Source organism: Protomyctophum bolini (assembly GCF_963924005.1).
Source record: "Protomyctophum bolini genome assembly, chromosome: 9".
In the NCBI taxonomy this organism is placed as follows: Eukaryota; Metazoa; Chordata; class Actinopteri; order Myctophiformes; family Myctophidae; genus Protomyctophum; species Protomyctophum bolini.
Genome location: NC_137870.1, coordinates 37,357,353 through 37,429,441, shown reverse-complemented (window position 1 = coordinate 37,429,441; position 72,089 = coordinate 37,357,353). Strand labels below are relative to the sequence as shown.

The window sequence follows — 72,089 nt, the reverse complement described above, 5'->3', positions numbered from 1 at the left end:
GACATTTATTTCAGCATTGTGCATCTTTTTCCATCCATTACAATTGTGTTACCAGCTATAGGGCTGTATTTTGCGTGTCTTAAGTACCAGGTCTTATTCCCTAACTTGAGTAAACTAAAGACCTGGAGGCGTGGTCAATGCTCTTAGGCCACTCAGAATAGCCAAATGGCATTGATCACGCCTCCAGGTCTTTAGTTTACTCAAGTTAGGGAATAAGACCTGGTACTTAAGACACGCAAAATACAGCCCATAGTGTCAATGCATGCGTGTGTGCCTGCGTGTGCGTGTGATAAACCTGACTGTTCTGATAACAAACTCAAAACATCTCCCTTCTGAGAGAACAAACTCAAAACATCTCCCTTCTGAGAGACGTAACAACTAATACTTAACTGTGGCCTTCGACTTTCTAAATGCCAAGTGAAAGACGGACAACAGACGGAAAACTTTGTGTAAATAAGCAGACCTTGCAAAGGCAACACAATTATTCTTAAGAGGAACAGCCTGGCCCATTTGACAGCATACCTTTTCAAACTGACCATTGTAAGCATTGTAAGTGATAATTGTATGTTCAGATAACTCTGATCCGTCATTGCCTTTTGAACACACTCAACACCCAGTGTGATCGATAGTGGTGGAAAGTAGATTTAGTCTGTACTTTTTAGGCAGACTTTTTACTCTACTACAATGATTTAAAATCTTTACTTTGTCAATTTAATTTTTTTATTAAAAAATAAAACATACATTAACCACTTAAATTATATTTTATACTTCTTAGGCTATTCGAAAAGAGACCAATTATCTGACGTCGTGAGCTCGTAGATTTATTTTTGAAATAGTTTAACAGAATTTTGAAAGTATGTTTTACTTTAAGTACATTGTGATGATAGTACTTTTGTAAAATCTAATGACAAAAAAACCCCAATGTGTATACAGAGTATGTTTATATTGTGGTATTGCTACTTTTACTTAAGAAATAATGTGAGTGTCTTCTAGCACTGGCAGCGCTCCTCTGGAATTTATCAATCAATTTTCAGTGAAAAGCCGGCAGCCTTGAACACAGTCAGTGTCAACAGTTCTCCAAAACGTGTAGAGTTATTGTATTGTCTGTGCATTGAAGTGGGTTCAATGACACGCGCACACACACGCACGCACACACACACACACACAACACGATTTTCTGAAATAGAAGATTGACAAGCTAACAACACATTACAATGGAACATGATGTAAGCTTATACTGTAGATCGGCTATTCTCACTAGTTTTGCGATGATGTCACACGAAGAAGTGTTAAAATAGAGCAATAGTTTATGACAAATGTAATATAGACCGATAAAAGATGGAGATACAAGGTTTCTGCCTGGCAGTGACAATATATAAGCTGTGTCTTTACATGCAACATAAACAGGTACTGTAAGTGTTCACCGTTACTGTTTTATTTATTTATTTAATAATCTTTTATCCCACGATTTTGTAACCCATTTTTCACCCCCGTGTCAATTACCTAATGTGATCCTGGGCTCTACACACCCTCCGCCAACCTGGGGAGAGCAACGGACTTACTGTACCGTTTATTTAATGGACAACAAATCTTGTCACGAAACGCTCAATGCTTCATATTAAAACCTGAGCGTTTGTTTGAGGGTGTAGGTTATACAGTATGTGTGAGCGTGCTCGTGTGCGTGCCGCCGGGAGATCTGGATACCACTCTGGTACAATGAGCCTCACATTTCAGAAGACATACTAATTAAATTCCTTGTAATTCCTTACACACATGCAGTACGTGCATGGGTATGATTGATTGCAGCTAGGTTTCTCAGGATGTATTGCAGTGATGGTAGTTGATAGTTCACAATCACATGCACATTATTGAAAACTTCATGTCAGTAACCTTTTCGCCTTTTTTTTTATAAATAAGGTAGAAAGAAGAGAAATTCCATCCAAAAATAGTATTCATTCCATGTATAGAAACCCAGCTAAATAACTAAACCTTGACAGGCATCATCCCAATTTCCCAATTTTAACCCATTCTGACCGGGCACCCATTTTGGTGTTGGCATCATGTTATGCTTTACCTATTGAAAAATAGCAGATCTACAAGCTCATATCGCGCCACCGAGTGGCGCGATACGAGCTTGTAGGTCTGCTATTTTTGAAAAATTCGAAGAACGACTGACATTTTTAGAATCTGATCTCAGGTCAGAATGGGTTCATCAGACCAGTGTGTGTCCAGTGGAAACCTCGTATGAATCTGATCTCAGGTCAGAATGGGTTAAACAGCAAAGGGCCTCAGTCGGAAGCCAAAGGAGCAAAGATGTCTCTTTCACATTCAGCAGATAATATCTGCTCGGCTCCATGTCGTCGTATCGCACAAATAAAACGAGAAAATGCACTTTTTCAGTGTAGCTAATTGGCAATTAGTAACTGCATTGTGGGGGAAAGAAATGCTATCTAATTGATCGCTTGCTGTAACCTCCCCGGTATGTTGCTGTACACCCTCTCTGCACAGCAAGCAGCGTTTTCTCATTAGATTATAGCAAATTGCAAAAAGCATGGGAAATGGGCTCATTTACCTAAGTGGTGTGATTGAATGTATGTTTAGGAGGCTTTTATGGAGCCTTTTTCCTTTCTTTCTTTTCTTTTTCTCGCTCTCTGCATCTGTTTCCTGTTGCCTCCAGACACAGCAGGGTAACAAGCTGCATAATTATAACTTCAATATAATAATATGACCCAAGTTTTTAACACAAGGGAGATGGCAACTTTGATGAACAGCACAATGGACAAAACAGCATATTGATTTACCACAAAGTGGGGACGAAAGATCAGGTAAGATAAGTCATGGGTCACACACAGGCATGGTTTGCATTTTCCTGTCACCCGAGAGCCTCCAGTTTGTCATCTATTAAGCCTACCGTATATAGATCCCGTGCAACAGAACATTTCCCAGTGTTATTAAGCATTGATTTAACAGTGACAGTTACTCATAGCGTTGAGTTGAGTTATTATTTATTTATTTTTTCACGAGGTGAAGTGTTATTTTATGGCTCCGGGGCAGACATTCCTCACCCTGGTATGGCAATTGTAAGTGTTAAATTAACTCAGGCGTGGACTTAAAGAACCGCATAGAAACATCGGCATAGCGTTTCATGTTTATAAGTCAAGTTTTCACTTTCTCTAAGCTCCGATAGCCGTCTGAATTTCTGCCTGTGTTTTCCAGCAAGATATCTTTTCAACATTCAAAAGAGAACACCTAGTTGAGTTGCGACTCAACTATTTGTGTGTAAGTGTAGGAAACAACAAAACAAAGGTCTTATGTCCATGACGTAATCCACGTAACTCGAGAACCGTTCACCCCAACGACATCAAATTTGACACGCGCGTTCCACGCCACACCACACCACCACAGGGAGTGCAATGCCCGGTGTCCGGTCTGTCGGACCGCCGGTTGTCCAGAATCAGCACAAAAGCCTCTGCCCGGACTCTGGACATGACCCCTAGATCTCCATATATGGAACTGGCCTGCTCTGACATCACAATGTTGTTCCGACATCTGGATAGAGATATTTGGGTTAAATGCCTGACAAAGAACTAATATATATATATATATATATATAAATTATATAATTTGACCTGTTTCTATCCTATTCTTACTCAAACGATGCCGTCGCAAAAAAAGAAATCACCTAACCGACTTTTGTGTTTCCACCATTATCAAAACAATTTGGAGTCCCTTGACAATTGCTGGAAGTATTCAACACTGACAGGAACGTGGGAATGGCAAGAGAAGAGAAGAGAAGAGAAGAGAAGGTGCGAGTTGTTCGTTGTGTTGTATGGGTAAACATCGTTAATCACAGGTTAGCAGATGGGGACGTTAATTGCAGCAGAGGAAATAACAGGACCCAGAGGATGGTTCTATTTATCGACACCCCAACCACTCCTGATAAGGGTTGGACAAGTGTGAGGGAGAGTGTGTGTGTGTGTGTGTGTGTGTGTGTGTGTGTACTGTGCAGTAAGAGTAGCCAGAGATAAAATAAGTGATGGCGGTTTCATACGAGTGTATCAACCGTGGCTCTTTGTAGTTTTCAATCGTTTGCACGCACACACAGAACACACACACACACGCACACGCACACACACACACACACACACTTGCAAACAACACCTGACTTCATTCATGAATTTGTTATTTGACCCCTGCTCCTAAACTAGAAGCCTTGCCACAACATGTCTAGACGTGCTTAACACTCCTTTGAACCCACACACAGAAACAAACTTTATTCCAAATGATCATGTCCAGAAACACCGTTCCCTGTGTGTATTTGCATATTCCAAACCCTAAAATTATCCAATATCAGGTCAATGGTATTTCAAACTAGAGCTGGATGGATGGATATGCACACACTCTCTCACACACACACACACACACACACACACAACTGAGGGAGCAGAACCCCAAAATATGCTGAAACGGCACACATCAAAGAGCCCGCCAGATTCAATCAGAGTTCTCAGCCCGCTTTCTCTTCACACTTGGCTACAAGGGGATCGCCAGGCAGCCGGACCCTTTGACGTTGAGAATAATGAATGAATGCGACGCACAGAATGACATAAATGACTTGTACAGGGGCCACTGGTGTGTGTTAACCCATTCTGACCGGGCACCCATTTTGGTGTTAGCATCATGTTATGCTTTACCTATTGAAAAATAGCAGATCTACAAGCTCATATCGCGCCACCGAGTGGCGCGATACGAGCTTGTAGGTCTGCTATTTTTGAAAAATTCGAAGAACGACTGACATTTTTAGAATCTGATCTCAGGTCAGAATGGGTTCATCAGACCAGTGTGTGTCCAGTGGAAACCTCGTATGAATCTGATCTCAGGTCAGAATGGGTTAAACATACTCCATATGCTGCATAACAATGGCTGTCCCCCTTGCTTTGTCCTAACTACATGATTCCTAGCGTCCCTACTCTGGGCATGTCATAATAGGCGAACACATTATGGAAAAATAGCAGATCTATACATATTGTAGATAGTCTATTTTTGCCAAAGAGACTTGCCGTAGACGGAAAAATATATGGAATCAAGTACAGAAACTTGGGGTACCCTAGTCAATTAAGTGTTTTTATTCGTTTATTTGCATTTTTAACTAGGTGTGTATAATCAGCTCAATTCTAAAACATGGGCGATTTGCTCTGGACAAAAGGGGAGGGGGGGGGGGGGGGATTGTAGGAAATGCTCATGGGTCAGTCCCTGGCCTTGAATAAGAGTGAGAACTTTGAAAGATTCAAGAGGCCTTGAGCTAAGAGAGACCCTCAGAGATGCGAAGGCGTAGAGATGTGTTTAAAGCTACAATCTGGGATTTTCTTACGATCGTAATTCACATAACACTTCACTCTGCTGGATAACTACAGAAGCACGATACTAGTTGACGTGTGGCTATATTGATGATAATATACAGGGTCACAATGTGATGCCTTGAGTGCTTGTAGATAGGCTATTTTTGATATTTTGGAAGGGAAAACATTAATTATAAAGATGGAGTGCCTTGATTTTTACTTTCTCGTCTATGGAGTTATCATTACTCTAATATACCCCCTCCATCATTATCATGCAACAGCTGTGGGTGAGGCAGAAAATATGGAGTCTCATATCACGATATCGATATTGTATCTTCCCAGCCCTATAGAAGAAAGCTCGTCTTGCAATCCTTTGCATGTTCTTTACACCTTCATTTTATTCCTATGAGTCCCAACTCCGGTTCAGGTTCAGATCAGCCTTGGTTTGAACGTGATGTGTTGATGTTGTCCCTGCACCAACAACTTGCACGGCGTCTAAATCAATCAACAACGCTCCCTGCATCCAATAGCTGGCTAATTGATGCACTAATCCAGTCACTAAGTACTGCAGTGCTTGGGAGTGTGCCCAAAGCAAACACAACGCACAAGTCATCAATGTCCCACTTCTCAACCACTGAGTGGAGTTGGAGTGACAGAATATCTATGGGCTATAGATCTTGGAAAGCAAGTAGACTCTCATGTTGGGACAGAGAGGGGCATTTGGCCAACTGCAGTAGTGTCAATTCAGAGTATGGAGGATGAAGACCATCTTTTTTGTTCTAGCACCTCAGATTTACAAACTATTACAGTTATAGACCAATTATTTGTTTACAAACATTGGGACTGGGCTGGCACAGGTGACTGTTTCATGTAATCAATTCCCAACAGATGTCCAAACCTGTTGTTTTGGGGAGCGCTGGTTTCAATTAATTCAACCACCTCTTGTGTGTCGGCTAGTGAGGTGCACCCTAGGAGACTTTTATACATCAAAGCACAACAGTGTTGCGCACAGAGAACAGCTGATATACAAGCTCACATCGCATCGTGAATGCGACTGTTGTGAGCGTAGAGGTCTGCACGCCGCGACACCATCGCGGGATGAAGCATAAATTATACTTTATAATAATTATGTGCGAGTGCAGCCATGGACAAACAGGCTCTGCTGCCGTTATCATATATTTCAAGAGTGAGAGAATACATTACAATATGAATCCAAGCGATGTGTCTTTGGCCACTGGCCGTGTTTTGTCCGTGCAGGGCAGGTTGTGTGTGCGCTTGCGATGCGTCTTTGGCAACAGCTCACAATGTGTTGCCTTGTGAGCTTGTAGATCAGCTATTTTCGCCAAAGAGATTTGATGTAGCCTTCAACGTTTTTCGGGACCCCCGCACTACACAATAGTATAATATTGTGTTGCAGATTAAACTTTGTCATAGATGTGAATGTGAATTCATGTTTTTTGTTTATTTCAGACATTACCCAGTGAAACCCTCAATACTTGGTCAACTTTAACTTTTGCGTTGTGATTTTTTGGCTCCCTCAGAAATGTAATAGAGAATCAAGGGTTGACCGTTGAACTAGTTAAAAATAAAATCCATATCACACAAAGATTTGGGGACCCCCTGTTGAAGACCAAGTATAGACCCTTGGTGGTGTTTGTTTGGGTTTAATGCTTAATGCTTACACTGCACCAAAAATGGATTGAATCAAATAACGCTTCAAGGGATCAGTAAAGAAATGGTTTTATATCCATGTCTCAAAATCTTGTAAAATGACTTAAGAGGAAATCTGGTATTTGATTTGTCCATATTTTGTGTTGCACAATTAAAATGTGTTACTGCATGGTGATATGTTACTTACTGCTGGCAAGGCTTCTACTGATAGTGACAGTGTCGGTGTGGGGGAAATCAGAAGGAAAGGGTTGTTGGGGTAATAAGGGTGATTTATGAATGCTAATACGCAATAGCAGTCGTTGCTCAATTGCAGCAAGAACATAAGCGACATGATACTCACGTGTCAAATCAATGCGACGCATTATGAGCTACACACAAAAGTTACCTGTAATGACATATGTCCAGAAATACTGACTGAGATTCTACAAACGCCTTCTAAATCCTGACCCAAGTTTTCTGAAAAACGTCTAATATAAAAAAAATTAATACTGTACATAGTGTACAGAACCCCAAAAAGGGGTTCCCGTCCAGATGGGTTCAAACACCAAAAGGGTGTTTCTGCCCAGAATCAGGTTTTCATCTGAATATTGGACAGAAATGAGTGTTGCAGACATTCCTCTCTATTGTTGTCTTGTGCCTTGCCCTGCACATAAAAAGAAGACATGTTTACTTTTATCGACCACAGTCAGTCAGTCTGTCCGTCATGCCACCGTATAGGGCCGTCAGTCCGTTAGACTCGACCAACAGGTCCCAATTCCAGGACCGCAGGTTACGCATATTCGGATGAGATCAGGCATATCAAAGGCAAAGGCAAGGCACGGGAGATGGCCCAGATATGGGCATTTCCCCATTTAGGATATGGCGGAGGAAGCTAGCCAGGAGGAACTGGAATAGCCATAGTCGGTAACGGACTATAGATGGCATCCACTGATGTGGGACATTCCCACCACTATATGAGACGAGTTGAGGCATCTGGGAACATCTGATCGTGGAAGTTATATATAGTAGCGGCCTTCAGTCTGGAGAGACCATGGCACAAGCGCACTTGGATAGGATCAGGTGGTGCTGAGGGAGCAGTGCTCTGTGTGTCTGAGCAGCCCAACACGTGAGTGGCAGTCTCTTTGGCAGTGATTGCATTTGAATGCGCTTCCGTTCCATCGCCTGCTGACGCCGATTGAGGTGCCTTTCGCCTAGCTCTCCTTTCCGCTGCTGCTTTGTTCAGCTCCGCCTCGCTCTTCTGGATTCCATTCCAGACCTCCCTGCCTCCAGTGGGCACTTCACCTCGACCCGAACCGACCGGACCTTACGCACCCAGCGGACCTTACACACACCCAGTTGCCCCGATCTCCAGTTAGTGTGGATCGCTTTTGCTCTGACCAGCGAAGCACAAGGATTACGTCAACAACCACCCGTGAATGCGACGTTCACATAGCTTCTGGGTTCACCCCGACATTTGGTCCTTAGTAACTGTATCGAAATATCGATTTTAATTTAAAAAAAAACAAAGTATGTCGATATGTAAACAGCAAATATCGTATCATATGACTTTGTATCGTATCGTTTTGCAATGGAAATAATCAATTCAATCAATACTAAGCCTACTTGTGCATTGTATTTAGCAATTTTAAAAAGAAAGATGAAAAAGAGGGGTTTAATTACTCTTCCATTCCATATACTGTAGCTACATGACACTTGGTCTATCGATAAATGTGTGTATTCTCTGTGTTCATGTCACGGAACGGGTTTGTCCATTTGTGTTCAACTACAATGTCCATCTATTTGCCGGAGAATCACTGTTTACTTATATTTATAATCCATAATAATAAATCTTTCCCTTAAAAAACCTGCACTATCCACAAGTTTCACACATATTTAATGTATTTGCTAAATAGTTACTGTATCGATTTCAAATCATTGAATCGTATCGTATCGCCATAATGAACCAATATCGTCCATGTATCGAATCGTTAACCATGTATGATTCATGACTATTTTTATGTATTTGATGTATTACCATGTCTTTTGTTCCTGCTTACTGAATGTCGCTCCGGATTAAGAGTGTCTTCTAAATGCCTAAATTGTAAATTGTAATCACGTCCTACAGTATATGGAGCCGGCCAGCAACTCTACATCTGACCTGGCCCAGCAGCCGGCGAAAACTAGAGTTCTCAACAGACCCGAAAATTAAGGCCCTACCTGGGCCGTAACTGGCCTAGATTTAGTAATTAACACACATTTTACACCCTACCCGGCCCGAAAACCCTCAGGGCGTCTTGGAGGTTTTAAATAGAAGATCTACAAGTTCACAATGTGTTGTGGTGTAATTGTAGATATATGTACTTATAAGTAAATAGTAAATAACTATATTTTAGAATATTTGTTGTTAACCAATAACCCTCCTCCGCATTCTATTTGAACAGACACATTTGAACAGAACCAAATTCATTCAAATATGCTGCATTTAATGGATGGAATGTAGCATCCTTGGGGAGCGCAGCACCAGAGAACAGAGAAGCGTTTCAAGGCTCTCCAAAAACTTGAGAAGAATTCAGTCTGACGTGAGCAGAGCTTGGAGCATTTCCAAACCAAATGGATGAGAGAACCATATTACATCTGTTACATAAGGGAATAACATCTGGGTGGCATATTTGTTTTGGTCTTGTTATTAAACTGAAGGAAATACATTTTTTAACCCAATTTTGGGGACAAAGAAAGCAAAAAGACAAGTGCTGCACAGCTCCTGGGAGCCGATTTAACCATTTCGTACACACTTAAGAGTTAAATTAGCAGTCCAAATGTTTACTACGACAGTCAGTGTAAGGCTTGACAAAGCATCCACAGACAGTGCTGGATAGTTTGAGAAAAGAGTTAGGCTCCCCTCTCTTCTTATGCAACAGAAGGGGTGGGGGGGGGAGAGGACACAGAGATAGTGGAAGGCAGAAGGAGATAGGAATCGATCGTAGAAGTGCAGACCCACACACACACGCACCCCCCCCCCCCCCCCCCCCCCACCAACGTTGAGGTTAAAGGAGAAGCCTGTACCACAGAACGTCCTACTGAGTAATTACAAGGGCTCCTCTCTTAACGCACACAACTGACCTGGCATTGGTGCCTACCCGTGTTAATAATCACTGCTCATAATGAACACGATCCATAGGTCTGCCAGGTTAAGGTCCTCAACAACCTTGCTCCAAGCAACAACTGCAAGGGGAACAATGTTGTTGAGATATTATGCATTGGAGTCACTGCTGCCCGAGCTGTGGCGCTCTACTGCCACCTACTGAATGTGGTTGCCTGACTTTATTTTTCAGCTGTGAGAACTCCCCTACTACTCAAACATTGTATTATTACTGTATGACATCGTCATGTTGGCTTGTAGTGGACATTTTTGTCAACATAATGTTTTTGCCACGGACATACAAACAGTATAATAATAATAATACCAGAATCACATAAATAGAAATCCCTGAATAACAGGTCTGTAACTCTGAGAGTGTTCAAATGGAACCCAAAGAGTCACAGGGGTCCTTGCAAATAAAACATTTGAGAACCACTAATACTAGACTACTAGTGGACTCCTATATTCTCCTAATGTGCCAGAGTGGCATAATAAATAATTGCCATACTTATTGTGGCGAAAATCTGGAGCCTTGACATTCAGTAAGTGGGTGTAAGTGGTGGTAAAAAATAAGAAGATTATAATGGTGTGTAAAAATTGCCACGGACATGTTGGTGCTGTTTGAAGATCAGTAGAGACCATTTGTTTTGTTATGGGGTAGAGCGATTAGCATAATGCATGCATGGACATGTAGCAGGGCTCGTCCCTTAGTTTATTTCTTTTTTTATAAATACAGTATCATGAATGGAGAAAATACAGACAATACAAGCTAACAACGTGATGCGACACGTTGTGAGCTTGGTAGGGCCGCCATTTTCCTGTAAACATTAGGGCATACATTTTGTATTGTTATCTCTATTATTCAATTGATAGAATAATCAGCAAAGAGCATAATTGATAGATACAGCCCTAGCCTAGTTCCATACAATTTACTGTATCTACAATCCAGTGTGAATCATGATGAACCACTATTTAACATTGTAACTAGGAACTGTCCTGATCAATAATTAAAGCTTTGAATATCTTTAAAAAAGAAAAGACTGGGAAGTAAAATAGAGAAGTGTTGGTTTAAGCCAAGGGATGTTATCTGAAAAACTGAACCAACCAGTCTATTTGTTTTGTTATTGTCCTTTTTTCATAGTACAAGTGAGACCAGAGGCCATGTTCCAATTCTAATTCAAATTCAATGTATGTTACACATTTTACTTTTGTTGCCTTTGGAATCTGCATTGTTCATGGAATACTATTGTATAGACCAGCACTTCTCAACCCTTTGTGGCTGGCGACCCCCCAAAAAGGCTCCTTCCACTGAGATAGACCATCCACGCAGGCTCTGCGCTCCCTGCAGCACACGGGAGATGTACCCCTCCCTTTTCCACATACTGTACCAGACAGTAAACTTAACTTGCTCTGTGAAAGACAACAGCCAAAAGTTTGGAAAAATGTGGTGGATGCATCTTGCCGTTGGTAAGATATTAAAATCCATAAAAAAAGATATCACACACCTAACACCGGGTGTGTTATTATCCCAACACACCCCACGATGTCAACCTCGACCTGCAAGTGAGAAGCTCACAGTGGGCGAGTTGAGGCTGTGCATTGATCAGCCCTTTGTGTCTGAGGTTCTGACGCACGTCAGTGAAAAACTAAGATTAAACCAGACACCCAAATCACATCGATGAATCTGTGGAGTTTTCAGTGCCACCCACGCAGACATGTTCATCCGAAAACTTTTACTACTAGTTACCTAAATATTCTGTATCGTGACTGTGCTTTTACTGAAATATTAACTTAGAAAACATGGATTTATTTTTATATTCAGATTTTCATTACTTTGCGCATATTCAGAAATGCTGGCGACCCCTCCAAATGTTTTGGTTACCCCTCTGGGGCAGTACATAGACACAAAGACTGATCTAAAGATTCTAAGAATTTATTTCAAGGATTAATGCATTTATCAAGGATTACCATACCAAGGATTATCATACCTTGATACATATTATGATTCACTTTCAAAAGCAATGCTGGAAGTCTTTAAGGTCGCATTCTCACCAGAGAGCTTTGCTGCCATTAAAACGAATCTTCAGAAAGTGCGCTTCGTTTGGCAGGTGTGAAGGCTCTTTCGAATCCTAATGCGCAGCAAAGAACCGCATTTTACTCCGAGCAAAAACGGGGGTTTCGCTTCGCTTCCAATCGCGCTTGACTACGATTCGGTGCAGGTGTGAATGCAATCCGCAGCAAATAAAGGAAATGAAGCAAACAATTTGGCGGGTGAGGAGCTGAACACAGTTGGAGACGGAGAAGGCATATTTTACGCAGCACAAAGATGTCCCGTTACCGTGGATAGACGTGGTCGAATGAGGAGAGTGGAGACTGAAGCCCTGATCGAAATGAGGACGAGTACATTAATCAATTGCTTAAGAAAACACAAACACTGCAGTGCAGTGTAATAGTATTATAGCCTACAGAATATTCTGTCTGTCTGTGCGTGCCGTAAACATGGAGTGCTGTCACTGTGTGGGGACTAGTGGGGAGTTCATCTCGATAAACTTGTAAACATTTTGCGCTGCTGTCTGTTATATCAGTGCGCTCAGCGCTGTGCCTCCATGCCCAAAAGAACAGTGCGTGGCTGCGTGCTTATAGTGAGAGAGCGAGAGAGAGGGGGGGGGGCAGTCCCAGACGGCACGACACATATGCACGTTATGAGTATAATTTTATCACCATAGATTTATCATTTCACTGTGTAGGCTAGTTTATGAATGGAACACATTGATAAAGGTCCCCCCCGCTGCGTTTCCAATTGCTGCGGATCATGACAGTGTGAAGGCAAACCGTAGCCAATTAAATATGCAAGAATCCCAAAATCCCCGCCCATACGCATTCGAGTCTACCGAAGTATTAGGTGAGAATGTGACCTAACTGTTATGCGTTTTGCACTCACATTAGTGGTGGTTATGACATCAAAATCATCAAAACGAAACACATCAGAAGATCGGGTGAATACAGTGGATTAAACAAATTGATTTAATCGATTATAAAAAATTATCACTCATTCCTCCATTTAAATAAAAACATCGCTCTCAATAAACAAACTGGTCTGTGGCTGTGGCTCTAATAAAATAAAAATGTTGACTTAAAGGCTAATGCGGTCTAGGCATCCTGTCTAAGATCGAAGTACAGAGGGCCAAGCAAGGGCCCAAAATCATCTTTGGTGTTTGGTACTGTATTCCTATCCATGCAAGTGACTACCTGTTTACACCAAATATTTATAATGTCTCTATCTGTTCTGTGTTTCATACTGCAGTACTGTCATGGAATTAAATGTATCATGTGGGATCAATAAAGGTCCATCTATCTACTAGAATCAGGTATGAACCAAGAGCAAGGAATCAACCTAAAAAAAACATCTGGCATATAACCACGATTGTCCACATTCATATAACCTTATGAAAACTGAATTAATTAATTGTGTTAATTAATTAACACATATTGTTGCAGTTTTTTTGCATAAATCTGTGATATTGAACATCCTTTACATCTGTGTGTACTGTGTTGGTTAAAAAATATTTGAACCAATGTAGTAAGTAGTAAAAAGCACTTCAAACAAAACTGTCTGCTAAAGCAACTAACTCCACCACCTCTCCTCCTCTCATGCTAATAATTGACAATATATAAAGTCACAACACCAACTTTGATGAGGCAGCATTGCTTTGTTTTCAAAATATAAGGTTTTCTTCATTTCCTGAAAAAAGGTTATGGCTCGTACACACTACACATTGCCCGATATTTACAGAACAGATTATGCTGTTGGGGAGCATTTTTAGCGCTCGCCGACAAAACCCCAGATCTGACGCAAGATCGGGCTTTGATCGCCCAGGTTTTGGTCGCTGTGTGTAAAAAGGAGCTGCGAAAAGATCCAGCACCGATAAAAGCGCTCGCCGACGCTTCCCCGACCATTTCTGAATATCTAGCACGTTTGATATTTGACTCTGTCGCCGACTGGATATCATACAGTATGAACCGGCTTGCGACTGCGCCGATAAGGCCTGTATTACAGCCAATGAGCGCACACTGCTCACAGCACTGCTGTCTGTCGACTGCATCGATAGATGATAAGATATATAACCTTCATTCCGTCGGTAAATCCCTGAGTCGTACATATTGGTATATCATTAGCCCAATATTGCCGTTACGCATTTCACTTGAATAATGTTGATAAAACCGCATCGGAATCAACAGTGCAGAGCAAACTTTTGGACCTCGTGCGCTGTGTGTGTGCATCACGGCATCCTGCACGTGCTTGAGATGTCAAAATGAATTGGAATAAAAAACAAATTATGTAGCCTATACAGTATGTATCGGGTCTGGATCGCATCTTGGTGAACTCTTGCAGTGTGTGATCCCTAGCCGGCGATCAATCGTTTAGTGTGAAAGCTACAAAGATAATATGACAGTCGATTTAAAAAAAAAAGACTCCTGTAGTGTGAAATACATAACGATCGGATGACTCGCCGACGACTTTAAAACTCCTACAGTGTGTAGGGGCCATAAGGTGGTTTCTTCCCGACAGCAGAGATGTACTCAATGTAACATACGATGTGCTATGTTTCATTTACCCTAAAAATTAAATAACAAACTGGGTATGTAAATAAAGGGGCAACCTTGCTGATATCTACAGTGAGTCCAATCATTCATCCAATCATTCAGTTATGACAGTGTCACACAAGTTTCAACATCACAGTGTTTCAGAGGCTGGTTAACCTTTCACTCACTTCCCACAGCTTCCTGGCCAGGCCGTCGTCGCGCCCCTTGGCACCCACGTCCCGCAGCGCACAGGAGAAGAAGTAGCGCCCGCTGAGTGGCTCAATGCCCTCCTGAAGGGCACAGTGCAGGGTGGTCTGAGCGCCCCCTTCAGGGTCCAGGAAGAACAGCTTGGCCACAGGTATCAGGAGAAGCCGCTGCCATAGGCTCATGTTGCGACACAGTTCTGTATGGATGACTCCTGTGGACGGAAAGACGGTTAGTCTTTGTGGGACCCAACAACATGGGGGAATGTGTGGTTCTGGTACAGGGGTGCGACAGTTCATTTAATCGATTTCCCCCACATTTTGTTTTAGAAATGTGTCACAATGTGAGCTTGTATCTAGATGTCACGATCTGTGATCTCTGTCGGAAACATCGCGGAAACATTTTCCAAATTTCATCATGCTTTAAAAACTAGGGTTTTTTCATAATTCTTAATCCATTGGAATGGATTCAGAATCATGCAAACCCCCTAGTTCGACATGTCACAATTGTCAAATTTGGAAAATGTTGCCTTATATTGGTTGTCTATGGTGTGGTATACAAAAATGTCTGTAACTTGTTTACGGCAGAGCAGGCCTCTCATTCTGTGGACCTTAATGACCAAATGAATAGAAAAAACACCAAAAGAAAGTACGGCATGACACCACAGATCCTGTCCAATTTTGGCTACTTATACTCGACCTGTCCTGTGTCTGCCCTGTAATCTGCCTTTGTCTGCACTTGGGTGCAACACCTGCCTGTCTCGACCCCTGACAGTAGATTGCTTATTTTTAGATGAGATAGATGAAAATATATGTAAAATAATTTAAAGGGGAGTCTCGATTATTTGATTAATCGAAGAAGTTATCAATCAATAGAATAATTGCCAAGAAAATAATCAATAGCACAAAATCATATTTTACTAGAGGAAATGCAATCATTACAAATCAAAACAGGTTTGAAGTATTTAACACTGAGCTTTGGGTTCAGAATTGGAAATAAACAGACAGCTAACACTTGTCTTGAAGAGACGGTCAGAGGCAGAGTAAAGTTTGAAGGGGGCTTTTACTTCTTCTCCAAACCAGGTATCAAGGCAAATTTTGGTGTCTGTTTATTTACGCTCCACACACACATTGAGAACAGTAAAAAGATGATACTTTCCAAGACATGAACAGAAAGTGTATAAGGAATACTGTTTAAGCAGTTGAACTGTGTGACCACATGGACTGACATCTTGCTTGTAAATGAAGGTAAATTGCATGGAAACCCAAAGTTAACCAGCGTCCGCCGTCCACCAGAGGGCGCAAAAACACAGAAAAGTTCAGTATGTTCTAAAATAGAACATGACAGGTGTAGTGAGGTACTTTTGCCAGTTAACCTCAAATTGGACCCTCAGGTGCTAAACGTCCTTTGGGCTGAATACTGCCCTCAGAAATAGGTGTATAATTCTTTCAATTTAACGACTTTCAAATATCTGTGTCTTAATTTGAAGCTGGTTCTGTGTCTGACAAGACAACCATATTAACTAACCAAAGATACTGTAGCATCAACATCAGAACTATATGCCAATGCTGTTTAAAGATTCTACTACAATTTTGATGATGTTAGTGACACACCTAACACCTTGTCTACCAAGCAATCACATTGATTACTATACCTTGTGTTATGAGACCACATATTCTAAATGATATAATTTTGATATGACTTGTGGGTCTGCTGTAGACAACGTTTTGGTAACTTTGGTTCCAACAGCCCAGAACCTTGGTGTTGTCCTGGACAGTCATTCAGGTCAGTCTCTCATTCAAAGCACACATTACAGCGATCACTCCATCCTGTAGGTTTACACTCTAACATTCAGCAAATCAGACCCTTCCTCACCCAGGAGTCAGCCCAGCTCCTTATCCAGACATCAGTCATATCAAAACTTGACTATTGTAACTCCCTCCGTACTGGCCTACTGGCATGTGCACAAAATGCTGCAGCTCGCTAGGTATTCAACTAGCCAAAATTCTCACATATCTTCCCCCCCCCCCCCCCCCCCCCCCCTCTCCGCTCCCTCCATTGGCTCCCGGTCGCGTACAAAACTCTGATGTTGGCTTTCAAAGTAACCAAAGGTATGGCACCACCATATCTTGCAAGTCTGATCGGACCCTACAAACCCTCCTAGTCAGATCAGCCAACGCAGGGAACCTGGAAGTACATTCACTAAAAACGCCAGAACAACGCTCCACACGTCCCAAACTCTTCTCCCTGAGGCTCCAAAACTATAATGGATGCACTTCCCATTGCAATTAGAACTGCAGACTCACTCCCAATCTTCCACCGGTCGTCTGAAAATCCACCTCTTCAGACTCCATCTTAGCCCGTAGCACTTGCCCTAGCCTCGGCGACCTTACAGGCGTATGCAAAGGCTAAACTTAAGTAACTTAGATAGCATTTTACGTGTACATACCTCTCTATAGTATAGTGTATATATATATATATATAGTTTCATTATATATATATTCCACTGTTAGGAATCATTCATTCATGATGACTATTTTGATGTATTTGATGTATTACCATGGTTTTTGTTCTTGCTTACTGTAAATCGCTCTGGATTAAAAGCGTCTGCCAAATGCCTAAATTGTAAATTGCTATTTTAGCTATTTAAACTTTTTTGTAATATAATATCATTGTCACAATAACAATATTACAAAACAATATTAACAATATCGACATTGTGATTTTGTCCATATCATCATAAACCTACTAAAACGTACTATTATTGCCAGTAGAGTAATTCATTACTACTGTAAGCCGAGTGAAAATACTTCCTGTTACACGTCTCACAGTGGCGACACTGACCTGGGTGCAGGCTGAAGCAGGTGACATTGTGTTATATGTCTCACAGTGGCGACACTGACCTGGGTGCAGGCTGAAGCAGGTGACATTGGTGCCCTGTTATATGTCTCACAGTGGCGACACTGACCTGGGTGCAGGCTGAAGCAGGTGACGTTGGTGCCCTGTTATATGTCTCACAGTGGCGACACTGACCTGGGTGCAGGCTGAAGCAGGTGACGTTGGTGCCCTGTTCTATGTCTCACAGTGGCGACACTGACCTGCCCTGGGTGCAGGCTGAAACAGGTGACATTGTGTTCTATGTCTCACAGTGGCGACACTGACCTGGGTGCAGGCTGAAGCAGGTGACATTGTGTTCTATGTCTCACAGTGGCGACACTGACCTGGGTGCAGGCTGAAGCAGGTGACATTGTGTTCTATGTCTCACAGTGGCGACACTGACCTGGGTGCAGGCTGAAGCAGGTGACATTGGTGCCCTCGAGGCGGTTGGCCAGCTCTCTGCTAAACAGCACGTTGCACAGCTTGCTGTTACAGTAAGCCCTGAAGCTGTGCCAGGCGGACCCTCCCGACACCAAGTCCTTCTGGGAGGCCAGGAGAGCGAAGTCAACGGAGCCCAAGCGGTGGAGAAGAGCCGACACGTTGACCACGCGACTGGGACCGCACTGCTGCAGCCGCCCCAGCAGGAGGTCGGTCAACAGGAAGGGACCCAGGTGGTTGACGCCGAAGGCCATGCCAAAGCCGTCCTTGGTGCGCCCTGGAGTCATTACGCCTGTGACACAGTGACACAACGCAGCCCCATTACACCTGTGACACAGTGACACAACGCAGCCCCAGTAGAGGGTACGCGCATGACATTCATCATCATACCGGGAAGTCATGCGGGAACGCCTACTGAGTGGCAAAAAAAAAACTATAATACCGGTACATCCAAACAGAAAAGTCCTATAATAATAATAATAATAATAAAGCTTTATTTGTATAGCACCGTTTAAGAACAAGTCACAAAGTGCTTTAACAGAGAGACATATATACAAACATAGCAAGGAGGCACACAATAGAATAAAATATTGTCAATAATACACTAAATCATATCCATCTATCTGATTGCATTAAACGACATTAAAATAAGTTTTTCTTTTCCAACATTATCACCTGCATTGTTGATGAGCAGGTCCAGCCTGGGCTCAGTCTTCAAGAAGGTTTCAGCAAAGGAGCGAACGGACTTCAGACTCCCCAGGTCCAACTGCATGAACACCACCTCATTGCTCCCACTCTCCTGCAGAAGAGAATGAGGGGGGAAATGTCATTCCAAAATTAAGTGGTTGCCCAACTCATGAAATAATAGTAAATCAATGACCCAGGGTATTGAAATCATGTCCGTGTCTTTGAGCAAAATAACCAAGAAAGTTTGGCCAGGGTTTTGTGAAACTTGGTGGGAATTCTCAGACAGTTTTTTGGGGTCAAAAAGGTCAAAGGATACAATCGCAGTCATGGTCAATGTCAAAATATAAACATAATCATGTGTGTGTACAGTATATTGTGGTTTTATGGTAACAAAAAGCTGCATATATTTAATTATGCAGTACCTGTAAGCAAGTAGTAGCAAGGTTTGAAACAGTAGCTAACGTATAGCATATCTCTGCAGCACAGATGTTTCATGTTCTTCGGCTGTGTTAAGGCTCATTCATAGTCTGGATTTTCGGTGGTGAGGTGACCACCGCTCCGGTGGTGAGGTGACCACCGGAGCTGAAATAACGTTGAGCGGTGGTGAGTAAAAACAGAGAGAAGGGCGGTGGTTTGCTCTTCACGGCGGCTCGTGACGTCATTGTTGTGTAGTTCGGTGGTCACCTCACCACCGAAAATCCAGACTATGAATAACGCTTTAATTTGCATCATCATACCTACAGTATCAAATCAAATTCAAATAAGTAATACATGTACAACATGAGAGGTAACAGGTTGGAGCAGGGAGGGTCAGCACCAACAAGTGCATTTGCTAGTCTATGGCCAGTCTACTACAACAATGTTCTGTATATTGATGCTGCTGTTTTTTGCACACCGGGTTGTTTAACTAAAGGGTTTTACACTTTACACATTATTTCTTATTAGCACTTAGTACCCATGTATTATATAATCTGTATTACCTAAATAAATGTATAAAATTATACCTTATTGTATTAGCTAGCTATATTATAGGTCTATGCTGGACATTGCTGCTGGTACGCTAGGTAGAGTATGCCACACCAAAATATTCAGTGCACATACTTGTATGAGGGCATGTGATGAATAAAACCTCTTGAATCTTAATTTGTTTATTCATGGCTGTTTCGTACCCTCCTGATATCATAAACGGCAGCTTCAGCTTTCTCCTTGTTGCGGCAGGCGAGGATGACCCTGGCTCCTCTCTTGGCCAGATCCAAAGCAGTGGCCTTGCCAATTCCAGTATTACTCCCTGAGAGGAAAATACAACTGTTAACAACCTAATCAATTGTGATTATTATCAAATTCACTGGCCTTAGAATTGCTGATACTGTATATGCATTGCATGTAAACGTGCAGATATTTTTTAAACATACACTTTCTTCCAGAACTTTGAAATATGATATGATGAAACTGCTGAAGTTGAACCCAAGTTAAATGGGGCGAGTGCAACATTTTTTTCTATGGCTGTGTTGTGAAATGCATGCAATGTATTTGTAGAAGCCATCCTCACTGGTGTATATCTATTTATTATTATTATTATCACAATTGTTGTAGCTACTGCATTGGTTTGATGGGCTATAATTGAATTATTGTTTGGACAACAGGGGCACGCCTCCCCAGGCCTAATTGCTTAACAACTTCCATCTGCTCTGTCTGCCGTGTCTCACAAACTTTGTTTCTTCGGTGCTCTCACAGCTTTTAGTTTCAACAGTATGGTATGGACCAGATACAACATGGTGCCGAAACCCGGGAGTTATTGCGCGAACCCGGTCCAGTTGGTTTGGAATTCATTTTAGATTTTAGAACCGGCGGCTTTTTTCATTCAGTCTAATTAGTGAGTTTTTGTGAGCGACGACTAACCTCGCCTCACCATGCTTTCCACCGCCTCGGAGGGAAAAGCGACGACAGAAAATGAGTATTTTACAGTTGAAATGAACAGGTTATGGGGATGTTTGATGTCTCAACATAACAATATACCGTATGCACGCTGTTTTGGCACACTGCCACTCACTCAAAGAAGAACGAGACCCACCTGTCACTATTGCCGTCTTCCCCGTTAGCTTTGCAGAACTTGTACACCTGCCTCCTCTGAAAACGTTATAATAAAGTATCAAATAAAGGACAACTGCTCCTGCCACGCAGGTTAGAAAAACGGACATAGCTGCAAGTACGCACGCACTCGAACAACATGAACAAATGAGGACACTGACAGAGAGAGAGAGACAATAAAGCGCCCCGTTTCACTGAGCTTCTTCTCGCGCACTTCTCTTCAGTCTTCACTGCTCTCCTGACTCCTCTGTGGTACATCCACTTTGTTGTCTTCCGGGTTCACAATGATTGTAGTTTCTCTATGTACCACTAGGCGTCGCCCTTATTTGGTGTAATGGCTCTGTTACAGCGGTGGATGGATTCTCTCTCTCTCTCTCTCTCTCTCTCTCTCTCTCTCTCTCTCTCCCTCTCTCTCTCTCTCATAACTAGTGGTCTTTGTATTGTTCTTTTGTTGTGAATGGTGATATACCCTTTAAATAGAAAAAAATCACGCCCGTGTGAAGTGAGGGGCGCTATGACGTAAAATTGTCCATTCATTGTCAATGGGAATTTAAGTTTGTGTAAGGACAAAGTTTGTGCACATACCCCAAAAGCTGGAAATAGGAGGGGCTATACCCCTCAAAAATAGAAATAGAAGGATATCTTTCAACATAGATGCCTATTGAATTTCCTAAAAGTGTGACAGCTAGTCCTTATCCTATAACTCCTTCAGAACCGCCATAAAACAGCTCCTGTCTGCAATTTGTATTAAACTGGTATAGAAGAGTCTAAGCTTAACACCAGTCAAAAAACACTTCGAAGACACTCGTGCTTTCGAAGGTGTGATTAATATCAACATCTTTACTGTCCAATACTTCAATACGAAGGGGGGTGAAATTATGACAGGCAATTACTGCCGTCAAAATATGACTCCCCAGACACCAGTCAAAAAACACTTTGTATTTGAAATAGACACTCGTGCTTTCTAATCTAAGGTGTGATTTGGGGCCCTACAGATGAATACAAAATGAATATCAACATCTAAATACTGTCCTGTATCGATGTATTGGACTCTCCTGCAATACTTCAATACGGAAGGTGGAAATTATGACAATTATGACAACATCCTAATACTATTTGAAGCCTTCAAATAGGGACAAACCAATAGAAGTCTATGTACAACCGCTGCCATTGGACTGGCCCCATGAAGTGAAAGGAGTTTGCATAACTCTGTCTTACTCTATAGCCAAATTCCAATACCCCAAATATCGGCTACTCGCTCACTTGCACTCAGTCACTCCAGCAAGGTGGTGTTATGGTGGAATTGGTGACCTGCTGAAATATGTGACAACCGTGTAGACAATCACATAAGGTAGATGTGTCCTAATGTAAATTGTTGCAGTTTGTTCATTAGCAGAGTTCAACCCAACTGTATTTAGGCCATGTATTTAAAGACTTCCATGTATAATAGTTGTGTGAACAAGATGGTCACATATTTGGCAGGTCACCAATTCCACCGTAATGTGCCATGCTGGAGTGAGCGAGTGTGAGTGAGCGAGTGGCCGAGATATTGGGTATTGGAATTTGGCTTATGGCTCTGCCTCCAGTCCACTAAGCCCCCATCTGCATCCATGGCTTTTGTATGATGTTCACCAGTTGACCCACTAGATGGCAACGTGGTGTAATATTTCAACCGATTTCAACATAACCAGAAGCAATTTAGGTAAGAGAAGTTTATTAACAATAAAATACAAAACCAGTCATGTTCATTATTTGCAGCAGTAAAAAGTGTTAATTGTTTTAACCCCCTATACTTGGAGTGATTTGAGGTCAATTTAAGTTGTATTTTCCAATGACTTATTAGAGTGACTGACAGGTGGCTTGTCAAATTACATTGGATTTTGCACTGTCCCAAACTATAATTTATTTTTAATTGGACACATTGTCCGTCGTGTGTGTGTGTGTGTGTGTGTGTGTGTGTGTGTACCATATTCCTAACTAGTTCTACTTAGCTTTTCATTCGTTTTACATAATTAACATAACTATAATTTTGAAGACCACCACCAACATGGAAATCAGGTAAAACTTTTTTTAAGGTGCCTATTTGTTAATTTAGCTGACATAACTCTGGTCCTCCCAGTGGAGATCTCAGTGTACTGTGACTGACTGGACCATGCAGTCACAAAATTGCTTGCATCTTTTAACAGATTCTTTCTCAAAACACTTCAGAAGAACCTTTTACAGACTGTTTGACTAGTACAATGAGTACAGAAGAACCTTTTACAGACTGTTTGACTAGTACTAGTACAATGAGTATACAAGCCACTATTTGAAACAGTGGCTTGTATACTAATTGCACTAGCCAGCCACTTTGTTTCTACAAAACGCATCCTCAAAAAACAAAATAATAATCATAAAACCTTTTATTTAAGGTTCAATTCCAGATTAAGCATATTTCCACTTGTATGCTGTTCACATGCACTACTTACTGTAAGCACAGCCATCTGCATAATGGGACAAAGGGATGCTATAATTCCACAGCGTGAACCAGTTAACTTAAGCACTTAAAAATACCTTACAAATTGTATTAAATGGTTATAGAATCATGATCCCCAGCCCAGTAACAGGTAGGCTTGCATTCACAGGATGAATCAAATATGAGCATCGTCATATCTCAAGACAAAACACTTTCAACTGAACGATATTCTAAAACAAGTCAATAAAGAATGCTACACATTGTTAAAAAAATTGCACTTTGGTCTATCAAAATACAAAAGAAATATAAGAACAATAACTTAACAAGATCTCATAAATAACAAATGAGAGACTGTCATGCTGTGATGTCTAGCTTTATCAGTTACCGTGAAAGCAAAACTGAGAGCAAGGCTTTAATTTGCATACTGTACACACTGCCCGCAACAGGGAAATCTGAGAACTCCGCCTATTCCACAGTCCACTCTCTCTTTTCATTTCATTTGAGTCAAGCTATTAAGTTATTCTGTTATACTAAAAACGCTAGCTAAAGCAAACAATTACAGTCAATATTTTGTATTTTATCAGTGCAAAAAAGAAAAGTCTTTCTCAGATCACACTGACCCACAATAAGTTGTGAGTCCATCATTTACTAGTAAATTTTACGGCATGAGCACATCTGCAGAATAGCACTTAGACTGTTTAATTAGTGGTATTCAGACTGTAAGTCCCTGTGAGATAGAAACTTAATATAAAGAACTGTTAAGTCCCATCACACAGACAGGACTAGTTTGTACTTGTTAGGGAAAAGGGTAGATAAGATGGTGTACAGTGGACTGATCATGACACCGAGCTGAAATTACAATGTCACTTGCCGAAATACATGCTCCCTCAATCCACGGGCCATAAGCTCCCGTTACAGGTTACTGTATATTTGCTCCATTTTCTGAATCCACTTGTGAAAACATGTAAATGCAAACAGATACTCAGGGGAAACAAGAAAAAAAACACTCACATTCTTGCTCCATTCAAACAGACAGCACCATTCACCATTTGAAACAACACACGGTATGGCGCCTAAACCCTGGTCGTCAAACTTTTGTAGGCTACAACTGGTTTTCTATTGCATTCAGTAATTGCATTCACGTGTCCTTCTGGTGACCTCATCATTAAACAGAGACCTGGGACACCTGGTGAAAACCACTTCATTATCATGGAAGGATTCCATGGTCAATGTTCACTCTTCACAGTGGACATTTTGACGTGTCATTAATATTGGTAAACGTAGCTGAGCGTAATATCATATATTTTTGGTGTGTTTCTTTTAAGTGTTGCTTTGTGCCAGCATCAAGTAAACTGTACAGAAGTTGTGCATGCTGGCACACAGTAAGGGCTAAAACAACAGCGCAATTCACGTTATTACCGTCAGCTGTGTTCACCAACAAAACATCCTGTCTGTGAAAAGTGTCTGATGTCAAAGGAACAGAGCCCGACATAGGGACAAAGACGGAAGCAGAAGTGCAATCTTCCCCCAACAAAACAATGGCAACATCATAGTTTGTACATAAAACTATTCATTAGCTTACTGGTTCTGACCATAGCAGCACCTTTGATTTTGTGGTAAGACAAGTCTCATCTAGCGATAAAATATGAGCAAAAAACAAACTTCTAAATATTTAGCCACGGTGAGGAACGAGTGAGGTTAATTTCAAAATAAAATGTGACTTATGGAGGTGTGGTATTCTCATATTTTAGAGTGTAATAAAACAGTGTATAAAAATATATTGATTTGTTTTAAAGGAACATTGTACTACTTAATACTTAAAATCCGGAATATATACATTAACATAATTATTCATACATATTTCATACAATTGTTTGCATAATAGGGTGAAAATGACACAAACATCCTCTATTTTCAGGAAGATGTGAAGATAAAGACGACTGTAAATTTGGGCAACAACTTGAACTTTACAAATAAATGTGACAACAGAGGTATGAAGAGGGCAGAGCCCATTGTTCCACAATGTCCAACACAACACAGAGCGGCTACTTCCACTGTCAAAATAGGCTGGCAAGATGCCATTCGTCAATAACGTTTAAACTAGTTTAAAAAAGAAATACCCATAACAAACGAGAGTTTGTGGGCAGGAGGAGGCAGCATGTCTGTGTGTGCATCTCTGTACATGTACTGTGTGTGTGTGTGTGTGTGTGTGTGTGTGTGTGTGTGTGTGTGTGTGTGTGTGTGTGTGTGTGTGTGTGTGTGTGTGGTGTGTGTACATGCGAGTGCATGCGTGTGTGTGTGTGTACTTGTGCGTGGTTGGGATTGCGTCTCAGCAAACACACACTGTGGTCTTTCCATGCTGCTGGAGCAGGACGGGGACATTGTTGGACGTCTGTTTCTGATCATTTTCCTCCGTGTGTGTGTCCAGGGGTATCCTGTCACCGTGTCTGCGACACGCTTTCTTGGTCGACTGGGAAGCTGCCAACGCCGCTGGTCCATCGACAGTCCTTTTGCTTCTGGTCACCCTAGAGACGGCCCCGAGCCCCGGCCCCTGGGAGCAGCCCTCGGTCAGAGGCGAATCGGAATGGGCCGGTTCCACGTCACTGTCCATCAGGAGTGGGGCGAAGGGGCTTGATGCCGACAAGGAGAGGTCATACAGGCTGCTGCTCCCCGATAGGCCATCCATTCGTTGCAGCGTTGGGAGGAGTTCGCAGACGACGGCGGGAATATCCACCTCTGGAAGACGCTGTGGGAGAGAGAGAGAACAGATCATTACATTATGTTTTGAGGTAGCCAACAGTCACAACAGCTACAGTATGTACATACAGACCTCTCCCTCAACGCTTCATCCAAGGTGTCCATTGTGTGTCAATTTCTTCCCTATGTATAACATTTAAGGACACCCATAGACTTAAAAGTATAGATAGGTCTTGAGTGCCCAACTTCTCGACAACACTTATTTGCTTGGATACCGTAACGCATCGTCATATGGAACAAAAGTATCATGGAGGCCCCCATGGATTGATTATTTCCTCCTCTGTGTTTGATATAGAAGCGTAAGTGTAGCTATCTGTTCTATACATTCATTTCTATGAAGGGATGAATACACTGCATTTGGTTGACTGGGGTCCCCCAGGGGTCTATACTTGGTGCCTCCTTTTATCCCTCTACACCAAATCTCTTTGACACAAATAGCCAAACTGCTACTTTCGTAGAATGTTCGCATATCTATGCCCAGAACCTTCCTCCGGAGAGGGGCATTTTGAGACTTCAGGGAGCATCTTTGCCACCGTGTATAATCCCCCTCACACTTGGCTCATCCTTTCATCTCCGCTGTGCAGCCTCACCTGGATAAGCGGTGTGTCTGAGCGGGAGAGGGACGCGGGGGGGCACTGGGACACCTCGGCCAAGTTCACCAGCACCTCCTCATGGTGAAGTGTTTCCTGGGAGATACCGGGTTCCTGCAGGGCGATGACGATGGCACTGGTGTTGTCGGCACGGAGCATCCTCTGGCGCCAGCGCAGAAGGGCATGGCTGACCAGCTGCCGCGCGCTGGACACCCCGCACGGAGCCTGTAGGAGGGCGGTATGGTTACACCTGACCATCCACGCTTCAATATGCATTTTTAACATAAAGCATTACCACTTTACATGCATGCATGTACTGTTGAATTAGCACTGTATCTGGGTCATCCAATGAATCCAAAGTGAACACAACAGTGTTGCTTGCAACCAAAAAAAGGAAACACATTGTCCCTCATTTATCAACTCGGCGTATGCCAAAATATCGGCATTTACCATTTCCGCAAAACCTTGAACTTGAACGTGAGCCAGGAAAAGAAATCATGTTTTTGGTCGGGAGCTGTCGTACGCTTTGTCCTCACCTGTTTTTCTGTCGTAGAACAGTGGAGCAGCATTGTTTGACCAGCTGAGACCAGGCATCGAAACATATGTATTCACTCCTAAAATGTTAATATAAACTATAGGCCCACATGTAAAAAAAAAAAAAAAAAAAAAAGAGAGATTTCCAACTTTACAAGCAATTAAAATCGTGCAATTAAAAACAATATAACATGTTTACAATGTACTAGTTTGGGCTTAATCAAACTAATCAGATGCCTATATAATCCCTGTGATGTATAAAAAAAAGATTTAGTCATAAATGGACTGCACGCCTTTATTAAGTGACAATGACAAGCATACAGCTTGCCTATTTGCAATTGTAGGCTATAGGCGTAAGGGGCTAAATCATTCACCAATTAAATAAGTGCTTTGACGGGAGGACGGGATCGCGGCGTGCGTCGCCAGCACACATGCAAGGCTTGCATGTGTGCTGGTAGCCTATGTGCTGGCGACGCACGTGAAGGCCTGCATTGCAAGTTTTCATCCATATGTTTATGATTCGTTCATCAAAGATCAAATCACTCCATAAACGTTGATTATGACTGCCTTGACGACATGCTATCTCTCATGCAGCCAGGCATCACTCACCCACAGCACTTATCACAGCAGTGCACAGTCTCACTGATCGCCTTCGCCGTGCACTGCATGTGCACGAATGGGTAAAATTAATATAGGCCTAGCCTACAAACGTATTCCATTCATGGCGATGCGATGCGTCATGTATAGCCTTGAGGTGCGTGCATGGACATGACAGCAAGGCAAGCGAGGTGAGAGGGAAACAGACAGGGGTAGGCCTGAGTAGGCCTAGAGCTTTATTTAATTAATGCAGGTGTTCTTTATTTATTTAAGATACAACACACCATGCAGTTGGGCTTGCAAGTTGCGTGAGCGTGCGTGTGTGTGTGACTGTGTGTGTATGAGAGAGGGGGGTGAGGCGGTCGTATTGCAGTTGTTCATGTCGCAAAAACGAGGGCGAGGCTTGATTTCATAGGGCGTGCCAGATAGATTTCAGCCGTCACATTTATTAACGTCGGAACGAGATTAAGGAAGGATCAGCTGTTTGCGATCATTTTATAAAGGCCGTGGCGACGTGGGTGTACTACGAAACCTACACTCGAATTTGGGGCAGATTTTACACTCAATTGATAAATTAGTGAATTTGAGCCTGATCGTCCATTTTCAGCAAGCGACACCATTAGATTAATAAATTATCATATAATTAGTCTACTGCGTTGACAGGTAACCAAGGTGATGTCTGTTATTGTCTTGACTTGCTGTAGCATGAGCTCATTCAGAAGTTTTGTTATTTCTAACACAGAAGCTCGAACAACTGACACATGACAGCAGAGACTCTCCCTCTCTCCTGTGCAAGCGTAACTCGCACAGTGAAGTCAGAGTCTCACTAGCTGCGTTTACATGGACACCTTTCTTCCAATCTGATTAAAATAAACCCGATTGAAGGTTTTGGATCAAGTGTTTACATGGGGCAAGTTCAATCCGATCAGGTGTTTACATGTGCCCACTTTTAATCAGGTTAGCTGTGTGTATAATGAAATCAGACCCATCTGAACAGAGTGGTGATGTACTCAGGAGCGGCCTTAAGGATCGGGAGGCCCCGTTCATGACGTCATCATTTTAATACACATTTTCTTTCCTTTTTTTTGTCAGAGTCTCAGCGCTGCTAGTGCAGTGAGTGCACACACCGGGAAGTGGGAACAACTACAAACAAACAACACATGACAGTATTACATTACAGTACCTGTAACGATTATTAGCTGATGCCAACTAGTGGTAAGTGGACGTACAGGATGAGGATGAATAATTGACAAGACTGATTGGAAGGCTGTGATACAATGCAATACTACTACTACTACTACTAATAATAAGTACAGTGTAGTAGGCTACAATACAGTAGGCTACGAGTACTTCTCAACTTCCCAACATGCACCTGTACACAGTGGGAAGCTCAACAGCGCCACTTTGTCACCTGTTGGTACCCTAAACAGACAGACATAGGGACACACATTGCCGTTCCTTGGAGTGGCTGCACCACTCGATAATACATCCTGCCACACTAATAGCCAGCGCAACACCCCATCCTTTGTCCGCCTTCTCCTACCAAACCACACCGTTTGCACACATCTCACCATGCATCTCACTTTGCCGAGTTACGCCAACTCCGTTCACTTCATGGGGCCAGTCCCCCATGGGCCAGTCCAACAGGCGAACACTCCGTCTCCACCTCAGTAACAGTACGCATCGACAAACAAACACCATGTCGTGTTGACTACTAGACTACACTAATAAGGATCCATGACGGCCACCGCCAGCAACAACCCCAAAAGGACATTTTGTATCGCATCGCGGGGCCGGGGGGGGACTTCAATTGACAAGTGCGCGAGTGAGTGAGTGAGTTTACGCATTCTTCCCTCCCGCCTTTACACACACCCGGGGTGACGGGCCGGTTCCGCGTCCTAAACGGTAGAGAAATGACAGAGATACCATGTGGGGGGGCCCCCGGAACATCCAGACCCCAGGAACGCGCCCGGGGGGCTGGGCCGCTTCCGGTGTGCCGCCCCACGTCCGAAACGGCTGAGAAATGACAGAGCTACCGGCGTGTCGGGGTCCCTCTTCTGTACTGTACTGTCACTGTACTGTACTGGCACACCCGAAATCATACAGTTAATATGTGTGTGTGTGTGTGTGTGTGTGTGTGTGTGTGTGTGTGTGTGTGTGTGTGTGTGTGTGTGTGTGTGTGTGTTAGGTTGCGCACAGGTGGTGAAAAACAACCATGCTGTTTTTGTGCTCAGACCCATGCAGCCAGCCAGCAAGCCAGCGACACACAGTGTTCAGACCCAGCCACCCACACACATAGCTCCGTAAGGGAGTGGTTGCACCACTCAAAAAAAATCTTCAAAAAACTGAAGAGGTTATTGTAGATTAGATTGTAGAACCTGATTTGGATAGGGACACATGATCTGATGCAGGACAATGTCACTATGACAGAAAGAGAAGATGGGTCTGTTGCCACATTCATTCACCCCATAATCTCAGTGGAAATTGGGGAATATGTTGTGAAATAAAGTCAGATTCTAAAACTGGAATTTGGGAAAATGCCTTAGTTATTTTTAAATTATATAATTTATTTTTTAAACCATAATGGCATGTAGGCAATGCATAGTTATATTATTGGATATCAACTTTCTTCAGCCAAACAGATCTGCGATCACAGAGGCAGCACATGCAACTTCAGGTACTAACGAGTGATTTCTCACATACATCATCCATTATCTCAGTGGCTGCAACACATACTTTTATTTATTTATAGGCCTACTTTTTATTTGCATGGGAGATTTTCGGCAATATAGTGCTGTGTGTGTGTGTGTGTGTGTGTGTGTGTGTGTGTGTGTGTGTGTGTGTGTGTGTGTGTGCACACACGTGCGCTCGCAGAGAGAGAGGGAACGAGAGAGAGAGGAATACCGCCTCATCGCACTGCCAAAAAGGAGGTTAAGCAACAGAAATTGCCCGACAATTTGATGTGCAGAAAGAACATATCAGATTCTAATCGGGTTAAAAAAAAGTCTAGACCACCCCTCTGCACCCGATTAGAAATTAAATTGGGTGGCGCTTGATCGGGTATATTTAGGTGTATACATAGGTGTATTTAAAACCTTGTTTTAACCCGATTAGAATGGGAAATGTAAACATGCCTATTGGCTCTGGGTGAAGTGAGTGACATTGATGTATTTTTACTAGAGTTGTCCCGATCACGTTTTTTTGCTCCCGATCCGATCCCGATCATTTGAGTTTGAGTATCTGCCGATCCCGATATTTCCCGATCCGATCACTTTTTTTGCTCCCGATACAATTCCGATCATTTCCGATAATTCTTCCCGATCAGATACATTTTGGCAATGCAGTAAGAAAAAAAAAGGGACTAAAACGGTTCCGAACTGCCACCCCGTGTCCGAAACGGTTGAGAAATGACAGAGTTACTGTGTGCCGGTCCCTCTACTGTACCCTCTACTGTACTGTACTGGCACACACGAAATCATCATATACAGTTAATATGGGCATGTGTTTGTGTGCGTGTGTTAGGTTGCACACAGGTGGTGAAAAACAACCATGCTGTTTTCATGCTCATACCCAGCCAGCCAGGCAGGCACCCACACACATAAGTCCAAGGGACTGGCTTGCACCACTCAAAAAGTTTATTTATAGCATTATCTTTTATTCTTTTTTTAGCATATATTATTTTATTAGACATTTCTGCCTTTTCATTATTTAAAGGGGGAAAAAAACCCTTATATTGCTATTTTAATGTGCCTCATCATTATGTTCAAGGGGAAAATAATGCACCTATGCGCTCACACGTGGTGCAGAGTCGCAGCACATGCAGGGAGGAGAGGAGAGCTCACTGGGGAGAGGAGGGATTCCGTGTCGCACAGAAACATTTACAAAAGTTTACAATAAAGATCTCTGCATGAGATATTATGCTTATATTATTAGAAGGGTTTCTATCTACAGTCATGGATTGGACATAGAGTATTTTGTTGGGACTTTTCAGACGGAATGTTCTTCTCCTGCTCCGGGTGGACAGAGCAACAACAACGAGTTGTTTTTGCTCTCTCTCTCCCTTTTTAGCACTCAAACAGCGAGTGCAGATGCAGAAGCAGATCTGAACAAGACGGTGCTTAGAAGCCTGTTGATTCCGCTGTGTGTGTCTCTGTGTATGACGATCAATAATTATTCCACCGAGTGGTCTTTACGAGGGCTGGATTCTCCTCATCATCTCTCTCTCTCTCTCTCTCTCTCTCTGTGGTTCCTTCTTTTTAAAAGTCGCTTTAAGCGTCGGTTGTTTCAGTGCAGCCGCTGCCGCTTGTTGTCGTTAGCTTTCTGCTATTAGCCTACTAGCCACGCAAGTTACACGAACGTCGCCATTCGTCGCCCAATAGCAAATCTACAAGATCACAGCGCGTTGCGAAAGCAACTCTTTGTGAGCTTGCAGATCTGCTGTTTAGGGCCAACGTCACTGTCGTGCGCTAAGTTTTCCTAGGAGCAGCAGCAAGAGGCTGCTTCGAGAGGAGGATGTTTTGTTGTTATTAATTATGAACCAATCTGTATTAAAAAACAAAACTAAAGACTCGGGAGGATGACTTTAAGACTTATAGATGGTCACGTTTCTTCTGTAACGTTAAATACAATTAAGAAAAGATTTAATAAAAAAAAATATATTATATTTAATAAATAATTTTTTCCCGATATTTTTTTCCCGATCCCGATCTTTTGAAAATGACGTGATCGGGCCCGATCGATCGGACACCTCTAATTTTTACAGGTTTGTATTTTCCATTTTTCCTTTTACTTTGCCGAAACTGAACCAAAACCGTGACCCACAAACTGAGGTTAAAACTGAACGGTGGGCTAACTGAAGCACTGCATCCCGATTTTTTGTCATGTTCGTGATTTATCACATTTAATCCCATTCTCAAGTGAGTAAGCTGCCAAAATAAAAGAAACTGTTAAAAACAGTCTGGAACCGTTGAACCGTCTGCGGGTCGGCGAAGGACACTGAAAGGCATCCATGAAAAGCATTTAATTAACACGCTCTGATGCATGTGTGTGCGGTGAACCACAAACAACAATGGAACACATCATGAGATGTAGCTAAGCCACAATGTACTGGAGATGACCTGGCCGAGCAAAATGCCACTGGAAAGAGGTGATATAGAGGATGGATGGCCGGACAGGCAGAAGAAGGAAGAAGAGTTAAAAACAAACAGTGCCGACTTGGGCGGTTAGATCAACTGTCTGGGCACCTAGGCTGCCAAGCCAGCCGCACGGCGTGCCGCATGTCACTCCTCATCTCTCTCCCCTTTCCTGTCTATTACTAATTACTGTACCCTATCAATAAAGGCAAAAAAATACAAATACTGATATAATGATGACAAGACGACTGCGGTCCTAATCTGTTCTCATGCTCCACTCACCATGGACTCATCGTTGTCCTGGCACATGGAGACGGCGTCCTGTGGTGGCACCATGTTCCACAGACCGTCACTCCCCAGGATGATGTAGCGATGCTTACTGGGGTCCAGGACCACCACACTGGTGTCTGGTTCCGGGGACACGACAAACTCCCCACTGTAGAAGTCATAGCTCCATAGGTCACCTGCAGTGTGAGAGCATCAGATGAAGATTGTGTATTTTGCCCTGCTACTAAAAAGATTAGCACGTTGGTGGTGATTTGTTGTATTTATTTCATAGGCACTTTGAGGTGTATCATGGATGTTTTATTTGCTGTTCCATAATGTGACATTGATGTAGTATTGAAGTGTAATTTTTATTTCTGCCTCTTGGCCAGTTCCCAACTTGTAAAAGAGACACAGTCTCAATGTGTTTTTAGTTTTTACTGGTTAAAAATTAAGTTTAAATAAAAATGGCCAGCCGGAGAACCTAGTCTACTAAATACAGTCACATGACAGTGTTCAGTTAGTTTTAGACACCTATGGGGCAAGCCTTCTATCAGAGGTTCTGTGTGTGTGTGTGTGTGTGTGTGTGTGTGTGTGTCCATTTACATTTTGGACAATAACGTCAAACGTGGCCTAGCCTGTGACAGCGTGTTGTGGGTTAGAGTCCCAATCCCGACGGTCTTTGCTGCGTGTCACTCCCCATTTCTGTCTACCTACTGTAATATCAATAAAGGCATAAAAAGCCCAAAAATAAATCAGGAAACAAAGAAAAAAGTGTAGACGACCTTACCCAAAGCTCTGGCCACGGCCAGGAAGGGGATCTGGTCGATGACAGTGCTGCGGCGGACAGGGCCGTTGTGACTCAGTCTGGGTCTCTTCCACACCACCCGGTTCACTCCAGACTTCTTTATCACACTGAGAAGAGGAGAAAAGCCAGTTAAATACTCCTTAATAACCATATTAGCAGGGCACCCCGTGACTAATGGCCTACTCTGTGAATGTGTACTGACCCACATAATTACACCCGACTTTGATTCCTGTCCCAGGAGGATCTGTTGCACATCCATGATCACACCTCATCTCTGTGTCAATGAAGTATAATCTTTACATTGACCACATAAACTAACTTCAACTAGAAAACGGCACTCATCTGAGCCTATTTCCGTTTGAAGAACGGAATGGCAGAAATGGCAGAAATTAAATCTAGTCTGGCTGAAATGGCCATGATTTACATGGGGAGTTTCGTCATGATCTGAGATATCCCGGAGGGAAAACTTTTCATTGTTCATTGTTACAGTACAAGAGCAATAGACCGATTCACAGAAGGTTTCCTGGGTGCGGCCATTACTGAGGTGTACCATTAAGTGCAGCAGCACTGATTAGCTACACCTGGTCTACAGAGCACCTGCTCCATGTATTACACCTCAGTAATGGCCGCGCCCAGGACACCCCTCTGTGAATCGGTCTATAGGCCAAAGCGTGAATCGGCCCATTATCAGACTACACATTCAAGACGATTTTCTTCCTTGGCCAACTGGAGTGTGCATGAACAATTTCACGCCGATCAGTCCAGTGGTGCCCGAGAATAGCTGCTCAAAAACATAATCCCTGACCCAGCTGTTATGGCCTGGCAGAGATAAATATTAATATTTTGGCTTATCGACCAAAGTGTCTGGTGGATTTAATTAAAAAAACTACCAGACAGGAGGTTTTGTACCGGCCAAATAGATTTTGTGTTTTGCTATGTGTTAATATTACTATATAATACACATATATGTAATTTCCAATATCAAACAAAATAAATAATATTTGAACATTTATTTTTACTGGACTGGGGCAGACCTGCAAACTCATGAGGGCTGAAAGGTTTGACAAGTTCCAAAATCAAACCCCATTGGGCGTCCAGGCAGGACATGGCTTGATGATCTACCCTGGTAAAAGTATATCGTTATCATTTAATGACATACTAATTATTATACATTTTTGAGGGGCGCTAGCCCCTCCTATATACAGGTTTAATGTTTGTCATTAGTTTGTTTTATAAACTCCATTGACAATGAAGGGACAATTTATGTCATTTTGTAACTCATTACGTCAATAACGTCATATTGTCTCTTTATTGTTAATGGCATTTAATGTTTGTTTTACATCACCATTACATCACCTAATCAACATGAGTTAGACTTTAACCCATTGATGCCTGGTGCAACCTATACGTTGTTCTACCTTTGATGCCGGTGCGCTCTCTGTGTCACGTTTGTAAAGGGCCTTTCAAACGTGAAGCGATATAACTATAGTTCGTATTGGCTGCAAAACACAACGATAAATAATGTAATCTTCCTACTGTCTTTTCTCACATGCTGTGATTTTTAACTACAGATATTATTTGTTCTGAACTATGTGCCAACCTGTCAGCAGCATCACTATCTTATCAGCAGACTTGCTGGAGACACAGTAACAGATGCTGCCCCCTGAGCGAGATACTTGATTTGCTATTGTGCTCATTGCAGGAACTTCCATCTTTATCACAGAGCGTGAGGGAGGCTTGAGGGCTGCGCAGAGGTTTTGTAGAACTATATTGTTTGCTCTGTGATGTCCTCACTTACCCTTTAGTTAATGCAAATGGCTTGGGAAGGGAGATAACTACATGTTGACATAATTCAGTACTTCAGCTTTATTTTTGCTCAGACGCATCCCTAGATGTCCTGAATTAATTTGGAAAGCACGTCCCAAAAAACATATTTTCCACAATGTCGGAAGGAGCATGTATTGAACTTTAATCAAATTCCTAACATGACACTTTCTCTTCTGACAGAACTACACATCATTCCAGGAATGCAACCCGGTCAGCTTCTGTTATTGCTGTAAAATAACTTCCTGGGTAGCTCACCTTCCCCCCAACCCCTCGATGCGCTCTCTTTCACGGGGCAGCTCAGGTTTGTGGTCCTGGGTGACCTCGACAGCTCTGATGAACTGGTCCAAGGGATCATCCTGGACACCAAGGACCACCGCAGAGTCCCCTACATGGGCCACATACATACGCTGGCCCCTGATGATCACCACACTGGCCGTCGTGCCGGATGTGCTGGGGAGCCCTGTTAGTGTCTTTGGCCACTCCGCTAACATGAAAGATTAACATATAAACAGAATGAAAACACACACAATAGTAAACATGTGCCCTTCACAATCCAAAGATGTTGTGCTGAAAAATGAATGCCTTCTGCTACAAACATGGCTGACAAAATCTCTCGTCTGGCTCACCAGAGTTGGATCAAATTCTCAAACTGAGATTTTCAGATCAATTGCATCAAGATTCAGCCTCAAATGTTTTTAGAAACACATTAATGGACTGTTTAGGTTTAGGCTAAATAAGTCCTATGATTTCAGAGATTGTTTTTTATCTTAACTCTCCCTGTACCCCTTCCTGCAACCTTCTGTTTGATTGATGCTAGTGACTGACCTAGATAATACTATGCAGACAGACCGTTTTTGTTAGGCTGCTTGTTTTTGTTCTTTTAGATAGCATGTTATTCAAACAGATGCTAGGTTCAGAATCATTGATTACCTGGTATCTTAAAGTTTCAATGTATATATATTACTATTTTCACAGTATATTGTGAATTATTGTGGATTTATGCTAAATACATACATTTCTGTCAGTTACTGTTACACTATCCCTCAGAGCCCAAAGTCCAAATAACTACAATTTTGCTGTAAAAAAGGTATCACCCTGTTATTGTAAACGTTTCAAAGTGTATTTAATGTTATATTCTACTTAACAAAAGAATGACCAACAGCTGTACCACAATCACAATAATCATATGAATAATCATATGAAATTAAAGTCTACCTTTTGGACACGGTGTGGCATGAAATGTTTCAGTGCATCATGTGTTCTCTGTACACAAATGACACAACCCCTGGTTTGCTCAGCTGTTCAGCCCACCACATGATGACATGTCTGGGCAAATATGTATTAACATTGTTCAGACACAGGAGGAAGCAAGCAGACTCCATTGCTGTGTTTACTTCAGATAACCAATACACAACATGAATGGGGTGAACATAGGGCTATACAATATGAAGCCTACATCTACTAATATTGTTATGCAGTGGTGGAAGCGAAGTATTGTGCTTTCATCATGGGCTTTTGGGACCACCATGGAAATAAGCCTCTGGGCTTTACTGTGTATATTATTTTGAAGTATGTGTGTATAATTGTATTTTATTACATTACACCCTTTTCAATAACAATTTCAAAGGTGCTGTAATATATAGGGAGGGTGAATAATTTGGTGTGGATTAAATAAGGCCTGAATTCAGGGCCAGGCTGGATCTAAACGGTGTGCCCCTCCACTCCAAAACGACACACACTTTGTGTACACACACATACACTCTCTGTGTGTGTGTGTGTGTGTGTGTGTGTGTGTGTGTGTGTGTGTGTGTGTGTGTGTGTGTGTGTGTCGTTCAGCTTACATTGTTTCACGTCTATAATTTAATTTGCGGCAAACAGTAAATTATCACAATTTCGCGTTAGAATATATCACAACATCTCCAAAAACGTACGTAGCTTTTTCCACATGGCGTGATGGCAGGCGACAAATCCTTTCCGTATGGCCGAGCACACCTCCTCGTCGCACTTGGACCAGAACCCCCGCTGTTTCTTTATGAACTCCCACAGATAGTCCCGGGCGAACTCCGCCGCCTCCCGGCCTCCGTGGCCATCGAAGACGGCGAAGAAGGCCACCGAGCGATGAGGATGCTGCTGCTCCTCCTCCTCCTCGCCGCCCGGCGCGGTGGACGGTACAGACCTGCCGCCGCCGCTGCTTTGGTCGTCGCCGCCGTGTTCGAGAATTGCAACGCACATAGCGGATGGTGGTGCACACGGTGGCGGGGGGGTCGTAGTCTCGGCGGGGTCTGTGGTGGTCCGGTGTGTTGTGTCGCCGGCGGCAGCAGCAACGGCACCATCGGCGAAGTCACCGACCGGACCGCCGCCCCCGTCTTTCTCGTCCGCCCTCGCCTCGTCCTCTCCCGGCTCGGGCTCCACTACGACCTCGGTGACGTCCTCCATGTATTTCCTGCCTCCCTGGTCCGTGAACACGCTCACTCGCATCAGTAGTGCGTTCTCCATGTTTTGAAGTTTCAGTATTAGGGGTTGTGTTGATACCATACAAAAAGGAGAAAGCCGTAAAATGTGGACAAAACGCGGATTTTTTTTTTATCGCAGCAGAGTGAGTAGCCTTTGTTTATTTTCCAGCCCAGTAGGCATGCTCAGACATGCTAGAAGACGTAGAACCCCAACGCAGTGACGCCAGAGAGAGACGTCCTCGTCGTCTTCTTCTCGGGCATTGCGACACAGTGAATCAGTGATGGTAGTTAGTTACTGCCCTCCAAAGGCCCACATCGTGACCAAACATTATTTATTTTATAGTATACCTTGGCTTTTAATTGTTTGAATACGAATTCAATCACCACTGACAAATTTGACAATGGATCAATCGTCATCGTCACATCACAGTTTACAAGTAGGCGAAAGCTTGTGAAAATCTCAATTGTGCTTTAATTGTAATTCTTAATGAATGCATTAATAATTAATTACAATCCAATAATATGATTGTGAAATGTCAATCATATCATACAATCATATTATTATTTACATGAATAGAATTAAGTGCTTTATTGATCCCGAAGGAGAATGTTTTAAAGTTTGTTCATCCATGATAGAAAAAGAGTTATGGCACCATTCCATTTGGTAACAAGACAACTCACCCTTTTTCAATTTCCAAGTGAGTTGTCCGGACATCTCACCCCGAAAGTCCAGATCATTTCCGGGGTGAGTTGTCTTCACTTTCGGGGTGAGCGTTGAGTGATTCCACTCATTTCCTTAGTACATACAACTCACCCCGCCATGTCAGAAAGTGAAGACAACTCACCGGGGTGAGTTGTCCAAATATTGTTGGGCGAGCTCGAGCTGTCCGTCTTTTCCCTTTACTAACTCGGGTCGGCACCCTGGCCGTGGTCCTGTGGGTCTGGAAATTCCGGGGAACCCCACACAGAGTTGCACCACTCACTTCACACAGGTGTGATTTTTTTTTATAGTTCACCAATAATTATCTGGGACAGATAGGATGCCGATATTGTCAAAAACGTCAAATAATGACCGACATATCCGTCGGACTCTAGTAACAAACATTCACTAAGAATTGTGACCAATGGAATAGTCCTGGATATTTTCAAAATGGAAAAACTAACATACTAAGAACTAGACTAGACAATTTCTACCAAATTTGGAACAACTGGATAGTGCACATTGCCCCTCTGAGAGCGGACTTCGTGTAATCTCACTGGTCCTGACTGCCTGCTTTATGATCTTTGTATAAAATGTTTAAGACATCCTTCCTCCTCTCATGGTCGAAGTCCAAAGCTTTGTTTAAATGTTCTGCAGTGTGGAATAAGTGTTATCATATCATATCTATTCTGCCTATGACTACATGTCACATATTACCAATTACCAGTGTACAACAGTTCACAAAGTGAAATGGGCAGAACAGAACACAGCATAGCAGTTTCACCGCTGCTATTCTTGAGGGTGGGTTGACCTTGTAGGTCAGTATATCAGTGTGTTTGAAGGGGTTCCAGGTGGTCCCCCGCTAAATGATGGAGAATTGTTAAAGGACCACTTCACCCCTTTTGCTACCAGATCTTATTTAAATGTTTAGGGCACAAACATGTTCCTGGGGTTTTTTATGTGTGCAATAAGTGTTTTTAGATATTTTAGTCATGGTGCCATAATCATCATGACCAAAAATTGTCATGAAAATGTGGTCTCACGTCCATCCTGGACTACAAGTCATTCATGCAGCCTCCCTGGGGTCATTGTAGGAATTCAGAAATCCAGTGAAACACAGAGTTCATTATTCTTCAGGCCATAGGGGGCAAGTTTCTAATTGTGCTACTGTTAACTACTACAAATAAGATATTTTACGCTTGAGAGTGTAAAATGAAGCCAAATGAAACCCTTACGGTCCATTTGGTTTCATTGTACGCTCTCAAGAGTACAATTGTTAAACACCTACATTACTTCATTTACAGTCTACAGAATTGGAGAATGTTGAATTATTCTGAACAACTCCTGTTGTCTCTTATACCAACATCCATACAGTATGGAATTGTGGACAAAATCCTATCTGTCAACAAAATATTCTGTCTTGAGTCTGAGAGGCTAAGGGCTCCATCTTGCGCCACCCTTATCCCTAAACGTATTTGCCATTTTTTACTATTTTGAAAAACATTTTAAAATAGTTCAACTAGCCGATCTACATCGAGACATTGTGAGCTTGTAGATCAGCTATTTGAATTATTTAAAAGGTTGTGTATTGAAGAGTAGTTTCGACTTTTGTGTGAAGTTCAAGGCCTTCTGTCTTGAACTTGACAGCCATAGGGAATCTGAGGGGGGTTCAGGGGAGTCCCTGCTAAATGTGATTACTAATACTACAGCATCAAAATCAGTACTTTAACCACTTTAACCCTATAGGCTAGTCTATTTGAAAATAACAGATCAACAAGTTCACAGGATGGGTAAAATGCAGAGGACGAATTTAACCTATGTACTGTAGCCTATATGAATGGTTAATGGTGCATTTGTATAGCGCCTATATCCAAGGCGCTTTACATAGATTGTGCATGAGCGAGCCAGAGGCGTGTTCGCAGGTGTATTCGAATATTTGGGAAATCATGGTTTACTTTATTTTATTAGTATATACATTTGAAAATATAATGCAACACATAGAATATCACCTGAGAAGCAATATATTAAAACAAACTTTGAATAATTTTTAAGTAAAAGAAAAGTATGTATGGGAACAACCAAACCAAACAATGTTCTTCTTATAACACAGTCTAATAAGGGTACTGTTTATTTAGCAAATAGCAATATCAACAGTCCATGTTGGATCTACTTAGTGTACAGCTGGATACCTGAGGCTTACACAGCACAAATAGTTTAAATTTGCTTTTGTAAATAGGCTCTTTGAATAAATTAATTAAGAAAAGATTCTTCTTTTAAAATAGCATCAGTTATCTATGCTATTGTGGCGATATGTATTTGTGCAGAGCAGGATGTAATCAATTCAAAACCACAAAAGACAATGACCTCTGTATTTCATTTTCCTTTTTTATGTCTGTTTTTTTAATAAACAAAGACAATAAACATTTGAGTTCCATAACGAATGCCCCATGGTGAGATACGCAACAAAAAACATCAACAATTCAGAAGAAATAAGTGTGTGGAAGAAAAAAAAATGTCACTGATGTGTACAACCTTTATTCAAATATAGTTACATTTGTATTGGAGTGTGAAGCTTGAACAATAGGTTAATTGCGCTACAGAGAAACTGACAACTGTGGATATTAACCTACCAATAAGGACCCAGGCCAAATGCCATTGCGCAGTAGCCTACTGCAACCACTATATTTTAATGGCAAGTATTTCATACAGCTTAACTTAAATTCTGAACTATCCCTTTAAGCCTACAATCTATCACCAGTGGCATATTCTGTCAATTTTAATGGGACAGATATATCTTGAAATACAATTTGTATACTTAATTCAAATTAGCCTACCATATGACTAGTGAGAATAACCTACAATTGCGATGCGATTATGGATATCTACAATGCTGGCATGGCATTATTAGAGATCTGACTCATGTGGTTCATTAAATGTTAAAAATGCTTGCCAAAAATTGCATCATACCATTACCTACTAAAGCATGCGTCGGGGGTCGAGGCACGGACAGGCATAAGGTACTTTTTTTGTCCAAATACACAACAAATGTTTATGCCTAATTGTTTCTAATAATAACCAATATTACACTCAACAAAATATCAATTTACAGACATTACATAATGGACGGAGTAAAGGGAGTGGAAGTGGAAATGGAACGGAGTAAGAAATAATGAGCTAAAGAGGCAAAAAACACCCGATGCACGAAAAGCTGTCTGCAAAGGAAAGAACGGACAGCGAGAGAGATGAAGGAGGAGAGGGATGTAAAATCGGACAGCGCTCACGGGATTGTCGTAACTCAGCTAAAGTGCAATTATCACTAGCTAGAATTCAAAGGTTTGTATCACGGGGACTCGTACAGAAAGTTATTGTTATTTTTATTTTTTTACTGTAGGTAGGTAACAGATGTAGCTGTTTAGAGTTGGGATAGGAGGAGGGCTGTCGGTCGTCAACACCAAGGATTTATCAGTGATGTAACGATTGGGCCTATACTATCCTCCGCCGTACGTGTTGCGCGCCGCAAATAGCCGATCTACAAGCTCACAACGCATCGCGTTCGTGACAGGTTGTGAGCTTGTAGGCTGATATCTCCGGTATAGCCGAAGTATAAATCGGGCTTCAGCGCCATCTAGTGGAAGTGCTTTATCTAAAAGGTTGTAATTTATTATTTTTAAGAAGAAGGACGAAAGGAAAATGTACGGGCATTTTGCAATTTTAAATACGACTACAGATTACAGTTGTCGAAAAAGGGCTCGATGGCCTCTGATATAGCATAACACTTCCGCGATGCCTTGTGATGTCACCGTCTCATCCTTGGAATCTTTTATCCTAGGCTGCTGTTGGGGTTTTTTTTGGAGAGGGGAGAGAGAATACAATATGGCTGCTGTAGAGCTCGAATGGATCCCAGAGACGCTGTACAACACGGCTATTTCGGCCGTGGTGGACAACTACAGCCGCTCCAGGAGGGACATACGCTCGCTGCCAGAAAACATACAGTTCGACGTCTATTATAAGGTGAGGTGGATCGATTCCCCGGTGTTGTCAGCGGCCCAAAAGGCCGTCCGAGTGAACGGATCGTTATTCGTTTTAGCTCTTAGCTGCTAAAGTGAGCTCTGTCAAAAAGAGAGCAGTGAGTTAGCTTAGCTGGGTTATAACCAAGCTCATTCTTCAGAATTGCTATTGTAAAAAAGTTTTGAAAACCAATCGAATTACTCATTGTTTGTTCTTTTGCCATCGAAGCTGTCGTTGGTGAAATAATCACCCGTTTCGTGTCGGATGCTTACAGTAACGTTAGTTGTGTTTTGATTTAAAGAGCACCGATCCTCCCACCCAGGGGTCTTCTTAACTTAATGGGCATATCATATGCATGCACCGGGCAGGGCTGGACGATATCAACAAGACTAGTCAGGGTTCAGGACTGACTATTGTTTACTAGTTGTTGTTGTTGTTATAGTAGTATTTTCGGAAGATGTTTAAACAGAAACATGCTGTTTCACTCAGCTAGAACAGTCTACTCTAAGTTCATAAAATGTAATTTTACTGTACTGTCACATTTAGTGAGCCCCCCCCCATCATGGAATACCTAATTGGAAGAATAGTATTCAATAATGTTTCCTATTTAATTCACATATACTGGGGCAACATCCACACTAAGATGTTTTCATTGTAAATTAAAACCACACAAGAGTTGTAGCAGTTTTGTCAGGAATAATCTCTGTCCATAACCACAGATCACATATCACCATTCACGTACCCTATAACTGTGCAATGTGTGCATTTGTGTACCGGCCAGGCATATCATATTTTGACATTTGTCAGCCATTTTACATTTATTTGACTGTGGATTTAGATTGGGGATGGGGTGTTTAACTCGTTTTAGGTTGCCATAACTTGTCCTTGCAGGGATGCGTCTGTGCTGAAACACACAAATGCTGTTAGTCTCTTTTGTCACAATGATGGGTAATGTTCTTAGACTTGTGATTGTATAGAACTAAACGGGAATGTGTATTTTAGAGATTTTCGCTTGCAGCTACACACTGTGTGCTCTGTGAGTGTGCATATCTTCCTATATACATATTATATACATATATTCCTATATACATCTATATGTACAGTATATCTACCTAATACTATTCGTATTGTTATAATCAGAGCAGCCTGATTGAAACAAATGTTCATTGTTCATTTGAGGTTTGGCACTTGGTAGTGTGGTACCACTATTGATATTGCTCAAAGAATAGGATAATTCAAATTTCAAAATCAAAATTGAGCAAAAATGAAGTATTAGTTAGTTAAACAACAAAAAATAACCCAGGGTTGGAGATTGTTTTTGCTCATGTCTATAAGATGGCAAAACAAACTAACAAAGCAATGTACAACAAATGTTTTGTGAACACCAGTGACTGTCTACTCACTCTACTGTACATCATCGTTTTCAAAATGTCTCCACTCCACTCGTCCAGACTAACATGCATTGCCAGAGTTTTCACAAGGGGTTTAAAACATACCAGAGTGGTGTGGAGTGGTTCTGCACAGCAGAAGTTATGCGTTTTCAAATTAAAACATCTTAGTTTGATCTTAGAGCTGGTTGACGTGAATTAATTTATCTTCTATGTTTATCTATTTCCTTGTTGGGAGCTGAGCTAACTTGTAACTACTGTACAACTAAGCACAATGCCAGCAGCATGGACATGGAGCATTGATAAATGGCAAGAAGATATAAACCTGACCTGCTAAATATAGATTTCAGTTTGGCAATATTCAAACATTAGTATTCATACAAATTACAATTTGGCAACATGGTGAAGTTGACAAGACCACTTACACAGGACCACTCAGAAAGTACAAGGACTCTGAGTTTGCAAGCACTTCTTCTTTAGCACAAAGCCAGCGGAGTATATGTTCAGACAGGCAGGATTCATAAGCGGCACAGCTTAATATTTCTATAGTAGATTACATTAACAGAAAGTGTGATAGCCACAACATTTAGCAGAGCAGCGAGTATTCTAGTGACGGGAAATACCGTGGGAAGAGGTGTATGTTACTGAATGCTCCCCTGAGTTCATGCTCAGCTTCCTGTCCTTGTAATGTGCTTTGGATCAACACAGTTGGGACACTGTGCACACAGCTCAGTCACTCGTCAAGTTCATTGGATCTTTGCAAACCTGCTCCAGTTATGTCAGTGAGCCCCCCGCCCCCGCAGTGCAACTGAATTTCACCACACCCTGGCTTTTCACATACCTTTAAAAAAAAATACATTTCTAGAGCCTACAGCATGAACATCACCTGGAAAGTCAAAAATATTCCCACAATAGACTGTACAATCGAGATGGATTGGGAAAGCAGGGTAGAGGGGCGGTACAGAGACGCAGGTCTTGAGTTGAATTTGAATGTAGGACAGTGCAACTATATGCTACGTACAATCATACATACACACAAACTGGTTGAGACACCAGGCTCACAATCCCAGCTTTTAATCCCAATTGAGGCAGGCCTTAACTGACTTGTATCAACCGCATATTCGACTGCTTGGAAAGCTCAGTCCAGAATGATTCCCATTCACAATATTTTAAATGTATCCTGAGGTCAAGTCAAGACTACTTCCTCTGATTTAAAAAGGCAATATGAGTGGGAGCAAACAAGTGAGCAGAGCAGCAGGAAGACTCATCCCATTTGTAAGTGCTAGCCAAATACTCAAGGTCACCAACCGATTAGTATATGAAGAAGAGTAGTCATCAGAAAACAAATAGTCAGTGAAGAAATGGGGTTGTTGCTTCATCAAATGTATCACAAATTTACAATCACTCACTTCACTAGCCACTTTTATACAGAGATCCTGCAATAATAGCCTTTGTTGTATTTCACAGAGAAACCGATGTATTCTCAAACCAGAGACCTATTCAAGTTCTTGATTTTCTGCTCCCAACATGATGACCTTTAGGATAGGCTTAGCCTGTTTAACTTAAAACATTTCCCAACGGTTTCAAACTGGACCGAACCTGTTATACTGACTGAGTTTGACCTTATGGACAAGACTCTTTTGGCACAGTTTTCATTTCCGTTCATTATTTTTGGTTTGTGTGACACTTCAAAGTTTAATAATGTTAATTTACAAGATTATTTAAGTGTTGAAGTTATCGAAAAACACTGGAATGTTTATTTATTGTGAAAAAAATACCAGTCAAAGATTATATAAAAAATAACACACACACACACACACACACACACATATTTATATTTGCATTGCTGTTCAGCCCTATTTGCCCCTTTGTCCCAGAAGAGTGGGATACAGTTCATGACTTGTTGACCACATAACTAATGTCCTGGGTTCAGTTTATGATTCAAGACTTGTGTTGCTCTGAGTCTAGTCACTTGACTCTTTGTTGCCCTGCCCTAAATAAAGCAGAAAGCCATAAAAGAAGTAGAAAGGTCTTTGCATGCCTCATCATGACACATGAATAACTTATTATTTATTCTATAATATATCAGCTAAAGAGCTATAATAGAGTAAAAACGAAATTGTGGAACATAGACCAGTAGTGACACTGGATGATATCCATCACAGAATCCAACATGTAGAGGCACTGAGTATACCAACTTCCAGCTCAGCACATTTTGATGACATGCCAGGCATCAGCGAATCGCTTTGTTTGAACTTCTGCAGTGCAGAGTATGCTGAAGCCTGCTTTAAAAACGGAAACATAATTAGACTATCGTTCTTGATTGATTGGCTAGGCAGATAGTTTCATATACATGGCCTAAACAGCCGACACGTCATTTTAGATGGACATAATTGTCTTTTTTCCAGTGAAAATACGCTGTCCAGGCTGTAGTACAGACAATAAGTCTTCCGATGTAAGAATAATAAATGTAACTGGATGGGTTTTCTATCTGCTCATTCAAAACGTTCTGGAATATGCCTAACGAGCTACAAAAAAGTACTAGGTAACCTGAGTGCAAGCTACAAACTATCATCATGTAGTTTTGCGCACATCCAGTTCCTTGCTGGTGCTGGACAAAAGGTAGATGCATACAGAGAAGGAGAAGTCTGCACACAGTCTTTGCTCCAACAGTGTTTATTTTGTTAAAACACCATTTAATTCAGGACACGACGGTGATGGTACTATCACCATGTAACCTATAGTTAGACAATGGTACAAGAAAACAAAACAATGCGCAAACAATTAACTGTAGTTATCATAGGTGTTATAAAACTAATAATAACGACACATTGGATTGGAATTAGAAAAATACAGCTGTTTGATTACCTGATTGATCCTAGTTTGTCCGATAAGTACTTGACTACACTGAAAGACAGTTAAAGGAGTAATTCCATACTAGAAGGCTTTCTTACCTTTATTTGTAGTTGTTGCGTCCCCACCAAAAGAGGTGGTCCAGGTGTTATTTTGTGCAAAAGCGCATTATTGGCTATTTCCCCTACCATAAGCCCTCAATGATTGCATTGAATTGAATGGCACTATGGGGTGTTGTGCTAATTCGCTAATTTCTTTTTGTATATATCCTCTCTTAATAATGTAAATATTATCCCAAGTGGTACTACTTATTTTGATGGAAATAAGCGAATTGGCACAAAAACCCAACCCCCATTGAAGGTTTATATTAGGGGAAATAGCCAATAATGCACTTTTGCACAAAATAACACCTGGACCTCTTTGTTGGGGACGTAACAACTACAAATCAAGGTAAGAAAGCCTTCTAGTATGGAATTCTCCTTTTAATCAGTTGCTAAACTGAGGTGTGCTGTGTCAATCACTTCCAACTGTTCCATCCTGACTATAGGTTACGGTATGTCATTGGGCTGTCTGTGTTTCTACTAGTAGAGTAGAGTAGCTACTCGGAGTTACACAATATGTATAAACTTTAATACCGTTGAGATAAAATATACTTCTTGGTAGTTTTGCTCAACGACAATAAAGAGTACTACAAATTAAGTGTAATTTGATCCATACTGTTCCAGGATGTCATGTCCAACACTCTAATTCCAGAGTGTATAGAGCATCGCAGTCCTGCCCCCTTTCAGAACGTCGAGTGCCCAGGAAATGATTCTCCATTCATTTTCTCCATAGGCTTTTCAAAAAGTATTTATTTAAAGACGGTTACGCCGCGGACAAAGCCAACTTGGATTGTGACAAATCATGACAACAAACACAATGTTTTGGGCCGATCAAATAATTTATAAGAAGAAAAACAAAACTAATAGTGTTGTCGCCTGCCTTTATTTTCTTCTTTCAAATTATTTGATCGGCACAAAATATTGTGTTTGTTGTCATGATTTGTCACGGTCCGAGTTGGCTTTGTCCGCGGCGCAACCATCTTTATATAAATACATTTTGAAAAGCCTATGGAGAAAATTAATGGAGAATCATTTCCTGGGCCACTCGTCGTTCTGAAAGGGTGGTGGGCCTGCGACGCTCTATAGGGCAGGTGTGCCCACACTTTTTTTGACTTGAGACTTGAGAGCTACCTTCAAAATGACCAGCTCAACAAGATCTACACACCCCAAAAATATCCCATTGCTGAAAATAGCTTAAAAATGTACCTGAATAGTGGCACTGGCGTTACATAATATGACAAACGCACTTTATTATTATTATTATTATAATTTTTCTTTTTAAATAACTGTAATGCTACTGATTTGTTTGTGCACAACACTCTAGAAAATAAAGTATTCCATTGTGGGTTAACGGCCATTTTTGTCAATCAATCAAGACACCTTAATTCAAAAGTATTATTTGATCTAAATTAGATATTATGTTGTAGGGCCATGTCATGTGGTCTACCACAGCCTTTTTGATCTACTGGTAGTAGATTGCGATCTACCTTCTGCTTCTGGGCACCCCCGGTATAATATGGGCATAGCCTTCTGCTCAGAGGTCATTTGATCTCTCTTGATGACTCGCCCATCACCTTTGTTTCCTCACCGATGGACTGTCATCCACATTGTTGTGAGTGAACAGAGTTCCTTTTGCTCGCCGTGTTCATCTCGATGTCCCCCTCTCTCCTTGTCTGTCCCTTCTTTCTCTCCTCAGCTTTACCAGCAGGGCCGGCTCTGCCAGCTGGGTGGGGAGTTCTGTGAACTGGAGGTCTTTGCCAAAGTCCTACGAGCCTCGGACAAAAGGTAAGAACACAATGGGACCGGCCCAGGGATGGAAACAAACATCTGTATGAAAGGAAGCGCTTCTGCTTTGACCCGTCTGTGTTTAGGCCCCTCCGTGATTGTTTTAACCCATTCAGGCCTGACGTCGGGGAAAAAAAGAAATCATGGCAATTTTCTGAAAGATTTGAGGCACATTTTAACGATTTAAAAAAATAGCAGACCTACAAGGTCGTAGCTAGCTATGAGCTTGTAGATCTGCTATTTTTCAAAAGCTAAATTATAACCTAATGTTTAAAACACCAAAAGGGGTTCCCGCCCAAAATGGGTTAATATGCACCTCCGTGTGACTGTGATCAGAGTGGCCAAAACAAAGAATATTATTATTTGTACAGTACCAGTATATGAGAGACAATGAATAAAACCTTGAATAAATAATTTGACATGGAATATTTTTCATTGGCTTACAACGTTCCGCTGTCATAGCAACATGAATTAATAGAATGGCGGTGTGCTGTCAAGAAACAAAAGAGTGTTATGATTGATAAATCAGAATTCAACAATCATGTAATAAATGACATAATTCCAGGTCCCGAACTCCTTCAAATTCACACACACACACACACACACACACACACACACACACACACACACACACACACACACACACACACACACACACACACACACACACACAAATTAATTATTGTAATGGATTCAGTAAGACGGGGTCAGCAACCTTTTTGACATGAAGTGCCATGTTATTATTTTCTTGATAATTAATTAATTATGACACCATACATAAAAGGCAACGTGTCTCATTCCCTGTGGACCATGCCTTAAAACCAGTGGCCTTTCTCTGGTTATACAAGCCTGAATACATGAGTTGTGGGATGTGAGTGTGACCACGTCACCTGTTGACCTAATTCCCCCCCACCCACCGTATTTGCCATAGTTCCCTATGACTATGTTCTTATTTTACCTGTCAGGGTCTCCACAGAAACAACTGAGAGGTCATTGTTCTTTCCACTTGTTAAGGAAACTTCAGACGGCACATACTGTACTAACTCTGCTAACCATGTTGTACTTGTTAAATCGGTACAAATGGCAACAAAATTAATTTGGCTTAGCTAGCCGACAGCAAGAGAAAGAGAATGCAAACTGTCATTCAGAGTGATGACATCTCTGTGTGAAATCAGATTGCAAAGTGTCATTATGTCAGTAGAGTGCTCTCCTTTTGATATGCAAGCTTCTGGGTTCGATACCGGGCACCACGAGCTCAGCATATGAGTAGCCATGGTAGACGTGTGGTAAGTGCTGGTACCTGAGAAGAAAAGGCTCCCGCACACTGTCTTCACTTATAGCGCAGCAGTTTTATTCAGAGTGACAACGTTTCGGTCTAAACGACCTTCATCAGGTATCTCGGGTCAAGGTCGTTTAGACCGAAACGTTGTCACTCTGAATAAAACTGCTGCTCTATAACGAAGTGAAGACAGTGTGCGGGACCCTTTTCTTCTCATGATTCGCATTTGGTTGCCCTGCTTCGACGCACCTGTCCTTGTAGGTGTGCACAAGGCCTTTTCTCTACAAAGTACTGGTACCTACCTGTGTGCCACTCATTCAGCAATCCATCTCCCTTGTCTAGTGCCTTGTAAAGGAGGATAGAGGCCCTTGTTGCTTGGCTGATGCCAACAATAAGCCACTTAACCCATTTTGACCTGAGATCAGATTCTAAAAAATGTCTTCTACATCCTGACAGTTTCTGAAAAAGCTATGTTTCTGTGTCAGTCGTTCTTCGATTTTTCAAAAATAGCAGACCTACAAGCTTGTAGATCTGCTATTTTTCAATAGCTAAAGCATAACATAATGCTAACACCAAAAGGGGTTTCCGCCCAAAATGGGTCTTTATCTGAAAAATGCATGTTTCTATGTCATTTCTATGACATTTTCATGTATACAATTTGGCCGCCGACCCCCATCTGAAAATATGTTGTTCCAGGGACCCCCAGATTTGAGCGTCAGGATTTGAGTTAAAAGCGTTCACTCTGAATTGAGTCTGAAAGAATATATATTCAATGATTTGCACCACATTTTCGCCATTTTTCAAAAATAGCAGATCTACAAGCTCGTAGCGCGGCACTCGGTGCCGCGCTATGAGCTTGTAGATCTGCTTCCCCCCCCCCCCCCCCCCCAATACAGTAGCTTAAGTATAACCTAATGCTTAAAACGCCTAAAGGGGTTCCCACCCTGAATGGGTTTCAGCATCACAGCGGACCATGATGACATTGTTGCCACAGTGACTTAGTTGTGTTGTTTTGCCGGCTCTCTCTAGACATCTACTGCACCACTGCTTCCAGGCTCTGATGGACCATGGCGTGAAGGTGGCTTCAGTCCTTGCCAACTCATTCAGCCGGCGCTGCTCCTACATTGCAGAGTCTGACGCCCACGTCAAAGAGAAGGCCATTCAGTTTGGGTTTGTGCTGGGTAGGTGGCAGGGATCAAACGAGATTAACTTCTTCCACAACCACCAATGTGTCTGTGTAGTGTGCAGTGGTACTGTATTAAAAACTGGTGGCCTACATACAGTATGCCCTGATATGACTTGCCTGGGGGAACATAATGTTAGAGTGTTCCTGCCAGGTAGCCAAACATTAAAACATATCCACCCGGTTTTCTTTCTCGGATTGTCCTATTTTTAAGGACCCCTGTATCCAAGCTAATTGTGTTGTCAGTTTATTTTCTGACATAACCTCTGCACACTCAGACACCTGACATCATTTAGAAATGTCAAAAGTCAAATTTCTTTTCTCCCTTCATTCCAGTGGCGTATAGACAAACCAAAAGGCCTGAAAAGTGAATCCCATATTTAAGTTGGCTATTTGTGGGCACATAAGGCCTAATAAGACAAAAACACAAGTCAATAATAAGCTAGATGAATATACCAGGGGTGTCTGGTGATGCAACCTGTTAGTTTACTTTTCAGCATTCGGCATTCGATTTTTTGTATACTTCTAGCAGATGAGTTTCTGAGAAGTGGAACCGAGCACATGGCTTGTTATATTTTGTTACTGAGCTACTTCCCAAACATGCTGCTTCAGAACAGGTTTGTCTGCTCTGCCCAACGATCGTTTTCAGTCCTTGTATGACCGTTTACTGCAACCAAGTAATGGGAAACGTTGTTGGTTATCCAAATGTACATTCCTTACTTCCTGGAATCATCACAAATGATAACGGTCTCAATCAAGATGTTGATCTGCTGTTGGTCTGCTATTTCAGCCCCCCAATTTCCCCCACTTTTGAAATATAATTGCAAGAAGTTGACAAATGTAAATAAAATAAAAACGAGTTTGAAACACATTTTTAATTGATTTTTGTTACAAATTGTGATTTAATAAAAAGCACCTGACGGTAAGACTGTACAATATTTCCCCCAATTTAAAGTAGAGGCGTTTAATCTGGAGAAAGCTGCTGAAACATACAAAATAGAGCTATAAACTGTGATATATATATGTTATATTTGAGAATTTTTGATAAAGTATGTACTCCAAAAGCTTTTGCATTGATTCACAATTAATGCCATGAATTAATATAACATCCACAAATTTGACCGCCACCGGGTGCGCAGCGACGCGGCACAGGCGTTGCCGCGTGGCAACGCCTGGAAAATTAAATAGAACGGTGGAGTATCGGAGCGTCAGGTGAGGCGTGAACGCGCGTCGGACGCCGCCGGTGTGGGATGGGTTCATTGAAAATAACGGAGGTGGCTGTTTTGACGCGCAGCGTTCGCAGACGGTGTGTGTAGGGCTTTACATTTAAGGGCACATATGTCAAATTGTATTGTGTGTGTGTGTGTGTGTGTGTGGTTAATAAGGTTCATCTTTGGACCTAATGTTAATATCTCCATAATGTGCCATTGTAGGTGGCTTCCTGTCTGATGCGGGCTGGTATGGGGATGCAGAGAAAGTGTTCCTGTCGTGCCTGCAGCTGTGCACGCTCCACGATGAGGTCCTGCACTGGTACCGCGCTGTGGAGTGCTGCGTCAGGTCAGACTCCAATGTCTTTGGTCTAACTCATTAACTACCACGGACAGCTTTTACAACTCTTTACTTTTTACCTTGAACGTCCCAGTGACCAGTGTTGTTTTTGGCAGCACATTTAGATTTTAGTTTTAGTCCTAGTCTCTTGAATAGTTTTTACTTAGTCTTAGTCACATTTTAGTCACCTGGAATGTCTTGATGTTAGTCTAGTTTTAGTCGACAATCTACAGTTAGTTTAGTCGACTAAATTGTATTTTGGGCGGGGCTTTGATGCCGTCGTAATGACAGTTTTTACACTTGCTGAAAATCACCGATCTACAAGCTCGCAACGCGTCGCACTGCGACACGTGAGCTTGTAGATCGGCTATTTTCAGCATGCAACCAAGTGTAAAATTACTTATACTGGATCTCTTGTCCACTAGTCCCTTCTTAACATTTTAGTCTAGTTTTTATTTGTTGACGAAATTGTCAGTATATTTAGTCTTAGTTTTAGTCACCATAGATTAGTCTTAATTTAGTTTCCATTCAGTTTTCGTCGGTGAAAAAGCGTAGTCGACGAACATTCTCCGTCTTCCGTCTTTAGTCGACGAAATCCACACTGCCAGTGACCAGATCCCTTTTTGTTTCCCTGTCTCCGTAGACTGCTCCATGTTCGCAATGGCAACTGTAAGTATCACCTGGGGGAAGAGACCTTCAAGTTGGCCCAATCCTACATGGACAAACTAGCCAAACATGGTCACCTGGCCAACAAGGCAGCGCTGTACGGCGAGCTGTGTGCCTTGCTTTTCGCCAAAAGCCACTACGATGAGGTACACCTGGCTGTACAGAAATTGATTGATTGATTGTTTTATTAACAGTTACAGAATTACAGTGCATTTCAAGTACGACTCAATACAAAAAAACTGTTAACTGTGAGTGGAAGACACCATAAAGCATTACACTCGTTTACAATAGGGCCCACCATTTTCAATTCATCAAAACTATAAGAGACGTACGAATATACACAACTATATAGTAAAAACAGGAAAGCTGACACTTACTCTGCAGCAGAATGTGTCTCTGTGATGTGTTAGTAGCCATATGTGATATGAATGTTTGTAGATTACACTGGATAATAGTGAGGTTGACATTTCAAGCATATTGATGGGTCATGTGTTGGATGAATTATGCTTTACATTTATGCAATGTGTGAGCTTTTAAATGACTCATTTGGGGATGTCTGGACCTCACCGACACAATGGGCCACATTCACGAAACGTGTGTACAATCAGATTTTATACTAAAGGCTTATATAATATCCTGCCATTCTTCATTAGCCCATTATTTGCCCCTGCGACGTTAAACCCAAGTTGTTTCTTCTCATTTATACATATAAGAAACATAGTTCATTCACTCTTCAGTTCAGCAGATCCATCACGCAAGGGACTCGCTTGCCAAATACACCACATCTACAAGCTGTTAAGGCATTGTAATGCAAAGCATTGTAAGCGTGTAGATCCGTTTTCATTTGGCGAGCGATTCATCCGGTCTTTATGGCGCTAACCCGGCCATGAAACGATGCAAATGATGCACACATTTGCATTGCGTGCATCATTAGGAATCCATCATCTGATACGCCTGATGTCCACACAAATCAAGTTTTTTCTTAGGAACAGACACACTAAAATATAGTAGAAATGTAAGTGAGCCTCGCTTGACTGTTTTCACATATCTGTTAAAGACTTACTCCCTGTCATGTCCCACAGGCATACAGATGGTGTATAGAAGCCATGAAGGAGATTACACCAGGCCTGCCTGTCAAAGTAGTGGTGGATGTCCTCAGACAAGCATCCAAGGTCAGCCACACATCACTGGTTCCTGTCACATTACGTCACTGCATGTTGGTGAAAGCCGATGGTCAGCTTATCATAGAAATCTGATCCATGAAGCATACTGGTAGCTGACTGGATACTGTGTCAACGGCAGTGACAAAATCACATGACACGTTGCTAGTTTGATTCTGTCTGGAGACCTGTATTGCATGTCCTTCAGCACAAATATCTAGGGTGGTTGCCTGCCACTTTACATGGCAAACAACCACACAGAAGGACTCCTTAATCCCCAAACCTTTCACAGCAGACATGTTGACACCGACATACCATAGGATGTATATGGCATGCAGTGATATTATTTGGGAGTATGTTTCGTTAAAGTTGTTCTGTTTTGACAGAATGTTAACTGTAAACACACTGTCGTTGAGTTTAACCTAAATTAAACTCACTTGATTAATGTTATAACCATGTATGGCTTGTCATACATTTGTGTGCTTATGTGTGCTTGCGAGAAAAGGTTACTTATAGACCTTTTCTCGCAAGCACACATAAGCACACAAATGTGCAAACTGTTAATTCGCCATGTCAAAGGCCTTTACGGACCATGTTCCATGGATCCCACTTTTATAACTACTCGTATACTGTATTAATATGCATAAGGCATAACGTTGTGAATGTTTCTCTGACTGCGTGCAGGCCTGTGTGGTGAAGAGGGAGTTCAGGAAAGCAGAACAGCTGATCAAACACGCAGTGTTCCTAGCAAGGTAATGGATCATATTTTATAGGTCAGATTTTTATGTAGACAAATAATAATAAAAACATCCACTGGTTTTAAAAGGTGCAACATAAAAGTATCACTTTTAACAAAATAATTCTTATCATGTGTGAAATAATCATTTTGATAATTTAGTCGGTGCAAAATTTTTGGTTGTTTCATCAAATCCTACTACCCTAATAGACAGGGGTACATAAGCACATGGCCGTTTATCCCAACTCTTTCTCCGACCGAACCACACTTTTACCACACATCTCTATATGCAAAATAAATTCGGCACGCTCCCAGAATTTACATAGGCAATTTTTTAGCCGTTCAAGTTTCTTATTTACTGTTTAAATATTACTTCTGGCAAACACGCTATTGTTGCTCAACTTCAACAGCCTACGTCAAAATTGTCATGTTGGCGTCTACTACGCCAACTACGTTCACTTCATGGGGCCAGTCTTTCACAGTGACACACACGTTACATGAACCACGCGACCGGGATGGTTTCTACCCCTCAATGTCGTATTTGCTGCGCCCTTCTAATGCTGCGCCACGCCTACTCTATACTGCTCCATAGACAGCGACTCGAAGTCGAACAGCAGCAGCAGCTCGCCTCCGTCACAAAGCCCACAACACTGCACAGCCCCACACCCAAATGAATCGAATTAATGAATAAGGCGCTTATATCGCTTTTGCTCAGTGGATGGGACATTTACATTAAAAGCTATCGGATGGACGCGTGGATAACGGCATGGTTGTGTGCACTCGGAGGGAAAGGTTCCATATAGCTTCCATGCTAGCTGCTTCAGACACAGGGGAGGGGAGTGAGATGGCCCGCCTCACGGGACTCCAGTGCGAAATAGCGCTTATGCAACAATTACCCTAAAAACAACACCTCAACTCAATGTCATTGTGAATAAGAATTTTGAGCGAAAAAATAATTTTTGGAAGGACACTTTCACCCAGTATGAAGCTAAATGTGGAAGCCGTGTGTGTCACACCAAAACGGGTGACCTATATAATCCTGTAACGCCGTGCATTCTGTGCTTGCGTGCGCATTTCCCAAATCTCAGTGATTTATCCACACATCGCTCTGTGTGTGTGTGTGTGTGTGTGTGTGTGTCGCGTCGCCCTCCAGCTGCAATTGCGAGTGTGCGCTCTGATTTATCCACACATCGCTCTGTGTGTGTGTGTGTGTGTGTGTGTGTGGGCGTGTGTGTGTCGCGTCGCCCTCCAGCTGCAATTGCGAGTGTGCGCTGTGTGCAGGGCACACTACTGAGTTTAAAAACACAGCTGAAACATGAAGTGGAGTCTGTCAACTCCCGCAATTTCATTCTTCCCATATTGCGCTGCAACGACACTGGGATGAGCCCGCCGAAGGCGGGTGAAATTCTAGTTACCTTAATTAAAGGCAACATAATTATGCAGATATGATTCAGGCAAATGGGTAACAGGTGGAGTGTAGTGCAACATCTAGTGGTTTCATGTTGTAGCACCTTTTTAAGAAAACAATCACTTTTTTTACTTACTGACTGCTTTTCTTTTGTATTGCAGAGAACACTTTGGACACAAGCATCCCAAATACTCGGACACGCTGCTAGATTATGGCTTTTACTTATTAAATGTAGACAACATATGCCAATCCGTTGCCATTTACCAGGTAAGTCCTGTCTGTATTGAGCACGCAAATGACAAATTTATGTTGCTAATCCTAAATCGTTTACTACTGAACACCAGTGTGGTAAATTCTATTCTATTCAGAAGCTACTTCCAGATTAATTCTCAGTAAAGTTAGATATTTGTCCCTTGTTTAGAGGAGGTAGGGTTATGCTTTAGACCACAATAGAAGGAACACTATTAAATGTACACAGAAGCTTATAACTCAAATGAGACATGAGCTTTGTACAGAACTCTTGTCAGTTATTGAGACACACAAGTATGTTTGTTTATATTAACAGTACGTGGAGAAAGAATCCAGAATATATATATTTTCTTTTATACATGAAACATGCAATTTTATATAGTGTGTGTGTATATTTGCAAATGTATATAACGGAAACCATCTTTGGTGTCTCACCCCATTTTCTCTGCCCAGACGGCCCTGGACATCAGACAGTCTGTGTTTGGGGGGAAGAACATCCATGTGGCCACGGCGCATGAAGACCTGGCCTACTCCTCCTATGTACACCAGTACAGCTCTGGGAAGTTCGACAACGCTCTGTGAGTACGGGGAAGCCCTGGACGGAGTCTGGGGACTGCTATTTGTGGCCCTGCAGGCTAATTACATTACAGAGACGGTGGACTGTGACTCATGCTGTGTCACAGTGTGTAGGCTTGTTCTTACCGTGTTGTTGAAGGTCATTGAATAGCGATGGGCACAGAGAACTAGTGCCAATAATGGTGGTGGTTCTTGATTGGTTTTAAGACTTGTAACTGAAATAGCAGCATCCTGTTTGTCCAGGTATTTGCCATTGGTATTGTCAGTTTTTTTTATATTGTGTGTGTGTGTGTGTGTGTGTGTGTGTGTGTTGCGTGTGTACACACTGGAGGAGTGCTCTATTCACTGAGTGATTATGTTTTGACCTCCATGACTCCGGTCGATATCGGGAGAGTAGCAGTGTTTTTGAAAAACAAGTTTATTAAAAAGGGAAACAACTTGATTTTCTCAGAAGTGTTTTTTTCTGTGTGGTGGTAACTTGTGTGTTGTGTTTCTCTCTCTAGATTCCATGCAGAACGTGCCATAGACATTATAACTCACATTCTCCCTGAGGACCATCTGCTGCTGGCCTCCTCCAAGAGGGTCAAAGGTAAGCCAAGCGGCTCATTGGCCACTGTGTAGAAAGGTCGGCGCCTGTGCCAAGTGTGCCATAGAGAAGACAAACAGACATACAGGGACACGATGGTATGTGGTATGAGTTTTTCCCCTAGGATAAATTTTCTTATTGGGGGAGGAGTTGGTCAGGGTTCAGGGAAGCCAAACGGAGATGGTTAATTTAATTAACCATCTTTGGACCCAATTAACCAATTGGAGGGAAGAATATCTACGAGCTCTCAACATGTCGCACTGCAACAAATTGTGAGCTTGTACATGGGGTTAAAAAATAAAGTGGGATGAAAACAAATGAATATATGAATAAATGCACTGTATTTTCCCATTTGAGTCCAACAAAGCTTCAAAGTCAGCCCTAGTTGCTTTTACAAGTTTCCTCATGATGTTTTTTGCTTCAGAAGAACTAAACTACAATAAACCTGAGTTATAAATATCTGTGGGCTGTTTTTAACTTAAAAGGGTTTAACAAATGAAACCCTCCACTGACATAGATTCTAAATATTCAGTGCACAAACAAAACAAAACAAACTCTGTTTTCTTCTGAGATGTGTTTAGCATGGGATGGCAACTGGCCAGGCAAACGTAATGCGCATTTAATATATTCTCATGCAAAACACATCACATTTGCAGATAAGAAAATGAGTACGGCATCAGTATCTGCGTGATTTCAGAATAAACAATAATCAGCATAGACAAACAAAATAAACATTTCAGACAACCAAACATTTCGCTCCAGTGTTTGAACAACAGTGACGTACCTGCGGTCTAAAACCATTGCCCTTTCCGGGTCAATCCTCCCTACAGATGCCAGTGAACCTGACGCTTATAAGGATAACAGCGCCACCCCATGGTCACAAATACATTTGACTTATTCTACTAATTTGGCCCTTACAATAGTCATTATGAGAACGATCTGACCACACTTCCCCAATGCATTGTCCGAAGAGCTCACTCAAAGGTGCTGTGTATGTAGCCTGTTTCGTATAAAGATCTGATCAGCAAAGTTGCCATTTAACATTTAAACTGGCTCTGTAAAGAGTTAAAGCACAGACAGAACTGGAACAAGCAAGCAGACCTGTAATTGACACGGCACAGCTGGTACCAATGAAACACCGTTATGAGTCGTCATGTTTTGTGTTTCCCCCTCAGCCCTGATCCTGGAGGAGATCGCCATCGACTGTCACAACAAGGAGACGGAGGAGCGTCTCCTTCAGGAGGCTCATGACCTCCACCTGTCCTCTCTGCAGCTGGCCAAGAAGGCCTTTGGAGAGTTCAACGTCCAGACAGCCAAACACTACGGAAACCTGGGCCGTCTCTACCAGTCCATGAGGAAGTTCAAGGTAGGAGCGCGCACAGTAGCTAATGATGCCTAGTAGGAAAGTGTGTGAAAAATGTCACGTAAATTATACGCTGTGTTCATGATTTGAGGCTTTTTGTTGAAAACCTGCAAAACTTTGGAAGGCAATTTTAGCCAATTGGGTTGTAATATGAAATATTGGACAGATCCGTCTTGAGCACATGACTATATAGAATAGATTCTGCGTAACGATGTGCAGGGTTTTTGCACAGAATATGGAGGAGTAATATAAAAAATGTGTTTTGCAAAAGTCGGCCTCCTGGTGGTGTTGGAGGCAGATGTGAAAAATGCAGGTCAAAGGTTTTTCCTTGGGTGCCGTGTCATTAGTCAGAAGGTTCATTGTTCCGAAATTACTATCCCTATCTCTAACTAACCCTAACCTAAACCTAACCGCAAGCACGGGAGCAAACCTAAACCTAACCGCAAGCACAGGAGCAGTGCATGTTCAGACTAACGGGACTTCGGATCTATGGGTAGTTCCCTTTCCTTGGCCTCTAGGGAATGTGCATGCAACATTTCATGCAGATCGGTGCAGTTATAGGTAAAAATGTGAAAATCTGCCTCATGGTGGTGCTATAACGGACTGTTATGGAAACATTTCAAACAAGACTTGTTGTTGGCATCTAGGGAGTGCGTGTGTGCAAAGTTTGGCATCGACCGGGTTAATGTTGCCGGAGATTAGCTGTTAACGGACGGACGGACGGACACACACACGGACGGAGTGCAAAACATAAGTATATAAGTATTGTTAAAACAGGCATGTAAGACCTTGAACACAACATGTACTAACCCAAGCAAACACATTGACATCACAGCAGTGTCAGTTTAGTCTCAGGAGATGTAAACTAAAGCTTGATTTGATATCTTCAGTCGTCTTTAAGTGTGTGTGTGTGTGTGTGTGTGTGTGTGTGTGTGTGTGTCACCCAGGAGGCGGAGGAGATGCACATCAAGGCCATCCAGATTAAGGAGCAGCTGTTGGGTCAGGAGGACTACGAGGTGGCACTGTCTGTGGGCCACCTGGCCTCTCTCTACAACTACGACATGAACCAGTACGAAGATGCAGAGAGACTCTACCTACGCTCCATCGCCATCGGTGAGCCACACACAATACAAATTGGGATTCTTCTGTCATTCTGAGGCCGTGGCATGCCCGGGTCATGTAATTTGTTGTTTTAATTAGCATTTGACCTGGATTCAGTAGTAGGACGTCCCTAAGAAAAAATGTTTGTAAAAATGTTATTTTCACATCGGGGTGCATATGTTGGTTACTAACAGTCTGACAGGCATTAGTCCGACAACACCATCGCTACCGGCATGCGTGGCCGGTTACAACTAACCCATGGCTCCCGATATGCGTGACAGGTTACAACTAACCTGTGGCAGGTCACAACTAACCCGTGGCTTCCTGTGAGGTTAGGTTTGGGTTTTGGGTAGGATGTCGGGACTCATGACTGTAGGACTGTTAGTACGTCGGACCAAACACATGCACCCTTTCACATCTGGCTTTTGGAGGATTTCAGGAGCAAACTCTGAACTTCTCCTAGGTAAGAAGCTGTTCGGAGAGGGATACAGTGGCCTGGAGTACGACTACCGGGGCCTGATCAAACTGTACAACTCGGTGGGGAACTACGAGAAGGTCTTCGAGTACCACAACGTGCTGTCCAACTGGAACCGCCTGAGGGACCGCCAGTTTGCCGTCGCAGACGCCCTGGAGGACGTCAACACCACGCCCCAGCAGACCCAGGAAGTGGTGCAGGCCTTCCTATTGGCCCAGAGCTCGGGCCCCACCCGTCCCTGCCTTGGCTGACGAGGGACCGGGGGCCAATAAGACACGTGGCTCTGGTTTTGGATGGGTGGAGGTAAAGGAGGGTGCTTATGAGGTGGAAAAGGGACATGGTGCTCCATGTATTATGTCACACGCCGAGGAGATACAAGCATCACTCAACTGGCGAGTCCTTTTTTCTTTTTTAAATGGCTGCGTATATCCTATAGTCTTGACTCCAGTGCATGTTGTAGCCATTACATGAAGCACTAGAGAAGACATTGTTTTTATCAAGTCCCTCATTCACGCCCACACAGACTGTTGCCTCTCAGAACGGAAGGTTTCATTTCTCAAAGAGAAAGGAAACTAAATAAAAAATGACCCTGCGCGCGGGGCGGGGGTTTAAAAGAAAACTGTTAAAATGTCCTATAAGGATGGCTCTGAAGCCCCCCCTCCACCACAACACACAGAATTCTATTCAGTTTCACCTCTTTCTTTCTTTGAGTTTGGATTTTGGTGACTTTAAGTTTTTTGTATTTGAAGCAGCATCCTAGGACGGGAACCAGATCTAACCATGATTTCCTCTCATCCACCTGACAGTATCCAGACCAGTGCATCGACACGTTTACGTGTCGCCACTCTTAGTGCGTTAAACAAGAAATGTGCGATTTTAAAATGTATCTTTTTCTCTTTTTTTTGGGTCATTTGTACAGTAAAAAAAAAGAAATAAAATGTGAGCTGTTCATTGTTTTCAGAAATAAAAAGAAAGAATAGAACACTTGAATAATGTTTGAAGGATGAAACCCCTCTGGAGTCGATGTCTATGTACTTGACATTGACACTGTGCCCTGAGAAGGAATAGACTGAACCAATCTTGGGAACGGAGTGTGATTGTATTGGACCAGTAGATTTCATATTGTACACAGATTGACCGTAGGGAGGTTTGTGTTGGATTTATTTAATCCCTTTTTTTTTCAGATTAGTACTGACATAGCTTAATTCAAATGCCAATAATTTATATGCAACGAAATGTAATGTTATGTAGCCCTTTTTTATTGCTTAATTTTGTATTGAGTGAGCCAAACGCAACGGGTAAACTCAATATTTCTTTCCAAACAAGGGACATGTAGAGGAGTGAGAAGAGCAAGGCTCTGTGTAAAGGTTCTCTCATTACGTCTAGAGGTCCATGCATCATTGTTTCTTATTTAATCTCACATGGTATGTCTGTGTGCTTGTGTTGGACGTATGTTTGTCTGTGATGTTCTTGGGACACCGGCACCAGGTGATGATGATGATGACTACCAGGCAGCCTTAACACCAATTTGCTGTTTTCTATCTGACAGTGGACCCCATACTTAAGTGCTCAGCTATTCAACCCTTTACCACTTGAATGCTGTGTCCCCTATTCTGGGTTTAACATTCAGCAAAAATGTCAAGTCTACACACTGTATTGCAAGTCGTGAGTTTGTAGGTCAGCTATTTTTGACAGATTTAGCAGTCAGATCGGCTATTTCTTATCGGCTAAGATTTAGTGTTGAACAAAAACAGGATTGGGGTTGGTCATCTAAATAATTAGGGTTTAAAGTGGTAAAGGGGAGCTGAAATGGGGACCAATTTGTGTGCATGCGTCCGTGTGTCATTTCCCTGTGCATTCAGCATACCGTCTTCACTCCATACTTTGACAGATTTCCCATAAATAAAACGAGCACTACGCCCAAGTGATGCCTTTCAGAACTATCCCATGTGCTTCTGCACATTAATCCATCTGTGTCCAGCTTTAACTGTGAAGTTTGTGTTGATTTTTCATACCCCCTCCCCATATATTACAAATGATGGGGGAGCTTTGCCTTGCTCTTGTTTCAGTGCTATGAGAGAGAATATTTGTGCTCCCCTCCTTGTTGCTCACTGCTACTGGATGTCGCAATGGCGTGTTGCCTCAACACCCCCCCCCCCCCTCCCAAATTGGCCCACCAACCACTCTCACCACATACACACTTTAGCTCTAGCTGAGGATGTCCCAGCCTTATAGCTCCTTAAAGGACGCTCAGCTTTTCATTGGTGCTCTGGCTTCAACAAGCGCTATCCTCTGAGCCTCTATCACTCCTTTAGAACTGATTCATTGAAACACCTACTGTACCAATCCCCACGCTCACACCAAAATTGGAACGAACTGACTAACTGATGTGCTTTGACTAGCAAGTATCATCAGGGATGTAGCATTAACTGTATGAGGTCACTTTTGCTCATATCAGTCTGTTGTGATGAGAGCATCGTTTAGAGGCTGCCGTGGATGTGAATCTTGACCACTGCACATCTGCTGTTCTCAAAGGTTTTTACACCAAGGACTGGACTTGTCCAATGAGGCTCCCTGCTCCCCTATGTAGACACTTAACACAATTGTTCAATGAAATGTGCTACTGGGATTTACTGTAGCAGTGACACTTGGTGTGCTATCACAACACACACTTTCAATGCAGTCTAAATGTCCTAGTAAGTAGATACTTATGAAATGTTACTATTGAATTTTGCTAGGGGCACATCCCCTCCAGGTTCTACACAGACCTCTGACCGCCGCAACGAGAATAACTTGACTTGGAGAATGTAAATACTAAGGAAGTGTCCGACTCCAAAGGGCTGTGGCTTGCATTTGATACCAACAGCTGGGGGCGACATGATGTGTTAAAAGGGAATATGTTCAGGGTACAGAGCAGGAGAGGGACTGAAGAGAGGGACAAGGGGAATGTGCTTGCTTGAATCAACAAAAGATGGACACTCAATAAAGCTGTGATCTCTCAAAATGGCTGATGTTTGTCATTTAAGCCCGATGACTGCCGCACGCCACAAATGACAGCTCTAAACCAGAGGGTTGTGAGGTGTAATGAGGTCAGACACCAATTTTCAATTAAATCATATTTTCCATCTATTTTTGCCAAGGCAGTCTTGGTGCACTGTTCTCGTTTGTTAAGTCTGAGGAGGCACTTGGATCCCATGTTAGTTACAGAGACTCGGCAGATGAGTCACTGGTGAAAAAAAAAAAAAAAGATGGGTCAGTTTTGCATCACATTGTGTCCAGCTTCGCACAAACTCCCATGGTATGAGCCATGTCCATGTTGAAATGAAAAAGGAAACACATTTTCATTGCACTGTGACTTACTGTAGCAGATGTCTAGAAAGCTGCTTAGAAGTTGACATATTTTTGTCCCCGAAGTCTTATTTCATTACTTGACTTGTGTGTAGAATTGGACATTTGCCATTTTCTATTTGTTCCAGACTGTTTATTGCACTCACCAAAACCTCTGGGTTCACAAATCTGTGATACCTTTGAATACTACATAAAATCATGAAGCAAAATATTACAAAAAGCTATTAGACCTGAGGACGATTCTACAAATGTCTTCTAAATCCCGACTGATTTCTGAAAAACCTATGTTTCTATGTCGTTCTCAAACATTTTCATGTCAAGGACCACTAAAATTATATGTAATTGGCCGCCGACCCCCATCTGAAAATATGTTGTTCCAGTGACCTTCCAGAAGCAAAGATTTGAGTTAAAAACGTTCACATTTTCAAAAGTGACAGATCTACAAGCTCATAGCGCGGCACATCTGCTATTTTTCAATAGCGAAAGTATAACATAATCCTTAAACACCAAAAAGTGTTCCCGCCCAGAATGGGTTAACTACTTACATACTTTGTCCTTACATAATTTTGTCCCAACGACAATTAGTAAAGATCTACAAACTTAGGACATCACATTAACCTGTTGTGATCTTGTAGATCTGACATTTTTCGGAAGAATGTACACCTACAGTATAATGACATGTCCAAACTAGGGATGCCAGGTTGAAAGTTGTTAATTGCATCCCGGTGGTTGTTCAATGCAGCCTAGTACAAAAGTAGTTGGTGTGTTTTACCAGATGGTTCCACCACCATGGTTTAGAGATGTTGTGAGCCTCAGCCTCGTATATACTACTCGCATGCAATAACTGGGCTGAATGAGAACATCAGTTGATACTGTGTAGTGTACACTGCTTACAATGAATCTAAAATGTACCTTTGCATAGTTCATATTTTATAGAAACAATGTAGTCAGATATATTATATTCCTGGCTATAGTATTACTTCAACAGTGAACAGTGAAAGTTAATTAAGCCATTAACAGTGCCACCTGGTGGACACCAGTTTTGGTCCTCGCCACCGAAGCCCATTATACATAAAATAAAGAAATTGTAATTATTCTATTGTGCATGTAATGTGCATATCATCACCTGCACACCAGATTAGAGGAATTTTCGAAATATGGATGAAGTAAAAAAAAAAAAGGCATCCAAAGGCGTCATGTGGCACTGTATGTATAACTAGGCTTTGAATTTAGTGTGCTCCAAGTGCTAACAAAAGACATACAGTATTTATTGCAGAGAGTTCAAGACATACAGTAATTAGGCCCAGTGGTCCACATACAATAAATACATTTTTCATCTAGCTGTCACTATTTACATACATTTTCTTTCACAACGCAAACAATATATCCTCATTGTTCTAATATTCCAGACAGTACTGAAGTACTAAAATAAAACGTAACATTTTTTAAGAGATTGAGCATGTTTTCCCTGTCATTAAAAATACAGTGTATATTTGTTTGAAAAATCTTATCCCTTGTAGATCAATTCTAAGAGCAATTTCCCCCTCATAGCTACATTTTAATGCTAGTGTGCTGTCATAAAAAAAACAGTGATTGTATAAGTTTTGTTTGCATTCCCATTAATTGGGTTTCTGCCAATTCATCAAAACGTCACCCATGGCAGTGGATGAAATAAGCCTGTTTGTTCTTCATCCTGCAGCAGTGGTGTATATCAGCCTGGGTAAACCCACTTCCCCTGTTGGACAGTGGTATATCACATCCGTGACTCGTGATCTTTTGGATCTACTATTTTCATTGAGCGACATGATGGAGCATAAAGTAGGCAATACACTGCAGATCAGACACAGGCCTCAAATGAGAGTAGTCCAGTGATGCTACGGTCACTTCTGAAGCTCAAACCCACATGATACATTCAATCTCATGTAAACAACTTGAAAATATTCCATAAAGAATGGCAACAGGTTAAAGAAGAACCTCCTAATCAATGTTTCCCTAGAAAGCATATCACGTTTGCAACCTGTCTCTGCTTCTAACTTACATGCGTACAGTAGGCCTATAACCATTTATTTGGATATGTCCTCAGTGAAGATCGTTTTGGTGACACATAATAATAATATAATTAATTAACTAACTAACACATATTTCCATCTACAGACATTCTTGTGAACATTTTAGCTGAATGCTCAACTGTGTTTGGTTGTTGGTTGTGTAATGTGCATTTTGACCCGAGATCAGATTCTAAAAATGTCTTCTACATCCTGACAGTTTTCTGAAAAAGCTATGTTTCTGTGTCAGTCGTTCTTCGATTTAAAAAAAATAGCAGACCTACAAGCTCGTAGCACGCCACTCGGTGGCACGCTATGGGCTTGTAGATCTGCTATGTTTCAATAGCTAAAGCATAACATAATGCTAACACCAAAATGGGCCCAGTGAAACGTTCATTCTAGGCAGTCAAATAAATATATTTATAAATATTTAAATATCAATCCTGGTAGAGAGAATATTGCACAGTGAGATGGACCTGGAAAATGTTGTAACCTCAGGAAATGTCCAATTCAGTGGTCAGTAGAAGCAGACTCTTCATCAGTCAGTGGAAGCAGACAAATGATTTTCAGCTTTTCTCCACATCATCTTGGGTCAGGTACTTAATGTGTGCATAGATACACCATATCTGGAGAGAGGGGGGGGAACACCAAGCTTTTACACTGCTGCCATACAATGTGCATGTATGCACTACCGTACGCACATTCTTGCACTTCTTTTGACAATACAAAGAGCTTAGTGAAGTGCTGCGTGAAGTTGTTTCCGCTGGTCGTCACTGCGTGCGACTATTTGAACCAGAAAATAGAGTGGCACAAATGATGCATGTGTGTGTGTGTGTGTGTGTGTGTGTGTGTGTGTGTGTGTGTGTGTGTGTTTCTAAAGAAGCAAGTGAACATAGCAGCTATACTGTGAACTCTCACCTCCACTGAAAGACCCAAAAGTCTCCCCACAGCCAGTACTACAGTCCCCAGAGTCTGGAGCCAGGGATAAAGACCCATGTATAGGGACAGCATGTCCAACTGGTATGCATACAGCCACAGAGGGAGGCAGTGTAGTCCACTGATCACCCAGACACCCAGAGGAGTTCGGAACCCTGACCAACACCAGAGACAAAACCTTTTAAAAAATGAGCACATCAGCAGTTTCCACTTCTAATAGGGCTACACATTATATTAATACTTTACAGACACAAATAAATAAGGAGTGCTGGAGTCTGAAGAGGTGCATTTCAGGCTCCGGCACCAGATGGGGAGTAAAGGCCTATTCATACTACAGTTTTAGGTGATAAGGTGGTTAGTAAAAACACTCAGGGAGATGTGTTTGGGTGACCGGTGAATGGTGATTCGCTTAGCACTGCAGCGTGACGTCATGTTGTAGTTTTAGGTGATCACCTTATCACTTAAAACTGGAGTATGAATAGGCATTAAGTCTGCACTGCAGTCCATATATTTGTACTGCATTTATTCACATACGTTCAAAATTAAATCCAACACATTGTACCTTTTGCCATGACAGCCTGTACCCAATGTGGGCTACTGGTGAAAGTGCTTTTCCACTGGGAACCCCTTGCTTTGTGGTTAATACACACAAACACACACCACTCTACCGATGACACCAACCAGCCCCACTGCAGACAGAAGAGAAGAAAAGCAACATTTGATTTGAAAGTATGAACCATACAAAATGACAAGCGGAAAGGTTCAAAAGCATTGAGGATAAAAACTCAACAAAGCCCAGGACTTAATTAAGTCTTAAACCCTGAATACAACAATGTATGTTAATTAAAGATCACTTGTCAGAACCTGGTCAGAACACAAAAACAAAACAAACATTACTAAAATTCTAAAACTCCCTACAACAGACTGTTGCCATGCTTTTGTTGACTGTTTATAAGTTCTCAAGTTTTAAGTGAGTTTGGTTGCGGTGTCCAGGCTCTTCCACTGGGTGGCACCAATGTACTGTATATGAAAGTTCCCTTACCTGTCCAAGCATACATTTTGGTCTGTTGTCGTGTGCGTCCCACTGTGTTACAGAGAGAGCCTACCTTAAACAGCTGGCTCCACAGCATGCTTCGACCCAAGTTGTCAACCACCACATCCAACCAAGCCCCAAAACTAGATGTCTGCCCAAGCTTCCTGGCCAGCCAGCCATCCACACCTGCAGGGTGACAATGACAATGTATTGACAAAGGTAGACGTAGACTACTATACTACACTAACACTATAGTACTAACCTCACGTCAGTGACGCGGCGTCACCAGCCAGGCTTTCCACCTCGGAGGACTACTATCTTTAACGATACAAATCACAGTGATTTTCAAATTCTATATTATTTAACATGAATCTCTTTAAAATACCGGTATGCACTGTTGTTACACGTGGTGCATTCTGGTCTATGGGAACACAGAACAGGCGAGTCACACTCACAGAGTCAGACTAGAACATTATTGTAATTCTCTGCTATCTGGTGTATAACTGTATATTGGTTTGGATTCTTTCTTTGTGGATGAAGGTGGAATAATAATGGACTACAATACCATCAAGTACAACAGAGATGGAGTACAGGGGAATGAAGACAGTTGGTCTACTGAAGGAGATCCATGAAGTAAACACAAGAACAATCCTTATGTATCCTGAAAAAAACAAATGCCATAATTCTGGTAATGTATCACATTTATGGTGTATTGTTATTTGTTAGGCTACGTGTTACTATAAAACCAACATAATAATTCATTATATAATCCCAAAACATTTCTTACCAATTATATTTGGCCAGTGCATCAGAACTTGTCGACCCATTATTTCCTGTATTCAGCTATGAGATCTCCCAAGCAAGTTGGACCATTTCTGCTTTTGCAACCTTGTTCCAGAACAAGCATGGAATTGGTGCAGTATTGCCGGTTAGGGATAATACAATTGATTTCCCAAACTCTTCAAGTCTTCTATAATTTCATTGCATCATTATCACATAACATTACGTATCATCGTAGGACAGGTTCTTCATTGGCTGTTTCGCGTCACGCTGACACGCTACGAGACCAGACTCAGAGTAGGGAGTAGTAGGGACGAAATTTGTGACCTATCGAATTCTGTGACTCCACACACTGTCGCTGGTTTGCCATAGCAGCTTGCTTGCTTTTGCAATTTGCAGCCAACTCTGCTCTTATCTTGAAATTCACTGACCGAACGGAAGTCAAACGCTTGATTTCTCACATGGCCGAGCTTTGCTCACGGAAAACCATGTTCAAATTCAATGTCATGTGTCACTGTCAGAGTCATACTGTCAAGTGTCAAGCAGCCAACTTCAGCTACGCTGCATTTGTCATAGGAAGGAAGGAACCGACGCAAACTGTAAAGCTGCCTCGGAATACAATCAATACATAGTTTGGTAAGCCGCTACATTACAATTATGAAACAAATGTGTTTGTGGCCATCTATGAACATATATTGCATTGTTGCTGCAGTTCAGCCTGTTAAAATACATTCCTATTCAACGATACGATTCAGTGAATGTACTTCAATTGTAGCGGCTGTAGCCTATATCCCTAGAATGGCTGATGTATGCAATGTGTGGAACATGCCATTCTATGGATAGCAGACAGTGTCGTGTCGTCACTCGTCATCAATTTCATGACATGGACTAAATAAGCGATAGGCTTTCTATCCAGGCTATATCCATTACAACGAATTTATTGTCATCAAATAAGATATACCCGGTAATCGTTATGGATCATTTTAGAATAAGCCCCGGCATGTCCACAGATGTCGTTACGTAGCCCCGCAAGCAGAACCCGAATGTAGTAAAGTTTCTGACACTTTTATGACTTTACTGCATTGGGTCCTGCTTCACGTGGGGCTGTCGCCAGTTACGCACAAACAAATACAATGTAAACCCGCCATGAGACGGACTTCTGCGCGCTTTTACCATGGTTATTCATGTATTGACTTACGAATGTGCGAACTATAAGTACCTTACATACCATACCGACACATCTCCTGTGTCGCGGAAGCCGTTAAGTATTTTTAATCCATGATTGATTAAAAATGTCGCTTCTTCCTACCTTGTTTATTGACACCTCATTGTACCGCCTATCTGGCTAGCTAGTGGTGCTACAGCTATGACGGAGCAGATCAAAGGCAGGGACATAGCCCGCAAAGCCAACCGCACATCGGGAGGCGGTACAATAAACGGTAAATAAACAAGAAGAAATCAAAGCGACATTTTTAATCAAACATGGATTAAAAATACTTAACGGCTTCCGCGACACAGGAGATTTTATCAGAGGTATGTAAGGTACTTATAGTTCGCACATCCGTAAACAAACACAATAAAAAGCGTCGTAATACCGCGCCGATCGACTAAACTATGAGTTTGTGTATATCCGCGTCCCAACAATCGCATTGAAAAATCTTAGCGTGACCAGGAACCCTACGGGTCAGCCCGGTTCGGTTCGGATTGGGCTGACCCAGGGGGTTCCGAGAGGGGCTAGTCGTTACGTAGCCTACAGGCTAAAGACCAAACAAAACTGAACTGCGGCGTTCTGATTCTGAAACTTATATTAAAATGCCTTTACTAGTGCTAAATCCATGCATCCTAAATCCTATGAACTGTCAAAATGACCATCAATGTTAGCAACATAGGACTGTCTGTCACTATATATGATTAGTTTGCGTTGCTAAAAGTAGGCTACTATTGAATTGAATATTATGAATTAATTAATTAGTAGGCTATCAGACAGTTTATTTCGAACAATGCCGACAGTGGTCTAAAATTGTCTCTCAAAGTCAAACTCTTTGGGGCTTTGTAGGCTAAACTACAGTATACAAGAGTTGGAGTCCTTGTCAGCACCTAAAGGGCACTGCTGTCATTTTGTAGACCATACTCCAAAAGTTGAAGGCGGGCGACAAGACTGGAGCAACACGCCTGCTTTGCTGTCAAGAAAATGTTTGGGACTTGTGTACTGATGCATGGAGAGTATAGAACAGAAAGATAATTATGATGACTCCTATTAAATTAAAATTGCTGTTCTGAACATGTATTGTGCCGAAGGGGAGCTGGTGCATGGGTTTGTGAAAGATTCAAAGAGATTAAAGATTCAAACGGGGTTGTC

The 72,089-nt window shown here is 42.1% G+C and overlaps 5 protein-coding genes across 8 annotated transcripts in view; 2 read left to right on the top strand and 3 right to left on the bottom strand.

Annotated features, from left to right (window-relative positions):
- Positions 1-12,761: 12,761 nt before the first annotated feature.
- Positions 12,762-21,253, bottom strand: LOC308320812 (dehydrogenase/reductase SDR family member 13-like). The gene is made up of 5 exons (XM_080771492.1): positions 20,990-21,253; positions 20,088-20,206; positions 18,907-19,030; positions 18,197-18,523; positions 12,762-15,130 (listed from the first exon to the last, which is right to left on the bottom strand). The coding sequence occupies exons 1-5, from the start codon at positions 21,114-21,116 to the stop codon at positions 14,874-14,876; spliced, it is 954 nt and encodes a 317-aa protein (XP_080627618.1). The 5' UTR covers positions 21,117-21,253; the 3' UTR covers positions 12,762-14,873.
- A 1,463-nt stretch (positions 21,254-22,716) lies between these two features.
- LOC308321479 (protein phosphatase 1D-like) lies at positions 22,717-38,615 on the bottom strand. Its single transcript, XM_080772392.1, has 6 exons — positions 37,902-38,615; positions 36,226-36,454; positions 34,126-34,250; positions 33,354-33,535; positions 26,809-27,033; positions 22,717-26,207 (listed from the first exon to the last, which is right to left on the bottom strand). Exons 1-6 carry the CDS (start codon positions 38,503-38,505, stop codon positions 25,791-25,793), a joined length of 1,782 nt encoding a protein of 593 aa, XP_080628518.1. The 5' UTR covers positions 38,506-38,615; the 3' UTR covers positions 22,717-25,790.
- On the top strand, positions 38,290-64,592 carry appbp2 (amyloid beta precursor protein (cytoplasmic tail) binding protein 2). 2 transcript variants are annotated; one of them, XM_080772394.1, is made up of 14 exons: positions 38,290-38,424; positions 42,953-43,134; positions 49,170-49,258; positions 51,567-51,718; positions 53,154-53,277; positions 53,912-54,080; positions 55,017-55,106; positions 55,779-55,846; positions 57,400-57,505; positions 57,941-58,065; positions 58,567-58,652; positions 59,825-60,015; positions 60,960-61,125; positions 61,577-64,592. In XM_080772394.1, the coding sequence occupies exons 2-14, from the start codon at positions 42,997-42,999 to the stop codon at positions 61,837-61,839; spliced, it is 1,767 nt and encodes a 588-aa protein (XP_080628520.1). In that variant the 5' UTR covers positions 38,290-38,424; positions 42,953-42,996; the 3' UTR covers positions 61,840-64,592. The 2 variants fall into 2 exon arrangements, with proteins under 2 accessions (XP_080628520.1, XP_080628519.1); XM_080772393.1 differs by lacking the exon at positions 38,290-38,424 and adding an exon at positions 42,340-42,456.
- A 2,890-nt stretch (positions 64,593-67,482) lies between these two features.
- LOC308321735 (uncharacterized protein) lies at positions 67,483-69,939 on the bottom strand. Its single transcript, XM_080772822.1, has 6 exons — positions 69,738-69,939; positions 69,516-69,611; positions 69,024-69,136; positions 68,480-68,606; positions 67,900-68,072; positions 67,483-67,607 (listed from the first exon to the last, which is right to left on the bottom strand). The coding sequence occupies exons 1-6, from the start codon at positions 69,775-69,777 to the stop codon at positions 67,548-67,550; spliced, it is 609 nt and encodes a 202-aa protein (XP_080628948.1). The 5' UTR covers positions 69,778-69,939; the 3' UTR covers positions 67,483-67,547.
- nlrx1 (NLR family member X1) overlaps positions 69,492-72,089 on the top strand; it is an 18,475-nt gene continuing 15,877 nt past the window's right edge. For 2 of the 3 annotated variants that reach the window (XM_080772821.1, XM_080772818.1), the window contains exon 1: positions 70,229-70,366. The gene's annotated coding sequence lies outside the window, so the exon portion shown is untranslated. Of the gene's footprint in view, positions 69,584-70,228; positions 70,367-72,089 lie in introns of those variants that run through there. The other variant, XM_080772819.1, reaches the window with a different exon arrangement.

Bases quoted from the DNA above. Each gene is read 5' to 3' on its own strand.
- LOC308320812 (XM_080771492.1), bottom strand. From the start codon at position 21,116: ATGTCCGTTTTTCTAACCTGCGTGGCAGGAGCAGTTGTCCTTTATTTG. The intron at 19,031-20,087 runs GTACGAAACAGC...TCTCTTCTGCAG, and splicing joins CCGTTTATGATATCAGGAGG to GAGAGTGGGAGCAATGAGGT. The intron at 18,524-18,906 runs GTGATAATGTTG...ACTGTGTCACAG, and splicing joins CCTGCTCATCAACAATGCAG to GCGTAATGACTCCAGGGCGC.
- LOC308321479 (XM_080772392.1), bottom strand. From the start codon at position 38,505: ATGGTATCAACACAACCCCTAATACTGAAACTTCAAAACATGGAGAAC. The intron at 34,251-36,225 runs GTGAGCTACCCA...TCCTCTTCTCAG, and splicing joins ATCGAGGGGTTGGGGGGAAG to TGTGATAAAGAAGTCTGGAG. The intron at 26,208-26,808 runs GTGAGGCTGCAC...TCTCTCCCACAG, and splicing joins CAGACACACCGCTTATCCAG to CGTCTTCCAGAGGTGGATAT.
- appbp2 (XM_080772394.1), top strand. From the start codon at position 42,997: ATGGCTGCTGTAGAGCTCGAATGGATCCCAGAGACGCTGTACAACACG. The intron at 51,719-53,153 runs GTAGGTGGCAGG...GTGCCATTGTAG, and splicing joins TCAGTTTGGGTTTGTGCTGG to GTGGCTTCCTGTCTGATGCG. The intron at 61,126-61,576 runs GTGAGCCACACA...AACTTCTCCTAG, and splicing joins CCTACGCTCCATCGCCATCG to GTAAGAAGCTGTTCGGAGAG.
- LOC308321735 (XM_080772822.1), bottom strand. From the start codon at position 69,777: ATGGGTCGACAAGTTCTGATGCACTGGCCAAATATAATTG. The intron at 69,612-69,737 runs GTAAGAAATGTT...TGTTTTTTTCAG, and splicing joins GCACTGGCCAAATATAATTG to GATACATAAGGATTGTTCTT. The intron at 67,608-67,899 runs GTGAGAGTTCAC...CCCTCTCTCCAG, and splicing joins TTTTGGGTCTTTCAGTGGAG to ATATGGTGTATCTATGCACA.